Source organism: Rhinopithecus bieti, unplaced genomic scaffold (genome assembly GCF_001698545.2).
Source record: "Rhinopithecus bieti isolate Rb0 unplaced genomic scaffold, ASM169854v2 scaffold_2654, whole genome shotgun sequence".
NCBI classification, from domain to species: Eukaryota; Metazoa; Chordata; class Mammalia; order Primates; family Cercopithecidae; genus Rhinopithecus; species Rhinopithecus bieti.
This window is the reverse complement of record NW_016804048.1, coordinates 1905985-1967676: the sequence shown is the minus strand read 5'-3', so window position 1 is coordinate 1967676 and position 61692 is coordinate 1905985. Positions and strand designations below refer to the sequence as shown.

At 50.0% G+C, this 61692-nt stretch overlaps 4 protein-coding genes across 8 annotated transcripts in view; 1 reads left to right on the top strand and 3 right to left on the bottom strand.

Annotated features, from left to right (window-relative positions):
- Window positions 1-3983: 3983 nt before the first annotated feature.
- On the top strand, window positions 3984-13004 carry ITFG2 (integrin alpha FG-GAP repeat containing 2). The gene is made up of 12 exons (XM_017863049.1): window positions 3984-4006; window positions 4608-4703; window positions 5280-5321; window positions 5477-5648; window positions 7890-8029; window positions 8502-8650; window positions 9041-9138; window positions 9333-9386; window positions 9482-9582; window positions 10554-10671; window positions 11775-11948; window positions 12025-13004. The coding sequence occupies exons 2-12, from the start codon at window positions 4701-4703 to the stop codon at window positions 12126-12128; spliced, it is 1155 nt and encodes a 384-aa protein (XP_017718538.1). The 5' UTR covers window positions 3984-4006; window positions 4608-4700; the 3' UTR covers window positions 12129-13004.
- Window positions 13005-13271: 267 nt separating this feature from the next.
- NRIP2 (nuclear receptor interacting protein 2) lies at window positions 13272-24617 on the bottom strand. Of its 3 annotated transcripts, XM_017863069.1 has the most exons (6): window positions 24061-24617; window positions 19180-19332; window positions 16186-16268; window positions 15781-15902; window positions 15479-15531; window positions 13272-15175 (listed from the first exon to the last, which is right to left on the bottom strand). In XM_017863069.1, the coding sequence occupies exons 1-6, from the start codon at window positions 24250-24252 to the stop codon at window positions 15083-15085; spliced, it is 696 nt and encodes a 231-aa protein (XP_017718558.1). In that variant the 5' UTR covers window positions 24253-24617; the 3' UTR covers window positions 13272-15082. The 3 variants fall into 3 exon arrangements, 2 of the variants coding, with proteins under 2 accessions (XP_017718558.1, XP_017718545.1); XR_001883572.1 differs by having other exon boundaries at window positions 15125-15175; window positions 15479-15902; XM_017863056.1 differs by having other exon boundaries at window positions 13871-15902.
- Window positions 24618-37124: 12507 nt separating this feature from the next.
- TEX52 (testis expressed 52) lies at window positions 37125-46731 on the bottom strand. Of its 3 annotated transcripts, XM_017863017.1 has the most exons (4): window positions 46579-46700; window positions 46317-46420; window positions 44199-44749; window positions 37125-37600 (listed from the first exon to the last, which is right to left on the bottom strand). In XM_017863017.1, exons 2-4 carry the CDS (start codon window positions 46344-46346, stop codon window positions 37303-37305), a joined length of 879 nt encoding a protein of 292 aa, XP_017718506.1. In that variant the 5' UTR covers window positions 46347-46420; window positions 46579-46700; the 3' UTR covers window positions 37125-37302. The 3 variants fall into 3 exon arrangements, with proteins under 3 accessions (XP_017718506.1, XP_017718488.1, XP_017718499.1); XM_017862999.1 differs by lacking the exon at window positions 46317-46420 and having other exon boundaries at window positions 46579-46731; XM_017863010.1 differs by lacking the exon at window positions 46317-46420 and having other exon boundaries at window positions 37125-37597; window positions 46579-46731.
- Window positions 46732-47305: 574 nt separating this feature from the next.
- Window positions 47306-61692, bottom strand: part of FOXM1 (forkhead box M1) — a 15106-nt gene continuing 719 nt past the window's right edge. Inside the window, exons 2-7 of the mRNA XM_017862395.1 lie at window positions 58679-58870; window positions 56655-56783; window positions 55638-55682; window positions 54978-55050; window positions 54616-54791; window positions 47306-49320 (exon numbers count right to left, since the gene is read on the bottom strand). Of these exons, the coding sequence (XP_017717884.1) occupies window positions 48298-49320; window positions 54616-54791; window positions 54978-55050; window positions 55638-55682; window positions 56655-56783; window positions 58679-58870 (1638 nt within the window). The 3' untranslated portion in view covers window positions 47306-48297. The remainder of the gene's footprint in view (window positions 49321-54615; window positions 54792-54977; window positions 55051-55637; window positions 55683-56654; window positions 56784-58678; window positions 58871-61692) is intronic.

The window sequence follows — 61692 nt, the reverse complement described above, 5'->3', positions numbered from 1 at the left end:
ATTTTTTGAGACGGAGTCTCGCTCTGTCACCCAGGCTGGAGTGCAGTGGTCGGATCTCAGCTCACTGCAAGCTCCGCCTCCCAGGTTCACGCCATTCTCCTGCCTCAGCCTCCCGGGTAGCTGGGACTACAGGCGCCGCCACCTCGCCCGGCTAGTTTTTTGTAGTTTTTTTTAGTAGAGACGGGGTTTCACCATGTTAGCCAGGATGGTCTCGATCTCCTGACCTCGTGATCCGCCCATCTCGGCCTCCCAAAGTGCTGGGATTACAGGCTTGAGCCACCGCGCCCGGCCGATTTTTTTTTATTTTTGAGACGGAGTCTCGCTCTGCCACCCAGGCTGGAGTGCAGTGGCCGGATCTCAGCTCACTGCAAACTCCGCCTCCCGGGTGTAAGCGATTCTCCTGCCTCAGCCTCCCGAGTAGCTGGGACTACAGGTGCCCGCCACCTCGCCCGGCTAGTGTTTTGTATTTTTAGTAGAGACGGGGTTTCACCGTGTTAGCCAGGATGGTCTATGATCTCCTGACCTCGTGATCCGCCCGTCTCGGCCTCCCAAAGTGCTGGGATTACAGGCTTGAGCCACCCCGCCCGGCCTAAAAAAATCACCTTTAAAAGCCGCGAAGTGGAAATAACAATGCCGCTCTCCCTGTGGCTCCGCCCCTTCGAAGACTTCTCTGAACCTCCTCCTACCCTCACAGAATTAAGCACACCGTCTGTGCTTAATATAGGCATTAAACTAAAAGTCTGCTGCTGTTAGGCTTGGCCCACTCGGCTGGAACAGATTGGGGTATTTCCCTGCCTCGCTCTCCCGCCAGGGTAACAATCGCCGCCACAACCCAGTGTTAATAACGTCCGGTTTCTTCAGTGCCTGCTTCATTGTAGATGCGGGTGCCTGGCGACTTGTGCTACACCTTGGTTGAATTACAGAAACAATCTCCACCTACCTTTTCTCTCCTCAGCAGTCGTTCCTCTTTTATTTATTTATTTATTTATTTATTTATTTATTTTTGAGACGGAGTCTCACCCTGTCCCCCAGGCTAGAGTGCAATGGAGTGCAGTAGCTTGATTTGGGCTCACTGCAACCTCTGCCTCCCTGGCTCAAGCGCCTCAGCCTCCCAAGTAGCTGGAATTACAGGCGCCTGCCACCACGCCCGACTACTTTTTGTGTTTTTAGTAGAGATGGGGTTTCACCATGTTGGCCAGACTGGTCTTGAACTCCTGACATCGTGATCAGCTCACCTCGGCCTCCCAAAGTGCTGGGACTACAGGCGTGAGCCACCATGCCCAGCCCTTCTTCTCATTTTTTAAATAAATTACCACAGGTCAAGCAGGTAAAACAATGCCTGGCACACAGTTTAGTGCTCTTAAGTGTTCGTGTTGTTGTGAGCATTTTATTCTGTTTTTCTGCAAATCTTTATTGAGCTGCTCATTATGCACCAAGGACTCTGCTACATTCTGGGAATTCAAAAATGAAGGAGAGAATTCCAGTCCTCAATAGCTCATAATCACGTTGTGTAATAGTCACCGGGTAATAAAATGTAATGAGATGCATTGACTGAAATATGTAGAGGATTCTCCGGTGGAGCATTAAAGGGAATAGTGTCTGATGCTCTTTTTTTTTTTTTGTCAGACTTTATCTTTTTTTAATTATGTATTTCATATTTCTAATGCAAAGCACTGGATTGCCCCCTTCTACCCTCTGCCCTGTCTTCCTACTGGGCCTCCCTGCTTCACACTTCCTTCTCTGTCCTGTGCTTATTTCCCACCACCCCCTAGTGCTGTGATGGAGAAGGTATTTCATGAGGCTTCTTTTGACTCTACCCCCTCTGGGGAGGAAAGAGTTATTCTCATAAATTTGTATTGTGTTTTCTGGGCTTTCGTGTTTCTTCATGAACTGCCAAGCCGTCCAATTTTATGAGAAAATCAGGGGAGGAATTTTTTAATTTTTTTGTTTTTTACAGAGACAGGGTCTCACTCTGTTGTCCAGGCTGGAGTGCAGTGGTGCAATCATAGCTCATTGCAGCCTTGAACTCCTGGGCTCAAATGATCCTACTGCCTGCCCCAACCTCCTGCGTAGCTGGGACTACCTCCTGCGTAGCTGGTGCCTGCCATCATGTCTGGCTGATTTTTTTTAATGTTTTGTAGAGATGAGGTCTCACTGTGTTAACCAGGCTGGTCTCAAACCTCTGGCTTCAAGCAGTACACTGGCCTCGGTGTCCGAAAGTGCTGGAATTACAGGTGTAAGCAACCTCGCCAGGCCACATTTTTAAACAGTAAATTATCAAAGCATCTTCAGATATACATTATTTTCCATTTTATCTGATTGCCTTCTTTGTTTAAAAGCATTCCCTTTTTTTCATAGCTTTATAGCACCACCTTTTTTGAAATTGTATTTGTCTAAACGAATTACACTATTATTCACTTCTACAATATTAGATATACTATCATTTTTTTCACCTGAGTTGTAAGCTCCATTACTGTAAGCTCCATAAGGATAGGAATGTTTTAATCTGTTTTTTCCACTGCTATATTCTCAACACTTAGAACAGTGTAGGCACTGGCCGGGATTGATGGCTCACGCCTGTAATCCCAGCACTTTGGGAGGCTGAGATGGAAGGATCATTTGAGTCTAGGAGTTCAAGACCAGCCTGAGCAACACAGTGAGACCCCATCTTTACAAAAAAATGAAAAAATTAGCCAGGTGTGGTGGTGCGTGCCTGTAGTCCCAGCTACTCCGGAGGCTGAGGTGGGAGGATTACTTGAGCCTAGGAAGCTGAGGCTGCAGTGTGATGCAGTGAGCCATGATCACACTACTGTACTCCAGCTTGGGCAACAGAGTGAGACTGTCTCAAACAACAAAAAAACAGAAAGAAAAGAAATAAGAAACATCAACTAATAGAAGGTTTGATTTAAAAAAAACTAGTTTTATGCTTCTGTGATCTGATATTCTCACCAGAAACTCCCATAACAGTTATAACAATTAAAAAAGAAATCAAAGATTTTTTTTTTTTTTTTTTGAGACAGAGTTTCACTCTTATCCCAGGCTGGAGTGCAGTGGAGTGCGGAGGTTCACTGCAACCTCTGCCTCCCAGGTTCAAGCGATTCTCCTGCTGGGATTACAGGCATGAGCTACCACGCTCAGCCAGAAATCAAAGATTCAAATACATTCCAATTCGTTTCTAACTTTTCCTTACTATTCACCTGTTATCTCTGTTGCCTTTAGGACTAAATTTCTTGAGAGTATAATATTAGTTCAGTGTGTTCTGGGGACAGGAAGGGGATGTTGGCTGTACCCCAAGAGGAGATCATAAAGCAATTTGCAGAAGTGGGGTTTGAAGCCACTTGGTTAACATCTTGAGCCCCTGTAAAGGGCAGCTACCCAGATACAGATCATGGAGAGGCTCCATACAGGGACCTCCCTTCCCTAGAGCTTAGCCATCACTTGAGGGCCCTGGAGGCCCAGAGTGGGGAGCGGCCCCTTCAGGCTCTACCCCCTCAGGCCCCACCATCCTGTGTGGTTCCCACATACACCTCAAGATCAAAAGGCCTTGCTAGAGGAGGGAGGGCCCCAAGAGTTCACTTTGTCTTTTTATTTGGCCCTTGATTAAATATGAGGTCTGAAGTTAGATTCTCCAAAACTCCACCATCTTGGGCTGTTTTCAAAACGTGTCCCATTTGTAATGGGCAAATGCAAAGAGCCGAAGTCAGGCACGTGTAGCCTAGAGCTATTCAGGTGGCATACTTTTCTGGGGTGGGCCATAAATTGTGTGTAGCCTCAATTTCTGTAACCTCTCCTACCCCCTAACACACACACCCCCAGATGGAAATAAAGAACTGGGAAACTATAGCTGTGTTGGCCCCAAAAGATTGTTTGTTATGTTTTTTGAGACAAGGTCTTGTTCTGTCACCCAGGCTGGAGTACGATGGCACGATCATGGCTTGCTGCAGCTTCAGCCTCCTGAGCTCAAGTGATCCTCCTTCCTCAGCCTCCTGAGTAGCTGGAACTACAGGTGTGCACCACCACACCTGGCTAATTTTTTTTTTTTAATAGACAGGGTCTCACTCTGTCACCCAGACTAGAGTGCAGTGGTATAATCTTGGCTCACTCACTGCAACCTCTACCTCCTAGGCTCAAGCAATTCTCCTGCCTCGGCCTCCCGAATAGTTGGGACCACAGGCATGCGCCACCATGCTTGGGTAATTTTTATATTTTTTGTAGAAACAAGGTTTCACCATGTTGGCCAGGCTGGTCTTGAATTCCTGAGCTCAACCAATCCACCCGCCTCCGCCTCCCCAAAGTGCTGGGATTACAGGCGTGAGCCACCACACCTGGCCTCACCTGGCAGATTTTTAAATTTTTTGTAGAAATGGGATCTTGCCATGTTGCCCAGGCTGGTCTCTAACTCTTGGCCTCAAGTGATCCACCCACCTCCACTGCCCAAAGCAGTGGGATTACAAGTGTGAGTCGTTGCACCTGGCCAGACTTTTAATAAAGTTGATGAAGAGGCAAGTTGAGGTCTTGTGATTTCTCTTGGTTAGGCTAAGTAGAGAAGAGCTTGAAGTGGTTCAGCAGAGTCCCATCCTAACGCTTTCTTCTCTCTCCATTTGAAGTTAAATGAACTGGTGGTGGGAGACACCAGCGGGAAGGTGTCTGTGTATAAAAATGATGACAGTCGGCCATGGCTCACCTGTTCCTGCCAGGGAATGGTCAGTATTCACTTCCCTGGGCCTGGAGGGGGGAAGGGGTCCCTTATGTCCAGGGACAGCCTAGGATGATTCCCACACAGGTGCTCACCCATGTGTCCTGACTCCCCAGCTACTGGGCCCAGCCACTGACTTGCAGCCAATTTGATTCAGGGAGGGCAGCCCCCAGCCAGTGCTCGCATCTGTCCTCACACATGCATACATGGGCTGGGGTGTTTTTGTGTAGCGGAGTACTCCTTGACACTTTATGGAAGTTGCCTAAGGTGGTCTAATCTTATAGTCAAAAATGGGGGCAATAATTTGAATAAGTCTAGAAATATGATAACCTAGCTCTATTAAATATAGAGTTCCTATTTTATTTAAGTTCAGATTGTCTTAACCACCTCAGGTCTTCATGTTGCTGTCTGGGTAAACCAAACCTATATAGCTCAGTTAATAAAGATTATCACCATAGTTCATATGGCACAAGTTTTCAGTGAATGATGGTAATTAGAAAACCTGCCCGCTCCTTGCTTCACAGAGATCAGGGAGTACTGGTCTCCCTTGGCATCTCCCTGAGCCGCCCTTTCTCTCTTACAGCTGACTTGCGTTGGGGTTGGAGATGTATGTAATAAAGGAAAGGTAAGAACTATAGGGGACCTTTCTTGCTTCCTAGCTCACAGCGGAAATCAGTTGAAGGTTGAAGGCCTCAGCTCTGACCTCTGTGATCTGATTATCGGGCTTGTTTCCAAAACTCCCTCCCCAGTCCATCTCTCCTATACCTCTGTTTGTCCTAGAACCTGTTGGTGGCAGTGAGTGCTGAAGGCTGGTTTCATCTGTTTGACCTGACACCTGCCAAGGTGTTGGATGCTTCTGGGCACCACGAGACACTAATGGGAGAGGAGCAGCGTCCAGTCTTCAAGCAGCACATCCCCGCCAACACCAAGGTCATGCTGATCAGCGACATCGGTGGGCATGCCTACCTTTCAGGCAGCCAGGAGAGTGGGAGTCAGTGGGTGCTAGAGCAGACCCCAAGGGATGGGGGTGAGAGGGAGAATCCATATTCATTTCTGCATTGGTTATATACTGGGCTCCCATGAGAAGCCAGGCATTGCTCAAGGCACTGGAATAGCCGTAGTGAATAAATAGACCAAAATTGCTGCCCTCCTGGGCCTTATTATGAAGAGACAGAAAAGAAACAATATAGGCCAGGCGTGCTGGCTCTCGCCTGTGACACCAACGCTTTAGGAGGCTGAGGTCAGAGGATCACTTGAGGACAGGAGTTCCAGGCTGTAGTGAGCTGTGATCTTACCACTGCACTCTAGCGTGGGACCCTGTCTCTCTTTTTTTCTTTTTTTCTGAGACGGAGTCTCGCTCTGTCGCCCAGGCTGGAGTGCAGTGGCCGGATCTCAGCTCACTGCAAGCTCCGCCTCCCGGGTTCACGCCATTCTCCTGCCTCAGCCTCCCGAGTAGCTGGGATTACAGGCGCCCGCCACCTCGCCTGGCTAGTTTTTTGTATTTTTTAGTAGAGACGGGGTTTCACCGTGTTCGCCAGGATGGTCTCGATCTCCTGACCTCGTGATCCGCCCGTCTCGGCCTCGCAAAGTGCTGGGATTACAGGCTTGAGCCACCGCGCCCGGCCTGGGACCCTGTCTCTCTTTAAAAAAGAGAGGAAAACAAAAGAAACACTACACATTTTGTAAGATAATTAAGTGGTATATTAGAAGGTGGTAAGTGCATGACTGGATGCGATGGTTCATCCCTATAATCCCAGCACTTTGGGAGGCCGAGGCGAGTGGATCACTTGAGTTCAGGAGTTTCAGACCAGCCTGGTCAGCACGGTGAAACTCTGTCTCTACTAAAAATACAAAAACTAGCCAGGCCTGGTGGCAGGCACCTGTTATCCCAGCTACTCAGCAGGCCGAGGCAGGAGAATCACTTGAATCTGGGAGGTGGAGGTGGCAGTGACCCAGGATCATGCCGCTGCACTCTAGCCTGGGCGCCAGACTCCATCTCCAAAAAAAAAGAGGATAGTAAGTGCAGCCGACCATGTGGCTCAGACCTGGAATCCCAGCACTCTGAGAGGCTGAGGCAGGCGGGTCCCTTAAGCTCAGGCGTTGGAGACCAGCCTGGCCAATGTGGTGAAACCCCATCTCCAGTAAAAACACAAAAATTAGGCCGGGCGCGGGGGCTCATGCCTATAATCCCAGCACTTTGAGAGGCTGAGGCAGGCGGGTCCCTTAAGCTCAGGTGTTCGAGACCAACCTGGCCAACATGGTGAAACTCCCATCTCCAGTAAAAATACAAAAATTAGGCTGGGTGCGGAGGCTCATGCCTGTAATCCCAGCACTTTGGGAGGCCGAAGTGGCCGGATCACGAGGTCAGGAGACCGAGACCATCCTGGCTAACACAGTGAAACCCCATCTCTACTAAAAATACAAAAAAAAAAATAGCCTGGTGTGGTGGCGGGCACCTGTAGTCCCAGCTACTTGGGAGGCTGAGGCAGGAGAATGGCGGGAACCCAGGAGGCGGAGCTTGCAGTGAGCCGAGATCGTGCCACTGTACTCTAGCCTAGGTGACAAAGTGAGACTCCGTCTCAAAAAAAAAAAAAATAGCTGAGCGTGGTGGCATATGCCTGTAATCCCAGCTACTCTAGAGGCCGAGGCAGGAGAATTGCTTGAACCCAGGAGGTGGAGGTTGCAGTGAGCCGAGATTGTGCCACTGCGCTCCAGCCTGGGTGACACGGACTCTGTCTCAAAAAAAAAAAAAAATAGTAAGTGCAGTGGAGAAAATAATCGCAGAAAAGGCTAGAGTGTCGAGGTAGAGGTAGCAATTTTAAATGGAGTTGTTAGGGCTAAGTCCTCACTGAGAAGGTAACATATGGTTAAAAAAAAAAAAAGTGACAAGCAAGGGAACCATACAGATAGGGGGCTTGTAGGTGGTGGGAGATACATGGGATGAATTGGGACACTTGAGTTGCATGTTTGAGAAGTATGAAGGCAGAGAGCGGATAGGAGCTGCGGAACAGATGGACCAAATGGACGGGCAAGATGCCGCAAATGCAGACAGGGGCGGGCGCTGACCGAGTGTGAAGTGAGCAGCACTGCAGATCGGGCATGAAGCCACACTGGCTAGAAGGTGCCACTGTTAGCAGAGGAGCCGGGGCTGCTTGTGGGACTCCAACACCCATCTTGTCTTTCATGCCCACAGATGGAGATGGGTGTTGTGAGCTGGTGGTGGGCTACACAGACCGTGTGGTGCGAGCTTTCCGCTGGGAGGAGCTAGGTGAGGGTCCCGAACATCTGACAGGGCAGCTGGTGTCCCTCAAGAAATGGATGCTGGAGGGTCAGGTAAGCAGCTGACTCCAGAGCAAGGCCCCAGGGAGCTGGGAAGAAGGACTCCTGGAAGAGGCAGTGGGAGAGCAGTCATGGGACAGGGCCAGGGTGGGCAGAAGTGAAGTCACCTTGTCAAGAGAGATCCAAAGACCATTTCGAATTAGGGGCTTAGGGGGAAATTGCTAGTAACAGGCAAAGAGAAAGGCATGTCGGGCTAAGAATGAGGACTGTGAAGGTAGGTGTGGAGTGGGCCACATCAGGACCTAGACCCCAGCTGGGTCATACACAGGGGAAAGCACGTGGTCTGTGTGGAGAGGACGGTGCCAGGCAGGAGCCCTGGAAACTCAAAATCCTTCCTCCTGCTGCTACCCTTGAAGCCCAGAGGGCTGTTCCCAGGACCCCTGCCCCACCCCAACCCCCTGCCATTCTCTGCAGGGTCCCACTTCCTTCTGTCTCCCTCTCCCTTTAATCCCATTCCCTGGTGCAGGTGGACAGCCTCTCAGTGACTCTGGGGCCACTGGGTGTTCCTGAACTGATGGTGTCTCAGCCAGGCTGTGCTTATGCAATTCTACTGTGTACCTGGAAAAAGGACACTGGGTCCCCTCCTGCCTCTGAAGGGCCCACGGATGGCAGTAGGTAAGGGGGTACAGGCCTGTGGATGGTGTGGGGGTGCATGGAAGCAGGATGGGCTCCCAGATGGCACGTGGTAGTAAAATGGGTCTGCAGTTGGCAGAGCTGCCTCATCTAGGTCCCAGCCCAAGCACCTTTGCCCCACTGGGGAAGATGACGTTAGGACCAAGGGAATCCTGGGCTCTCACTTTGTAGCACCTGAAAGGGGTCCTGAGATTCCAACCTGGCAGCCCCATCCCTGTCTTTTCTCTTTGCCACATGGGTCAGATAGGGTCAGTGGTAGGTTTCTAAGCTGATTCAAATCCCAGACGCTCTTGCAGGGATATAGGTTACAAAGGGCTGGAGAACTCAGTTCACTTGGTCTCTCGCTTGATCCTTCCACCCTCCTGTGCACAGGGAGACCCCAGCTACCCGAGATGTGGTGCTGCACCAGACATCTGGCCGTATCCACAACAAGAATGTCTCCACTCACCTAATTGGCAACATCAAACAAGGTGAAAGTGCGGTGGGGGTGAGGGAGGGAGATGAGGGGCAGTGGTCAGTTCTGGAAGAGTGGAGATCTATAGCTTGCCCCTCATTCCGAGTCCTGTCCTTTCCCTGCTGCTGCAGAATACCCCTCTCCCCGTAGGCTCTGACCTTGCCCTGCCCTTGACGTTTTCTTCCTCTGGTCCTCCTGTCCTACCCACAGGCCACGGCACTGAGAGTGGTGGCTCTGGCCTCTTTGCCCTGTGCACCCTGGATGGTGAGCAATGCTGGGATGGGGCGTGGGGGCTGTATCCCTGTAGGGTCTGCTCGGGGCCTATCCCACCCATGCTCAGCCTGCCTCTCCCCCGGCAGGGACACTGAAGCTCATGGAAGAAATGGAAGAAGCAGACAAGCTGCTGTGGTCAGTGCAAGTGGATCACCAGCTCTTTGCCCTGGAGAAACTGGATGTCACCGTGAGTGGAAAACCTGGCAGAGCAGAACATTCTTGCGTTTTCCACATGGAGAGATGAGATTTGGAATAATCAGGCTATTCTCACATCCCAGGGAACTCCCAACCTGTATCTTTAGTCTCTGTGTCTTTTTTTTTTTTTTTTTTGAGACAGGGTTTCCATCTGTCACCTAGGCTGGATGCAGTGGCATGATCTTGGTTCACTACAAGCTTTGTCTGAAGCCATCCTGTCACCTCAACCTCCTGAGAAGCTGGGACTACAGGCGTGTGCCCCCACACTTGGCTAATTTTCCTAAACTTTTTGTAAAGATGAGATCTCACTATATATGGTTTCAAACTCCTGGGCTCAAGCAATCCTCTCGTCTTGGCCTCCCAAAGTGTTGGAATTACAGGCGTAAGCCACTGTGCCTGGCCTTAAGTCTCTTTAGATAGGTCTAAATCCATCTGAAGCGAGTTTGTTCCCTCTTACTCTACCGTATTTAACGCTATACCGTGCTGTTAAAAGTCTGTCATTTCCATAACTTCAGCAGAAGTAATAGCCCCAAAGAAAAGTTACTGTAAGAGCCTGGAAGTATGTTATTTGTCCCAACTCCAGAGGCGTATTTTGTAGGTTTCTCTTGTCCATATATAAATCTCTATTTAATGTCACTATGGCCCCTGAATCAGCAGGTAGGGGCTATACTTTATATTGCCATCAGGCATGCTTGTTGGTTTAGGAGAAGAGGCAGACCTGGGTTTGAGTCCTGATTCTGCTGCCTCCTAGCTGAGTGGCCTTGGGTGAGTGACTCTATTTCTATAAGCTGAGGTTTCCTCAGTATACTAGTTCCTACGGTGGCTGTGAGTATTATGTGACAGCTCATTTGACAGTCCTGTTTACTACCCAAGCCGTGGATGAAATTCCTCCCCAGCTGGCTGTTTGTCATCCAGAGTCCAGTGCACAGCTCCTTTATGTTCCTTGTCTCTGGCCTTTTTCAGGGCAACGGGCATGAGGAGGTAGTTGCATGCGCCTGGGATGGACAGACGTACATCATTGACCACAACCGCACCGTTGTCCGCTTCCAAGTGGATGAAAATATCCGTGCCTTCTGTGCAGGTGACCCCCACCCCCATGGCCCCTTTCTGACCACACTTAAATTAGACAGGCGTGTTAGATATGCCAGAGAAGCGTTTGCCCCTCACTTCCCTTTCTGCCGTCTCCCCTGATGGAAGTCTTCATTCACCAGTGAGTTCTTCAGCTCTTTTGTTTGGGGGTGAGGGGTGGTCACTACATTGCCATCTTGACAATCGTAAATAAGAAATAAAAGACAGCAGCCTCTCCACCGCGGAATTTTTTTTTTTTTGAGTCGGAGTCTCGCTCTGTCGCCTGGGCTGGAGTGCAGTGGCTGGATCTCAGCTCACTGCAAGCTCCGCCTCCTGGGTTCACGCCATTCTCCTGCCTCAGCCTCCCGAGTAGCTGGGACTACAGGCGCCAGCCACCTCGCCCGGCTAGTTTTTTGTATTTTTTTAGTAGAGACGGGGTTTCACCGTGTTAGCCAGGATGGTCTCGAACTCCTGACCTCGTGATCCGCCCATCTCGGCCTCCCAAAGTGCTGGGATTACAGGCTTGAGCCACCGCGCCCAGCCACCGCGGAATATTTTAAAGAATGGAATGAGTTTTGTCATCTGTCTGGGATGTGTGAAGACATCAGGAAGTTCTTTTCCACCTGAGCATGCCAGGTCTCTGTGGAGAAAGGTCTCCTAGAACATTTTCATTCGTTCCAAATCAGGGGCCTTGGGAGGCAGCACTCACTCTCTGGGTGACTGCGGGATGCCTTTGGAAGGAGGGATCGGCACCTAAGAGAAGCCTTACTTTCTGATCGTGTTCTGCTAGTCTCGCCCTTGGGCGAGCAAGGCCGTCCCTCATCACTCCAGGGATATCACTGAGATGGGAAAATCAACAAATAACACCTTTTTGGATTCTGTTCTGCCTGGGTTTTGTTGCTATGGTTTTTCTACATCTGAAGTGAGTCAGGTCTTTTCCCATCTTATCTGTTTTACTGAGTTCCTAACAGAGAACAAATAGAGAACCTTTAATTTTTTTTCTGACATCAGTGGGAGGATAGGAAGTGCTGACTCGAAGGTCTGTGTCTTGCTGTCTGCCCCCCACCACCAGCACTGAAACTTCCTGACCTTTGTCTCCCTGCCCACGTCTTCCAGGCCTGTATGCCTGCAAAGAGGGCCGTAACAGCCCCTGCCTCGTATATGTCACTTTCAACCAGAAGATCTATGTGTACTGGGAGGTGCAGCTGGAGCGGATGGAGTCTACCAATCTGCTGAAACTGCTGGAAACCAAGCCAGAGTACCACAGCCTGCTGCAGGAGCTGGGTGTGGGTGAGTCCCAGAAAAGCCAGTGGCCCAGGTGCCCAGGAGACCCTCAGCCTCTTACCCACCCCTTCTTGGCTCTCAGATCCTGACGACCTCCCTGTGACTCGTGCCCTGCTTCACCAAACGCTCTACCATCCAGACCAGCCGCCACAGTGTGCTCCCTCAAGCCTCCAAGATCCCACCTAGCCATACTGGCCTCAGAGCTGGTGAAGGATTCTTCCGAACCCCCACCCTACCCCCTAAAGGTATCTGTGATATTGGCAGGATAGGGAACATGCATTACAGAAATGCAGGATTTGACTCTGGGCGTGAAAGATGGCAGCAACGCTAGGGTGACCATGAACTATAGACCTCGCAGTCTTTTTGGTGAAAGAAGAGACAAGTTGACCCTCTGCCCATTTCCTTGTGGACCTCACCCATCACGCCAGCAGGGTCATAGAACCCTGGCCTTGTTCCAGATCATCTGGGACATGTTCCACTTCCCACTTCGACTGTGTTGAAAACAGAGACTTGTTTGCGTGGCCCCAACACCCATAAGGAAACCAGGCTTTAGGCCCAGGGGAGCAGTGGAGGTAAGGGCTCCACCCCATCTTAAGCTGTCTTCCATGGCACAGTTCCAAGTTCTTGACATTAGTAATTGTTAAAGGAAGGGCAAACTGTTTTGTTTTGAGGGATCTTTCTGCAGTCTGGTCTCACCCATGTTCCTAGCAACCCTGAGATGATTTTCCTCCATTTACCAAAGCAGCTGGGTCAGTGCTTTCTCGTGTTGCCATATTCTTCAGGTATTAGTGAGCTTCAGAAGCCCTGCTCCCGTTTTTCCACCCACCCATTCCCCCGTAAAAGAGCTTATTGTCTCTAAGACAATAGACATTTAAGATGTGATGCAGGTTTATGATCCAGACCACAATCAGAATTATATCTTGGGTCATTTATGTGCCGTCTGTTCTTGATTCTCTGTGCTCTAAGTCAGTGTTTTTCAAACGGTGGTTGCAGTCCCTTGGTGGATCATGGCCAGCATTTTTAGAATAGGTAGAATAGAATAAAGTAAAATAGAAAACAGCAGAGTACATTGCTCGCAGTGTAGGTGAGTATTGTTTTGTTACAGTCATATGTGCGCGTGTGTACTGAGTGCCATGTGAAATGTATTCCTGCTGTGGTCAGGCGTTTGAAAGCCATTGCTTTCAGATTGCTCTCCATTACACTGACCCTAGTCAGGTGGGTCAGCCTGGGCGAGGTCCCACATTTCCATTTCCTTTCTGTAAGGGACAACGGGCAGAGTTATCATTCACCTCTTGACAGGCAGGGAGGAAGACCAGAGAAGAACATCGACATAGAGAAACGAGTTTATTCCAATAGAGAAGCAGCTGAGCCAAGGGCTTGCCACTGGGCCTGGGGTCTGCAGTTACAGAAGCAGCAGGAGGCAGACAAGGAAAGGCACAGCACAGGACCCAGGAAAGCGGACCTTGTGGAGCAAGGCAGTGAGGGAGAGGAAAGCTTTTAGGATTTTGAGACCAGGTACTATGGCACACGTGATAAGTGAGCCCCTCTCCTTTCCTTCTGAGGGCGGGGGAGGCAGCTGAGAAAGGTCAGGCCAGGTGTCACAGGCAGCTCCTTGCATCCCGGTTCTTCTCTAACCCAGTCTACCCCAGGCTCAGGACTCTGTCTCAGCCCAAGGGTCCCACCCAGTTCAGGTTAGCTCTACCACTGTCTTTCTCTCCCCGTTTGTTTGTTTGTTTTTGGAGACAGGGTCTCACTCCTTCGCCCAAGCTGGAGTCCAATGGCACGAACTTGGCTCACAACAACCTTGTGCCTCAGCCTTCCAAGTAGCTGGGATTATAGGTGAGCACCACCATACCTGGCTAATTTTTGTATTTTTTAGTAGAGATGGGGTTCTGCCGTATTACCCAGGCTGGTCTCAAACTCCTGACATTAAGTCATCCGCCCGCCTCAGCCTCCCAAAGCGCTGGGATTACAGGCATGAGTCATTGCGCCCGGCCTCTTTCTTTACTCCTAATCCATGATTTGAGAGACTCAGATCAGCCAGAAAGACTCTCAGGGGTCTGGCGTCCTAAGCTCCGGGTTCTTCTCTTCACAGTGAATTCAAAAAAGCCTCTCTCTCCTGACAGACCCCAAACTTTAAAAAAAAAAAAAGCCTCTGTCTTTTTGCTTTGGCAAAGCCTGGCAGGGGGTTAGAAAGCCACTGATTCCAGGACAAGGCGAGCTTAAGCTCAAGAGACCAGAGATGGGGATGGGAAGAAGGCCTAACGAGGTGGGTAGTTCTAGAAATCAGAAAGAATACTAAATAGGTTAAGTCTGAGTGGTGATAGCCTCACTATCCTGTCTGCCTCGTAGGAGCAGTTCTCTACAAGGCTCTGCCACACACACACCCAAAGTTCAGGGGCTCGGTGGGTACAAAAAGCAAGTGGAAAAGGATAAATACCTAGCGTTCATAGCAGAAGTATGTCCAAGGTTTTGCACAGGGTAATCAAACAATAACTGGCTTCAGACATTTGCAGCCCCAGAAAAATAACTCATAAAAGCTCTCAGCCTTATGAGATGGACATTCCTATACTAACTCCATCTCTTTGTTGTATTGAATTCTGTCTCATGTTTCTTCCCCCCCATCTGTGCAGATGTGCACAGAATCCAAGAGGCAGACACCAGGAGGTCCGGGGACCCGGGTTGGTGAGGCGTGGCAGTCTGGTTGTGGGAGATAACGAGCCCCAGGTGTGGTGAGAGACATGGTGGTGTGGGAAGTTGAGTTGTGTCTGGGGTGGAATTGGGTGGTGGGCAAGGACAGCAGTCAGCAGAGCCTTCAACCCAGCCCACGCAGGCACCCCGTTTTGCTTAGCCTCCCATCTGTGGTCCTGATTTGGCTTTGCTCTTCTTGGGAGGGAAATGAATGAGAATCCTGGCATCGTGGGCGCTCTAGTGAAAACTCCTCCTGGGGAGTAGGATAGCTGCTGAGAAGCAGAGAGGAATGTGGCCAGCTGGGGGAAATGGGACAGCAAGGGTCAGGGTGGTGATTGAAAGGACAGACACCGTAGTCCCCAGCTACCTGGCTTCAAGAACACCCGTTCCCCACACGCCTCTTCTGCTAAGGCAAGGTCTTTCCCTCTGGGGACTGACTGAGACAGCAGTCACTGGCCAGGTTCTTGGTACAGAGGCAGGAAGGGTAGCTCTGAGAAAGGGGCTTTCAGCCTCAGCACTCCGCGCTCCAGGTCGATGCAGCACTGTGGGGTGTAGAGCAGTCATGCCAGGTCACCTCAGCCCGTCACCTGCCTCCCACTTCCCACAGCTTCCACCTGCCTTCTGCTCTCCCCCTTATCCCCATTTCCCTTGACTCCTGTTGGAGGGGGTGACCCAGTTCTCTTGACTTGTCACTGGGTGGTAAGTAAGGAACCTCTAAGGAAGCAAAGGGACAATTGCCAGTCTCTAAGTCACTCTCATCAGAGCCTGGTCCAGGCTTCCACACCTGTGCCTTCTACTGCTTTTTCCCAGTGCTTTGGATCAGGCCCTGAGTGTGGGTGCCTTACCTTGAGAGAAAGCAGAGTCTGCAGGCCCAGGCAGAATTCAGGACTCTCAACATCTACAGGAACCATTTGAAAACAGAAGAGGCTGAGTGTTCCCAGTGGTCATGCTGCCCTCCTCTCAGCCCTCACTCCTTCTCTGCCCACCCCATCCCCAGATCCAAGGGCACTGGCACAGAGAGGAGGGGTGGTCAGAACATCTCTGCGGACTCCTTGTGCTGCAGGGACCGAAAGTCTCTGCCTTTGCCCCACCCTGAAGAGAAAGGTGAGAGGTGAGCACCAGGGCTGTTGCAGAAGCGGGAACTTACCCACCACCTGTGCCGAGCACACCACGGTCTCCTGCCCCAGCTGTAGCTCTAACTGCTCCACCTGGGTTGGGGGCCCAGGGGCCAGGTCCCCAGCTGAGGCTTTTAGGACCTTCTTCTCTAACCTGTGGTTGGGAAGCAAAGGTTATGGCTACCACAGCCCCAGGGGGCTTCACCCCATTAATCAGCAGACGTCCCTCTCTACTATGGGTTCACCTCCCACCCCTGACCTCACGTGGGATCTAAATCCTTGCCTTCTCTGCCAGAGTGTTCTAGCCACTCTTTTGTTAAATAACAGCTTTATTGAGATAAAATATGCAACTGTCGTCACTATCTAATTTGAGAACATTTTCATCAGCCCAAAAAGAAATCCTGTCCCCCATTTGGTTTTTTGGGCCACACTCTTACCCCAGACGGCTGAGACATCCAGCAGAGATCCGATTGTATTGGGTCCCTGTGTCCACGGCCACTCTAAGCAGCAGGTCCTGGCACTAAGAAAGAGGGATTGTGCTGAATCAGTGAGTCCCTAGGAGAACGGGCTGGGAGTGGGTCCTTCAGTTTCCCAGCCCATTGATGATTCCCTTTTAGAAATGAGTGGAGAAAATGAACTGTCTTTAAAACAGGCTTTTATCGGGGCCAGGCGCAGTGGCTCACACCTGTAATGCCAGCACTTTGGGAGGCTGAGGCGGGTGGATCACCTGAGGTTGGGAGTTCGAGACCAGCCTGACCAACATGGTGAAACCCTGCCTCTACTAAAAATACAAAATTAGCTGGGCTTGGTGGCGCATGCCTGTAATCCCAGCTACTCGGGAGGCTGAGGCAGGAGAATCGCTTGAACACAGGAGGCAGAGGTTGTGGTGAGTCAAGATCACACCATTACACGCCAGCCTAGGCAACAAGAGCAAAACTCCATCTCAAAACAAACAAAAAAACCCAAAAAAACAAAAAACTGGTTTTTATGAGACTCATACAATAGGGGCAGAACTCCCAGATAAATCAAAAAAGGAAGTGGGCTAGGTGAGGTGGCTCATGCCTGTAGTTCTAGCACTTTGGAGCCAAGAGGATCACTTGAAGCCAGGAGTTCAAGACCAGCCTAGGCAACACAGCAAGACCCTGTCTCTACAAAAAATAAAACGGAAAAAAAAAGTGGTTATATGTGATGAGTTCATAAGTTTGGGGAAGATCTGCCAAAAATGGAGAAATAGTGATCTATTTAGAGGAATCCTTGGGAGTTCGATGGCCTCCTGGTTCGAAAGCTCCAGGTTAGGAATAGAGGAAGGATGAGAAGACTGGAATCCTGTTAGGAAACTCAGCTATGGGTAACCAAGAAGTTTGCCATTGGAAACAAAGGAAGACAAGTTCACCTACTTTGGGACGTAGACAGACACTTTGATATACACTTGGGTATACACACAGGTCATTTTCTCGTTCCAAACATTCGTTGAGTATCTGCTACAAGATATGTTACTGGAAGGTACATCAATGAGTGCTATTCTTTAGGAGTCTAAAGGAAGTAAAATATAACTCTACTATATGGTAGAAAGTTGTTTTATTTTATTTATTTATTTTTTTTTTGAGACGGAGTCTCGCTCTGTCGCCCAGGCTGGAGTGCAGTGGCACGATCTCGGCTCACTGCAAGCTCCAAGCTCCGCCGCCTCCCGGGTTCACGCCATTCTGCTGCCTCAGCCTCCCAAGAAGCTGGGACTACGGGCACCTGCCACCACGCCCGGCTAATTTTTTTTGTATTTTTAGTAGAGACGGGGTTTCACCATGTTCAACAGGATGGTCTCGATCTCTTGACCTCGTGATCCGCCCGCCTCGGCCTCCCAAAGTGCTGGGATTACAGGCGTGAGCCACCACGCCCGGTGGCAGAAAGCTTTAAGGTCTATAAAAGGAATGTGAATGCCCTGGCCCCATGGCCCACACCTATGTATAATCCAAATACTTTGGGAGGCCAAGGTGGAAGGATTGCTTGAAGCCAGGAGTTCAAGACCAGCCTGACCAATGTGGTGAAACCCCCATCTCTACTAAAAATACAAAAAAAAAAATAGCCAGGTGTGGTGGCGCACACCTGTAATTTCAGCTACTCAGAAGACTGAGCTGGGAGGATTGCTTGAGTCCAGGAGGTTGAGGCTGCAGTGAGCTCTGATCATGCCACTGCACTCCAGCCTGGGTGACAGAGTAAGACCCTGTATCTAAAAAAATAAATAAAAGGACTGGAAAAGTCAGGAAGCGCAGTGGCTCACACCTGTAATCCCAGCACTTTGGGAGGCCAAGGTGGATGGATCTCCTGAGGTCAGGAGTTCCAGACGGCCCTGACCAACCTGGAGAAACCCCGTCTCTACTAAAAATGCAAAACTAGCCAGGCATGGTGGCATTTGCCTGTAATCCCAGCTACTCGGGAGGCTGAGGCAGAAGAATTGCTTGAACCCAGGAGGCGGAGGTTGCGGTGAGCCGAGATCACACCATTGCACTCCAGCCTGGGCAACAAGAGTGAAACTCTGTCTTAAAAAAAAAAAAGGGGGCCGGGCGCAGTGGCTCACACCTGTAATCCCAGCACCAGGAATTTGAGACCAGCCTGACCAACATGGTGAAACCCCGTCTCTACTAAAAATACAAAAATTAGCTGAGCATGGCAGTGCGGGCCTATAATCCCAGCTACTTGGGAGGCTGAGGCAGGAGAATTGGTTGAACCCAGGAGGCAGAGGCTGCAGTGACCCGAGATCATGACACTGCACTCCAGCCTGGGTGACAGAGCAAGACTCCATCTCAAGAAGAAAAAAAAAAAAAATTTAAAAAAGGGATGTGAGTAACATGCCTTAGAGGTTGGGAGGGAGGAAAGGCTGTTTCCTACTGGGGAAATCAGAAAAGGTTTCAAGGAGGAGGTAACATCTGATCTGGGCTTTAAAAGCTTGCAGAATGCGGACCCAGAATGATTGGAGAGCAAGAAGACAGCAATCCAGGTAGAAGCAGCACAGAGCAAAGACGGTGGCCCAGGACCAACGGGAATTTATTGGGAACGTTCAGTAGTGACTGAGTGGTTACATGGTTCCAGAGATTACAGGACCAATGCCTTAGAACACATGAGTTTTTTCCAGAATTACGTTATCCATGCACGCACACCATTCGTCTGTGTAGAGTACACTGAGGAGTACTTAATTTAAGTACTGTATTTTGACCAAGGAAAGTGGGCAGAGTAATGATGGTGACAGATGGAGTTGCACCGAAGAAAGATGGGTTGGGGCAGGGAGGAAGGAGGTAGAGGATCCTGGTTAGGTCCAAGCTAGGGAGAGAGCTGTCCTTTCTCCCTCCTTCCCTCTGCCATCAGGACAGAAAGGAGAGCAGGTGAAGCGAGCGCAGGCAGGGTTGTTAATGAAAGTGTGTCCCTGGGAGGCCTCTCACCTTACAGTTGACCAGAAGAGCTGGAATCTCTGTCCTGCTGGTCTTCCTCCTGATCTCCTGGCCATGAATCAGGGCCTGCACCCGGGGAGACTCCCCCTGAAGCCAGTTCGGGTTTCCCTCTACCAGGCGTCTTTGTATCACACTGTGCGGCTGCTGGCTCCATCACGAAACAATGAAGGTAGGCAGTTCTAAACCCAGGTATCCAGGCTGCTCAGTTACCCCACTTAGATATCCCAGAATGCTCCCCCAACCCCCCCGCCCCAGACCTGAGCCTTATCCTAGGAGTTGACCCTAGGGTCCCAGCAGTCAGATAATGAGAGCAGAGTAAGCCCCAGTATCAAATCATGCCATTTTCCTTGGACACCCATAGATTGCTCAGCAGTGAAGAAATGGGAAGAGGAGAATGGTCCATTCTTGGTTAAACTGACTTAGTAGCTAAAGGGACATTTCAGGAATTAGTATGCTTGGGGGAAATTTTGTCTCAAACTTACATTTTTTTTTAACTAGGAGGTTTTTTTTTTTCTTCCCCTCTGACCTCATCCTTCCCCTCTGACCTCACCCTGGGCTTCGAATCCCAGGGTTGGTGGTGTGATGAAAAACAGTAGAAGCTCTTAAGAACTAGGCCAAGCGTGGTGGCTTACACCTGTAATCCCAGCACTTTGGGAGGCCAAGGTGGGTGGATCACTTGAGATCAGGAGTTCGAGACCAGCCTGGCCAACATGGTGAAACCCTATTTCTACTAAAACTACAGCTGGGCACGGTGGCTCACACCTGTAATCCCAGTACTTTGGGAGGCAGAGATGGGCAGATCACGAGGTCAGGAGCTCAAGACCATCCTGGCTAACACGGTGAAACCTCGTCTCTACTAAAAATACAAAAAAGGCCGGGCGCGGCTGGCTCAAGCCCTTAACCCGCACTTTGGGATGGGCGAGACGGGCGCGATCACGAGTCACGGAGATCAAGACCCATCCTGGCTAACACGGTGTAAACCCCGTCTCTTACTAAAAACAAAACAAACTAGCCGGGCGCCTGTAGTCCCAGGCATCTACTTGGGAGGGCTGAGCAGAGAGAATGGCCGTGAACCCGGAGCGGAGCTGCAGTGAGCTGAGATCCGGCCACAGCACTCCAGCCTGTGGCGACAGAGCGAGATCCGTCTCAAAAAAAAAAACACAAACACAAAATAAAATAGCCGGGCGTAGTGGCGGCGCCTGTATCCTAGCTACTGGACTGAGGCAGGAGAATGGCTGGGAACCCAGGTGCGCGGAGCTTGCAGTGAGCGAGATCGCGCCCACCGCGCCTCCGCCCTGGTGCGACCTGAGCAAGATTCCATCTCAAAAAAAAAAAAAAAAAAATACAAAAATAGCTGGGTGTGGTGGCACGGCCTGTCGTCCCAGCTACTTGGAGGCTGAAGTGTGTGATCAACTGAACCCGGAAGCAGAGCCGTTGCAGTGGCAAGATCATACCACTGCACTCCTGTCTCCCGTGAACAGAGCAAGATGATCTCAAAAAAAAACAAAACAAACAAACAAAAAACTCTTAAGAACTAGGATGCTGGAGTCATCTTCTGACTGTCCTCATCTACAGCCCACCTCCCAATTGCCATCCAGTCACTCCAGATTCTGCAGATTTTGCCTCCTGTGATAGAATCATCTGTCCCTTCCTTTCCTTCTCCTCTCTTCTTCTTCTTTTTCTTTTATTTGCCTTCTGTCTTCAAGCGCGGTATCTTGCTAAGTCCCAGACTGAGACTCTAATTCCTTGGCTCAAGGCATTCTCTAGCCTCAGCCTCGCCAAGCCAGCCCAGGACCACAGCGTATGCCACAGCACCTGGCCTCCCATCCTTCTCTTTCTGTACTGCGTGTGTTCCACACTTCCGCAGCTCTCTTGGATCTCAAACCCCTTCTTAAGTTCATAACCTGCTCTCAGACCTGTTACCTTCAACATACATCTCCTGGAGTTTCAGACTGAAGCCTAAAAACCTTGCTACTCAAAACATGGTCCTCAGATCAGCAACTTTAACATCCATTTCGAAGGCCTCTTAAAAATGCAGACTCTAGTACCTACTGATCAGTTTCATTGTGACAAGTCCCCCAGCGTGATCATGTGCAGGTTAAAGTACTTTGGCAAGCACCAAAGTAACATGAAACTAACCATGTACTCTCTTATTTAAATGCATCAGACCCTCCTACCCCACATTGCTTGCCATACTAGAGCTCAGGCTTTTTTTTTTTTTTTTTTTCTTTTTGGCGGCAGCTCTCGCATCTGTCGGCCAGGCTGGGAGCGCAGGGCCAGACTCAGCTCACTTCACTGCAAACTCCACCTCCCAGGTTTACGCCATTCTCCAGCCTCAGTCTCAGCCTCCCGAGTAGCTGGGACTACAGGCGCCCGCCACCTCGCCCGGCTAGTTTTTTGTATTTTTTAGTAGAGACAGGGTTTCACCGTGTTAGCCAGGATGGTCTCGATCTCCTGACCTCGTGATCCACCCATCTCGGCCTCCCAAAGTGCTGGGATTACAGGCTTGAGCCGCCGCGCCCGGCCGAGCTCAAGCTTTTGAAGGTGATCCACAGCTCAGATGACGGGGCCATGCCTCCTTCCCTGCCACTCTGTTTATGGGCCCCAGAAGCACCACTCCTACCAGGCTGCTTTTTGCCTCCATGCCTTCACTCCTCTCTCCTCTTTTCCTGAAACTCCTCTTCCCCACTCTTCTTGAGACTAGACTGAATAACTGATTTAACACACTTTATTTGAGAGAGAGGTTGCATCTTAAGTTTGGGATTCTGTGTACATCTTATAATGCAGGATGTACCTTCTCCAGGGTACCCTCTCTGAGCTCTTCATGCTTCTCTCTCCATGCACCCCAAGCTGGGGTCCCTTGTCTTAGCTCCCTTTGCCATGCTTCTCACAAATGTTATGTATGCATTTTACTCTCCCATTAGCCTGGAAAGCCCCTGAGTCTACCTCACTCATTTTTGTATCCCAGGGCATGGCTCAGCATCTAGTAGGCACTCAATAAATGCTTGCTGCAGACTGACTCTCTCCCAGGCTCTACGCACCTCTCCACCTGCCCTCTCTCCTTGGGAGCCTGGGATTGTTTTTCTGCCCTTAGATTAATGAGGCCCTTGGGGTTGCTCCTGGCAGCGAAACTGCCAGCAGGAGACCCAGTGCTGGGAAAAGTTCAGCGGGCTCTGGGACTGGCTGGAGAGACTGGCCCTGCACTTCCCATCTTCCACCTTCCCACGATGGACACAGGCTTCAGGCCCCTCCCACTGTTGTGCAGTTTGCTCCACAGCCATCCCAGGGAGGGAGACAATGGGGTCTCCCCTACCTGTCGTGCCTTTGCTCCCAAAGCCACAGGAGGTAACTGCTAGAGATCAGTTGGGGACATCCTAGGCAGAGGGGAGAGGTGAAAAGCCCAGGACTTTCTCGTCAGAAGGCGGGACCTGCCACTCTGGGATGGCAATGTCAGTAGAGCACCTTCTCCTGGGGCCGAACAGATGTAGGATGGTCCCCAATAGGTTCTAGCCGTTGAGAACCAGGGAACCCACGTCCCTGCTCCATTCCCGTTTTTCAGCTATGCTTGCTGCCACTGCAAGGAGGAATAAGCCACTGGCAGTTCCTTGAATTGAAGTCTCAGTGCAATCCCTTTTCCTTGTTGGGAGCTAGGGAATTGCCAGGCCTCTGGGCTGTGGCCCTGGTGTGGGCAACCCAGGCTGAGATGAGTCTGGAAAGGTAGAGCTAAGCAGAGAAAGGTAACAAGGTGGTGCACTGGCCTTCAGCTTCCCTGGGAGTAGCAGTTGGTGGAGTGCAGGCCGGCAGATACGCTTCCAACCTCTCCGTACAGGCCTGGTTGAGTACCTCTTCTCAAACTAGGAGAGGGGACTGGGAACCAAGTGCTCCCAAGCCTTTCCACAAAGGATTTCCTCTCTCCCATGGGTCAGAGGACAGGAATATTTCTCAGACTAAATGGAATAATAGCTGGAGGAATAATCATAGCATTTAGATAGCGCCTGCTATTACGCACTGTTCTAAGTGCTTTAAATATATCAGCTCTAACAACTCTCCCAACAAACCTATGATTGCTTTTATTCTCATTTAACAGATGAAGAAACTGAGGCACAGAGACATAAAGTCAATTGCCCAAGTTAGTAAGTGGCAGAGCCAGGATCTGATCCCAAGCGAAGTGGCTCCGTGGCCCCGCTTGTCAGCACTCAGAGAGGAATGCCTGGATCTGCAGTTGTCCCCCGCCCACTCACATCCTTACTGTTACTCCCCTGCCCATTCCTCTGAGGCCAAAGCTGCTGCAGACGGATGGGAGGAGAGGAGCCTGGAAGGTCTATTCCACTTAGGAGTGGGGGGAGCAGCGTTCAAGGTGGCCAGGGGCCCCTGGCAAGAGCCACACACAAGCCCGATGCCCGGGGAAGGATGGAGACCCCCAGTGCTTTGATTCTGAGGAGAAAGGACAAATGGATAGACAGCCCTGGGGGAGAGAACCTGTGGTTCAGGGGGGCAGGAAGTCACAACCCTAAACTGGCCAGTCCTCTGGGCCCTCCCATTTTTAAGTGACCACTCTAGAAGGTTCCTGTGTTCCTGGAAGCCCCCACTCCTAAACAGCCTAGCTCCTCACCACCCTCAAGTTTTGGGCCATTAGAGGGAAAAGGCAGGGAAGCTAAGCAGTGAGAATAGGACCCCTCAGAGCCACCAAACCATGGTAACATCCGCAGTGAAGAGCCTCAAGTTGACAGGATGACCTCTCCCCATCTCAGCAAGGGAGCGGGACCTGAAAGCTGAGGGTCTGCACTTTCTGGTCTTGCCTCTCCTGCTCAGGATCTGAGAAGTGGAAGGAAAGGGCCAGGGGACGCTGGCGGGGGAGGGGGGACGCCTCACCAAATCCTTGGAGGTGCCGAGCCTCTTGAGGCTGTCCAGCGGGAGCAGGTCGGCCGAGTCCTTGTGCAGGAACCGGGTGGCCTGTTTGAGCCGGCGCTGCTGGCTCAGGTGGGCTCGGTCTCGAAGCTGTGCCTCCTGCCCCCTGGTCCTGGCTTCTCCCTCATCTCTCCTGGCTTCCTGCTTGGTGCTCATGGCCCCTGCTGGAGGAGTGGGCCGGGAGCTGCTCAGGGGGCGTCACCGAGTCCTCTCTGCTTCTTCCTGCCTGTCTCCGTCCTGTGCTGCAGCTCTCCTTCCAACAGGAGGGTCCCCGCGGGAGGGAAAGAGGAAAGAAATAAATAATGTTCAGGAGCAGCCGCGTCGTCTCCAATTTCCCGAGATTGCTGTAGAGGGAGTGAGACTCCGGCTGGAAAAACCCAGTCCTAGAAGAGAGGGAGGGTTGGCAGGGCCCACAGCTGGCTGACTTGGCCGCGTCCCCAACGCTGGGGTCCTGTTCAGAGCGGGCGGTGGATGGGGCGTGTGTGTGTGTGTGTGTGTGTGTGTGTGAGAGAGAGAGAGAGAGAGAGAGAGAGAGGAGAGAGAGACAGTGATGTAAACTGTCAGGGTGCCTGTGCCAGGTGGTTTGCAAGGAAGCGCCTGTCACTGTGTGGGGGCAGCAGCCCTAGTGCCCCTCCCAGCGTGTGTGGCCCCTGCCCTCCTCTGCACCCCTCCCAGGCTTCCCAGGGCCACCCAGCTGTTTCCTCTGCCTGAGTTCTCTGCAGCCCAGGGCTGGCGTGCAGGCCGATAACTGGATTCAGATCAGAGAGGGGCAGCATGAGAGTGGCCTTCCCTCCTCCCATCCCCCCAGCTTTACCTCCTTAGGTCTCTTCCCTCCCGCCTAGCAGATGTTAGAGTCTTTAACTAATTTACTCTGGATTCTGGGTTCCAGGGAATGGCAGGAACACCTCTGAATCTTCCCACGAGTAGAAATGGTCCCTGGCATCTCAGTCTCCTTCGTATGACTCTCCTCAAGTCCTGGCTCTTTAAAAAATGTTACATTTCAAGCCTGTAATTCCAGCTCTTTGGGAGGCCGAGACGGGTGGATCACAAGGTCAGGAGATCGAGACCATCCTGGCTAACCCGGTGAAACCCCGTCTCTACTAAAATACAAAAAACCAGCCAGGTGAGGTGGCGGGCGCCTATAGTTCGGAAGGCTGAGGCAGGGAGAATGGCGTTGAACTGAAGGCGGAGCTTGCAGTGAGCTGAGACTCAGCCCACTGCATCTCCAGGCCTGGGCGCAGAGCAAGACTCCGTCTCAAATATATATATATATATATATACGAAGTTATAACGGGCCAGCGCGTGGCTCAAGCCTGTAATCCCAGCGCTTTGGGAGGCCGACCGGGCGGATCACGAGGTCAGAAGATCGAGACCATCCTGGCTAACATGGTGAACCCCATCTCTATAAAAAATACAAAAACTAGCCGGGTGAAGGTGGCGGGCGCCTGTAGTCCCTACTCAGAGAGGCTGAGCGGAGAAATGGCGTAAACCGGGAGGCGGAGCATGCTGAGCTGAGATCCGGCCACAGACCTCCAGCCGGGCGACAGAGCGAGACTCCTCTCAAAAAAAAAAAAAAAAAGAAGAAGAAGTTGTAACGAATAAGATAACCAGTACTCTTTACTGATCACCAGTTTAAAAAGTAAGCTGTTGAAACTCCCTGTGCACTTCCACTTCCGCCTGCTGAAATCGCTACTTATCAGGCCCATACTTCTTTATATTCTTTATGCAAATACTTCCATATGCATTCTAAGCAATATATCATTGGTTTCGTCCTACGCACTGTATTTATTCTTCTGCAGTCTGCTCTTTTTTGCTCAGTATTTGTTAGTGAGATTCATCCATACGATATGCCTAGCTCTAGTTAAGTGGCTTCACCTGCTGTGTAACATAGTATCCACTAGATGCATGCATGACATTGAGGAAATGGAGGTTATTTTTCATTTTTAGGTCTAACAAACAATGCTGCTATGAGTATTTTTGCACACATCTCCTGGGGCACCTGTGTCGGCATTTCTCTAGAGTATACACCTACACCTAGGAGTGGAATTGCTGGGGCATCCCATATACAAGCTTTGCCTTTTTGGCATATTGCCAGAGTGTTTTTACCGGTGCACACTCAGACAGCTGCACACGGGGGCTCCTGAGGTTCCACATCCTCTCCAGCCCTTGGTATCAGACTTGTTCTAGCCCTGGCTTATCAGTAGATTTTTCTCTCCAGCCTTTCCTCTTCACCATCAGAGAAATGCATTGGCCAAGCACCTGTTTACCTGTGTTGGACTCTCACAGGATGATTACCCCACCTGAGCCCGGCTCCCTAAGGGTGCAGTCCGACCCAGACAGCTCCGAGGCACGTGCACATTCGGGCAAACCAGATGTCTACTGAGCTTCTAGGAACCAAGCCTCTTCGAGACGCTGTCACAACCACTGCAGTTATATGAAGAAATATTGCATTCTAATCCCCATTTAGAGGGAAGGAAAGTGGTATGGTTGAATTGTTTCCTTCACCACCCAAATGTACTCCTAACCCCTAGTACCTCAGAATGTGACCTCATTTGGAGATGGGGCCTTTACAGACATGGTGAAGTTAAGATGAGGTCATTAGGATGAGCCTACTCCCATGTGACTGCGCTCTTACTAAAAGGAGGAAATTGTGGCCGGGCGCGGTGGCTCAAGCCTGTAATCCCAGCACTTTGGGAGGCCGAGACGGGCAGATCACGAGGTCAGGAGATCGAGACCATCCTGGCGAACACGATGAAACCCCGTCTCTACTAAAAAATACAAAAAACTAGCCGGGCGAGCTGGCGGGCAGAGCTGAGATCTGGCCACTGCACTCCAGCCTGGGCGACAGAGCGAGACTCCATCTCAAAAAAAATAAAAAAAATAAAAGGAGGAAATTGGACACAGAGAAATGCACACGGGGAGAACGCCATGTGAAGGCTGAGATCGGGATGATGCATCTGCAATTCAGGGAGCACCTGAGATGATCAGCAAACCCCCAGAAGCCAGGGGAGAGGGGTGGAGCGGACCCTACCTTACAGCTGTCAGAAGGAACCCGCCCTGCAGCAGCTTCCTGTTGGTTGTCGGGCCTTGCCCATGACACCTCAGTTTCCTCCCCTTATCATTTTTTTGACCTAACAGTTAGAGAATTAAAAAAAAAAAAAATTAGCCAGGCACAGTGGCTCATGCCTGTAATCCCAGCACTTTGGGAGGCCGAGGTAGGTGGATCACTTGAGGTCAGGAGTTCGAGACCAGCCTGGCCAATGTAGTGAAACCCTTTCTGTACTAAAAATACAAAACTTAGCCAGGCATAGTGTCGCATGCCTGTAATCCCAGCTACTCAGGCGGCTGAAGTGGGGGAATCGCTTGAACCTGAAAGGCAGAGGTTACAGTGAGCCAAGATCATGCCACTGCACTCCAGCCTAAGTGACAGGGTGAAATTCCGGCTCAAAAAAAAAATTAATCAACAAGGAATAACTCCATTGGTCTCTAATAATGAGACAGAGGGGGAAGAAACTTCATCCAACTACTCAGGAAGATTAAGCCATTCTGAACTGTTAGAAGTAGAAGTGAGCGTGTTCTCATCCAAGACATTTGGAAAATGTCTGTTACTCTCTGAAGTAAATGGATCTGAATTCAGAAATTCTGAGAGAAAAAATGAAAGTGTGAAATATGGCTCCTTCACTGCGTTGGTTCTTCTCTGAATGAAGTTTCTTTTCATTCAGAAAAATATTTATTGAGCATCTACTACGTACTGGACACTGAGCTAGGCCCTGGGTGTACAGTGGAGAGCCAGATGAGGTCCCTGCCCTCATGGAGTTCACATTCTAATGGAGAAGGTAGATAATGAACAACTAAATTTATAACCTCAGGTGGTAGTAAGTGCTGAAGAAAATACACCGTGGAATAGTATGGAGCCATAAAAAATAACAAAATCGTGTCCTCTGCAGCAACACGGAGGCAGCTGGAGGACATTATCCTAAGTAAATTAACACAAAAACAGAAAACCGAATATAGCATGTTTTCACTTATAAGCGGGAGCTAAACAGTGAGTACAAATGGACACAAAGATGAGAACAATAGACACTGCGGACTCCAAAAGCAGGGAAGGAAAGAGAGGAGTTGGGGCCAAAAAACTTCCTGTTGGGTACTGTGTTCACTCTCTGAGTGACAGGATCAATAGAAGCCCGAACCTCAGCACTGTGCAATGTACCCTTCTAACAAACCTGCACACGTACCCCCTGAATCTAAAAAACATGCCAAGATCGACCAGGTTCATGAGTAGGAAGGTTTAATATCATAGAGATGGCCGGGCACGGTGGCTCACGCCTATAATCCCAGCACTTTGGGAGGCCAAGGCGGGTGGATCACCGGAGGCCAGAAGTTCGAGACCAGCCTGGCCAACGTGGTGAAATCCCGTCTCTCCTAAAAATAAGAAAAAAAATTAGCCGGGCGTGGTGGCTCATGCCTGTACTCCCAGCCACTCGGGAGATTGATGCATAAGAATCGCTTGAACCCAGGAGGTGGATCAAGTTGAAGTGAGCTGAGATCGCGTCACTGCACTCCAGCCTGGGAGACAGAGTGAGACTCTGTCTCAAAAAATAAAAAATAAAAATAAGAATGTAATTTCTTCCCCAATTTGTCCATAAACTCAATATAATTCTAAATAAAATCCAAATATGATTTTTTTTGTAGAAAAAGGGAAAAAAAGGAGGGTAAGAAGAGAAAGTGATGGAGTTGAGCTGGGCAGAGTGGCTCTTTAAGAAGTAATGACATTTACACATAGGTCGTTATGGGGAGGGCCATGTAGACACCTGGAGGGTTGCCACAGACAGAGGGGAGAGTGCAGGTAAGACAGAGTAGCCTGGGACTGTCCTACTTATGTCCCCAAACCCGCCTGGGGCAAAGGGGTGGACTGGCCTTTCTCCATCCCCTCTGTCAGGCCCGGCTCCTCCTACGGCCAGTCGTTCACACCTGCCAGACAACAGACTGACTGCAGCGCAGAGCATTGTCTCCTGCTGTGGAGAGGATAGGGCTAACTTGTCTACAGCAAGACCAAGCCCTCGTCCTGGATCCCCGTGCTCCATCACCCTGGCACAGTGCTCAAGTCACTGAATCTGATGGGCTGCCAGAGCCTGGGTTCCCTCTGCAGAACAGAGAACACGGAGTACCACTGAGTGCATTCTCAGACTTGCCAGAGGGCCCTGGTGTTTTTAGTATTTTCAGCAATGATGAAGGGGCTGAGAGAGAAGGGGTCAAAAAGGAAGGTTTCCTTGGGCTTCCAGCTTTATAAGCCCTCAGGCACAAAGGCCTCCTAAAACACTTTCTGTCTTTAGGTAAAACCAGACCAACCTTGCATTTATCACTGGGTGTCAGACAATTATTGGTGATCCTAAACTCATGCTGTCTGACAAGTAACTACTAGTCATATATAGCTGTTGAGCTCTTGAGATGTGGCCAGTCTGAACTAAGATATGCTGCAAGTATAAACCACACACTGGATTTTGAAAACAATACAAAAAACTACGTGAAACATCGCATGAATTATTTTGTAATTGATTGCATTACTTTGTGTGTGTATATATATAATATATAGCCCTGTGTGTAATATCCAGTCACTCAGTATACTTACGGCGCCCTATATACTCTACCTCACTATCAGCTTTTCTCTTTTTTTTCTTTTTTTCTTTTTTTTTTTTTTTTTTTTTTTTTGGAGACAGAGTCTCGCCCTGTCGCCCAGGCTGGGGGGGGGGGGGGGGCTCTCAGCTCACTGCAACCTCTGCCTCCTGGGTTCAAGCGATTCTCCTGCGTCAGCCTCCTGAGTGGCTGGGAATACAGGCATGTGCCACCACGCCTGGCTAATTTTTGTATTCTCAGTAGAGACGGGATTTCATCATGTTGGCCAGGATAGTCTTGATCTCCTGACCTCGTGATCCACCCACTTCAGCCTCCCAAAGTGCTGGGATTACAGGTGTGAGCCACTGTGCCTGGCCCCATATTGGTAATAGTTTTGATCTATTGGGTTAAGTAAAATACATAAAAATAATATAATATTAATAACAATGTAATAATAAAAATTAATTTCACTTTTTTTTTTTTTTTTTTTTTTTTTTTTGAGACGTAGTCTTGCTCTGTTGCCCAGGCTGGAGTGCTGTGGCACGATCTGGGCTCACTGCAACCTCCGCCTCCCCGATTCAAGCAATTCTCCTGCCTCAGCCTCCCAAGTGGCTGGGATTACGGGCACGTGCCACCACGCCCGGCTAATTAGTAGAGACGGGGTTTCACCGTATTAGCCAGGATGGTCTTGATCTCCTGACCTCCTGATCCGCCTGCTTCGGCCTCCCAAAGTGCTGGGATTACAGGTGTGAGCCACCGCGCCAGCCTTGTTTTCTTTCTAAAAGAAAAGAAAGAAATGTTTTAGGCTGGGTGTAGTGGCTCACACCTGTAATCCCAGCACTTTGGGAGGCAGGAGGATTACCTGAGGCCAGGAGTTTAAGACCAGTGTGGGCAGCATAGTGAGATCTCATCTCCACAAAAATAAAATTCAGCCAGGCATGGTGACATGCGCCAGTAGTTCCAGCTACTTGGGAGGCTGAGGCAGGAGAATTGCTTGAGCCCAGGAGGTAGAGACTACAGTGAGCCGAGATCGTGCCTCTGCACTCCAGCCTGGGTTACAGAGTGAGACCCTGTCTCAAAACAAACAAAAAATGTTTATTATAGATGTTGCCCCATTATCTTTCTGTTGGAGAGCCCTGATCTAAATAGACTCCACAGCTCCTTTCCTCTATCCTGAGAGAATCTCAATTCTATCAGAACATTCTTTTTTAAATCTAAGTCCTGGTGGCTGTATTCAAAGTTCAACCCCTCTTCTCCAAGCCTAGCAGAGATGGAGATGAACTGTATCCCACCTTCCTTGTCACAGCCGTTCATGCCTTCAAAGATCTTTCCATCTTTTCAACATTCTTTCCTCAAGGCTGAATAGTGCCAATTCTTGTCTCTGCTGGTAGGGATGGAGAGGAGAGCTCCTCCGGCCCCGTGAAATCACCCAGTCCAGTGCCCTGCCACATAAGGAAATTCTCGGAATATTCTTTATAGAATGGGTTATTCAGAGCTAGACAAACAGCTCTCTTGAACCCTTGGAGGGTTAAGGGCAGCCAGTTCTATTTCAGGCTTTCTCCTCTGGGCCTGTCAGATATGCTGAAGACAGGAATGAGGTTGTTTTCCAGAGTTCTCCTGTCCAGTAAAGGCCCCAGGCACCCCTTGCTGCCAGGAGAGCACACCTTCCCACTGCCATCCCAAAGAGGTGGATCTTCCAAAGGCTACCAGACAAGGACATTTTATATTTCTGACACTAGGATGATTTTCCTATTTCATGGATGGCAAAACCAAGGCACGAAGAGGTCAAGTGCTTTGGCTCTGTTGATGAAAGCAGCCTGAGCATGGCATGGTGAACTCAGAGGAGCCTGGTCAAGAGTTCCAACTCATGGCTGAGCACAGTGGCTCATGCCTGTAATCTCAGCACTTTGGGATGCAGAGGTGGGTGGATCACCTGAGGTCAGGAGTTCAAGACCAACCTGGCCAACATGGCGAAAACCCGTCTCTACTAAAAATACAAAAATTAGGTGGGCATGGTGGTGTGGGCCTATAGTCCCAGCTACTCAGGAAGCTGAGGCAGACACCTGGGAGGTGGAGGTTGCAGTGAGCTGAGATTGTGCCACTGCACTCCAACCTGGGTGACAGAGCGAGACTCCATCTCAAACAAAAAAAAGAGTTCCAACTCTGTCCTTATACTAGCCAGGTGACCTTGGGTGAAGTGCTTAATCTTCTGGCATTTGCTTCTTCATCTGTAAAAATGAAATAACACATAATCTGTAGAGTTGGTGTGAAGTTTAAATGAGGCAGAATAGCAAAAAATAGTAAACTAGGCTAGGCACGGTGGCTCACGCCTGTAATCCCAGGACTTTGGGAGGCTAAAGAGGGAGGACCTCTTGAGCCCAGGAGTTCAGCCTGGGCAACATGGCAAAACCTTATCTCTACTAAAAATACAAAAAAATAGCCAGCCGTGGTGGCACACACCTGTGGTCCCAGCTACTTGGGAGGCTGAAGTGGGAGGACTGCTTAAGCCTGGGAGATAGTGGTTGCAATGAGCCAAGATCACACAACTACACTCCAGCCTGGGTGACAGAGTGAGACCCTGTCTCAAAAAAGTAAAATAAGGCCAGGCCTTATTTTACCTGTAATCGCAGCACTTTGGGAGGCTGAGGTGGGCGGATCACATGAGGTCAGGAGTTCGACACCAGCCTGCCCAATGTGACGAAACCCCGTCTCTACTAAAAATACAAAAATTAGCTGGACATGGTGGTGTGCACTTGTAATCCAAGCTACTTGGGAAGCTGAGACAGGAGAATCACCTGAACCAAGGAGGCAGATGTTGCAGTGAGCCAATATCACACCACTGCACTCCAGCCTGGACAGCAGAGCAAGATCCTGTCTCAAAAAAATAATAATAAATAATAATAAATTATATGCTTCAATTTACTATCTCCAAGATGGAAATCATACAGGACCTACCTTCAGCACTCCTGTACCTCCCTCTTTGTTTATCTTTTTTTATTTCCTGTTCCATTCCTCTGTATTTTTTCCCTCCTCCCTGCCTAAGCTGTGGGCCTGCACTTGGCACCCTTGGACACAACCTCCCCTTTCTCGTGATACTCAGACTAAAGAAGTCACTGACTATTGTTTGGGAACCATGTCATGATACCTAGTGTCAGTGTTCAGTAAACACCCAGTAAACATAAGGGTAGTCTAAGGGAAGCCACACATCGAAATTCCCACCTTGGAATTTGGACGATGGCAAGATACAGCAACATTCTTTACAAGCATGGAGGCATTCATGAGGCTCTGCCCTGGGACTGACAGAGAATGAATTGGCTTGGGACTAACATGAGTGGAGCAACCATGTGAATAGCCACAGGAACTGCTAACTGTAATGGCAAGTAGGCAGCAGCCGCTATTTACACTGTGTAATGAAAAAAGCAAATGTGTGCGGCTCAGTGGCAGCACAACTAAGGACAGGGCTCAGTGCTGGAAAAAAGGCATGAGGACAAGGGGCTCCTAGCAAGTGAGGCAGCGATGAGTAGAAATGAAGGCCGGAGGGTCCTAGGGAAGGTGGAAGGTAAGTTGGGAGCTGGCAGGGGGGATCTTGGCTCAGATTTGTCGTCTCAAGGAGCAGCTATGGGGCTTTTTGAGGCATGGTAATTAGATGAGACAATCCTGGCAGAGCATGACTGGCAACGTGGGTGGCCCTGTATGATCCCCCAGGGGTTCCCAGTCCCCACAGCTTCCAGACTCCCTGGCCTCAGCCATTCCTCAAGCTCCCAGCAGCTCAGGAACTTGCGTCAGCAACATAGGTCATGACGCCAAGATCAGGCTTGGAAAGGAGGGGGTGGAGGGAGGGGAGTTGTTGCTGGGAAGGCGTCCTTTGCTGGGATTAACTATTGTCCATGAAGCTGATGGCGTTCGGCAGGGCACAGGGTGTCCTGGGGAGTGAAGGATGTAGGGAAAGGGGTGTCCATGCCTTCACCCCTGCCTCCCCCTCAGAGCTGCACTCCAGCTGTGGTGAAAGAGTAGATCTTCAGGCAGATGCAGAGATCCCCCCACCCCACCCCACCAAAGGCTTTCAGGACCTCTAGGTTCATTCGTTTGTGGGAATGGAGTAAGGAGGTTGTTCTTGGTTGCCAGCCAAGTGTATGTAGGCTGAGCTGGGGTTTCTTTTCTTTTCTTTTCTTTTCTTTCTTTTTTCTTTTTCTTTCTTTCTCTCTCTCTCTCTCTCTTTCTTTCTTTCTTTCTTTCTTTCCTTCTCTTTCTTTCTTTCTTTCGTTCTTTCTTTTTCTTTTTTGAGTTTGAGTCTCACTATATTCCCCAGGCTGGTTTGGAAATCTTGGGCTCAAGCGATCCTCCTGCCTCAGCCTCCCAAGTACCTGGGACTACAGGTGCGCACCACTGCACCTGCCTGGCTGCGGGTTGCCTCGTTAGGGTCTCCAGGCCCGGAAGGTCGCATGCTTGCTGTTGCTGCCCCGCAGAGCCCCATGGCCTGCTGGAGCTAGGGGGCGCCAGAAGCCTTGCTTCTGTGTCTCTGGCCCATAAACAAGAGGGCCTGGGTACTGCTGCAGAGCAGAGGCTGCTCTCTGGGGGCTGGAAGGTGGTGGGGTGGGCTGAAGTCCCGACTTGAGGCTGGGAGCTTCTGGGTGGGCAGAGTCTGCCGGGGCAGGAGCCTGTGTGAGTGCAGCTTCCTTTCTGCTCACCCCTAGCTTAAGGCCAGAGAGAAGGCAGCTTGTTTTCAAGAATCCCAATAGCTTTCTTCCTCCCACTCCCTAAATCTTCTTGCCAACCCCCTAACCATGCCCAGGGCCTCTCATTGTAAGGTGGCAAGTAGCCCAAGAAGCAGATGACAGCACAGGCCTTGCAGTCCCGGCTCCGGCAGACCCCTCCCGTCCTCCCGTCCTCTCACCGGGAGGCTGCCTGGCTTCGTGGTCCGGAGCAACTCGCTTCTCTATGAGCTTCAGTGGGCCCATCTGAAGTCTGAGGTCGTTAGGCGTGTGTTCGAATGGCCTGCCCAGCTTTGACATTTTTGGATCCTATGTAAAGGGAACCACTCCTTTCTACACTCATTCCTCATTCAGAGTGAGGAGAATGGGTAAATTCCCAGAGCCCCAGCATTCCCGTGCAGAACTCAGGAAATGCTCCTTCAACCCTCAGTTCTGCTCTCACACACCCCATCCCACATACACTCACATACGCCGTGGAGACAGGGGCAAAGAGAAGGACCATGTAAGAGAATTATGGACGTGGTGTTAGAAGGAAACTCTCTACAAGAGTTCGACGTATTATATCATTTTTAATTTAGATGAAATTCACATAACCCAAAATTTACCATTTTAAAGTGTACAGTTCAGTGACTTTTCGTGTATTCACAATGTCGTGCAACCACTACCCCTATCTAGTTCCAAAATATTTTCAATTCTCCCCTCCTTCAGCATCTGGGAAGCATCCATTCACCTTCTAGCTCTGTGGCTTTGCATGTTCTGGACACTTCATACAAATGCAGTCATACAATATGTGGTTTTTTGTGTCTGGCTTTTTTCGTTTAGCATAATATTTTCAAGGTGTATCCATGTTGTAACATGTATTCCTTTTTAAAATTTTTTAATGTGTAAAATATACATATCATAACATTTATCATTTTAATCATTCATAAGTATACAAATCAGTGGCATGAGGTGGTACATTCACAATGCTGTGCTGCCATCACCACTGTCTGTTTTCAGAACTTTTTCATCACCGTCCTCAACAGAAATCCTGTACCCATTAAGCAGTAACTCCCGGCCGGGCGCAATGGCTCAAGCCTGTAATCCCAGCACTTTGAGAGGCCGAGGTGGACGGATCATGAGGTCAGGAGATCGAGACCATCCTGGCTAACACCGTGAAACCCCATCTCTACTTAAAATACAAAAAATTAGCCGGGCATGGTGGCAGGCACCTGTAGTCCCAGCTACTCGGGAGGCTAAGGCAGGAGAATCGCTTGAACCCAAGAAGTGGAGTTTGCAGTGAGCTAAAATCACGCCATTGCACTCCAGCCTGGGTGACAGAGTAAGACTCTGTCAAAAACAAAAAACAAAAAACAGTGACTCCCCATGACTTCCTCCAAGCCCCTGATATCTTCTATTTAACTTTCTGTCTCTGTACATTTGCCTATTCTAGGTACCTCGTGTAGGTAAAATTATACAATATGTGTGTGGCTTGTGTCTGGCTTCTTTCACTCAGCATGACGTTTTCAAATTTCATCCACACTGTAGCATCTATCAATACTCAATTTCTTTTTATGGCTACATAATATTCTATCTACCTACTATTTTTAGTCTATGAACAATGATTGACAGCTTCATTTCTGGAGGGCTGCCAGTGGGCTACACACTTTGCAGGTCCTTCACCTATATTGTATTTATTCTTGTATTTATTCCATTTATTTATAAACTAATGGCCCCCATTGTGCAGATGAAGAACCTGAAAGCCAGAGGGAATAGCGACTTTTCCAAAGGTCACATTGCTGCCTGGTGGTTAAAGCAGCACTAGAACCCTGTGGTGTCTTGATTCCCAGGTGCCTGCAGGGTTTGAGAGAAATGGAGACAAAGAAGGCTGTGGGCAGGAGGCCAAGAGAAGCTCAGTAGGTGCTGACTATCAATGTGGGGATGTGATGAGGGTGGGAGGAGGTGAGGTAGAGCCCCCACCATTTCAGCTTCTTCCCCTCCAGCCACTTTCCCATCACCCTCCCCAACCATTTCCACCCCAGCCAGGGCCAACACCATTCTGACTGTTGCTTTGCCTGCCTCTACTTTACCCCTGGTCTTTGACTCCCTAATAGAAAAAGCTGAGGCCCAAGGCCTCTGGACCGACTGCTCTTTTGGCATAAGTCCTCCACACCCTTCCCCCAACGGGTAACCCCAACAGGGTGTGGAGAGACCGCTCTTTTACCTTGAAGCTCTACTTTGTTCTACTCTTGTTCCTCTGCTGAGACCTGGTTAGCCTTCCTGGGGCCTGACTCTCCCATTCTCCAGCAGCAGCCCTGACCTGACCTCTCCTCCTCCAAACCCTGCATGGGGCCCTGCAACCAAGCACAGCTGTGTCTGGTCTTTGTCCAGACATCAAATGGTCCAGGGAGGGGGTGGCATTGTGGTTATTTTTGCCTAAGAGGCTTTCTATACCCTGACCAATCCCAGCCTCATTCCTAATGGGTTATGAGAGTGGAGATAGCTTCTTATCCACGTTTCTTACAGCGCCTCTTCCCCCACCCCAACACACACACACACACACACACGCACACACACACTCCTTCCTTCCCACTTCTCCTCTCCTTAGGAACTGGAGTCCCTCCCTGTTCTCCCTGCTCTACCCAACCTCCTGGCCTCAGTCCTCCCACCTTCGATGAGAGTCCTCCAAGGAAGAAATATAACAATTTAGAACTTCATCTGAGTCTCCAATAGCCTGGGGTACAGAGGTGGCTTGAGGCTGGGAGGATGGTAGAGAGGCTGTTCTGCGGATGCCAGAGTCCTTTTGCTACCACAGGGCCTCTTGCTGAAGGAGCGTTTATTGAGAACACTGGAGCCTGGGACTCTGGGTGCCGCGATCGTCCCTACCCATCCGGAAGTCCTTCTAGGAGCGCCCAGGTCTTCTCTTCCTCTTCCTTGCTGGAGTTTTGCTTGCTTGTGCCTTGGAGAGATGGTGGAGGGGTGAGGCAGTTCTGTCCTTTATCAGGGTTTGGAAATCCCTTATGAGGTCCTGGCTCAGGGGCGCACTGGGCAGCAACACCAGCTTTAGCACCTTCTCCTGGTAGTGAGGCAGAGGGTTCGGGCAGGGCCAGCTCCTGGCGAAATTGTTGGGAAGCGGGTTGGGCATGAGCTGGAGGCTGTGGGGTTCGAAACTCCCACCAGCGGATACGTGCCGGTACCTGCTGGGAGAAGGGTGTGGAGAGAACAGAGAGATCAAAGAAGAGATCCAGGCACAGTGGAGAGATGGGGAAGGGGAAGGGTGATGCTGCTGTCCACAAGCTAGGTAGCCATCAGGCGGCAGGGAATCCCTTCTGTCTCTCCACCTAATCGGGTATTGACCTATGCCAAATGGCCTGCACCTTACGTGTGTTTTGGCGTTAGTCTGGTGAAATAATGTTGTTCGGCTAGTAAGCCTTCCATCCTTTTGACATACTATATATAATATTATGATCCAGATCCCAATCCAGATTCTAAATGTCCTTTAAGTCTCACCTTTTCCACTAATGCAGTGCCAGTGGGAAGATCACAGAACTCAACTCAACTGGATAACTGCCTCTTCTCAGTAAGCCTGAGGTATTGGGTCGAACAGTAGAAAATAGACTTTTGTTTCTTTTAACACAGCTGAATAGTGGCTGATTTTCTATGACTCAACACACTTTGCACCTGGTTCAGCAGACAGTCCCCTGTTTGCTGTTGTTGGTTTATGCAGAGGCTCTCAGTCTGGCTGCACATAGAATCACCCTGGGGGCTTTTCAACACAACCTACCCAGGCTGCCCTCAAGGTCAGTCAGTCAGAATTTCCAGAGGGAGGCTCAAACCTCAGCATTTAAAAAAAGAGCCTCTAGGCCAGACCTGGTCACTCATGCCTGTAATCCCAGCACTTTGGGAGGCCAGGGCAGGTGGATCACAAGGTCAGGAGTTCAAGACCAACCTGACCAACATAGTGAAACCTCGTCTCTATTAAAAATACAAAAATTAGCTGGGCGTAGTAGCAGGCACCTGTAATCCTAGCTACTTGGGAGACTGAGGCAGGAGAATCACTTGAACCCGGGAGGCGGAGGCTGCAGCGAGCCAAGATCGTGCCACTGCACACCAGCCCGGGCAACAGTGTGAGACTTTGTCTCAGAAAAAAAAAAAAAAAAAAAAGCAGCCCCTAGGCCAGACGCGGTGGCTCACACATGTAATCCTCGCACTTTGGGAAGCTGAGGTGGGCAGATGACCTGAGGTCAGGAGTTCAAGACCAGCCTGGCCAACATGATGAAACCCCATCTCTACTAAAAATACAAAATTGCCAGGCATGGTGGCAGGCACCTGTAGTCCCAGCTACTTGGGAGGCTGAGGCAGGAGAATCATTTGAACCCGGGAGGTGGAGGTTGCAGTGAGCCGAGATCACACCATTGCACTCCAGCCTGGGCAAGAGCAAGACTCAAATAAATAAATAAATAAAAAGAGCCCCAGGTCATGAAAATGGGCTGCCAGGATTCAGAACTGCTAGGTTTACATGTAAATGTTGTTATTTCCCCAACAAGATCATGCTTACGTCTCATTCTATGTCTGAAGTCCTCTGGGTCCCTACAGTTTTCAATGCTTCAGTGTGCTCACTGACTGATCCAGAGGCTTTTGTTTTGTTTTGTTTTTGTTTGTTTGTTTGTTTTTGAAACAGAGTCTCGCTCTGTTGCCCAGGCTGGAGTGCAGTGGCGCGATCTCGGCTCACTGCAACCTCCACCTCCCAGGCTCAAGTGATTCTCTTGCCTCAGCCTCCTGAGTAGCTGGGACTACACGTGCACCACCACTCCTGGCTAATTTTTTATATTTTTAGTAGAGACGGGGTTTCACCATGTTGGCTAGGCTTGTCTCGAACTCTTGACCTTAAGTGATTCGCCCACCTTAGCCTCCAAAGTGCTAATATTACAAGCATGAGCCACCACACCCGGCCCAGAGTTATTTTTTTTTTTTTGAGACAGAGTCTCGCTTAGCTGGGTGTGGTGGCAGACGCCTGTAATCCCAGCTACTTGGGAGGCTGAGGCAGGAGAATCGCTTGAACCCAGGAGGCAGTGAGTGGTGCCAAGATCGTACCATTGCACTCCAGCCTGGGTGACAAGAGCGAAACTCCATCTGAAAAAAAAAAAAAAGATATAAAGATTTTTTTTTTTTTTTTTTTGTTTGAGTGGATCTTGCTCGGTCACCCAGCTGGAGTGCAGTGCCGGATTCTCAGCTCACATAAGCTCCGACCCCGGTTTACGCATTCTCCTGCCCTCAACCTCCAGAGTAGCTGGGACTACCAGGCGCCCCGCCACTCCGCCCGGTCAGTTTTGTATTTAATAAGATGGGTTCCCGTTTAGCCAGGGATGGTTCAATCTCCGGACCTTGTGGGATCGCCCGTCTTGCCTCCCAACAGTGCTGGGATACAGGCTGACCACCGCGCCCGGCCAAGATTAAAGATTTAAAGATGATAGGGCACTTACCGTGAATGGAGCTTGCAAGACTGGAAGTTTGCGTGGGTGAGTGAGTGAATGGAAGCCAGGACATACTTACATTACTGTGGCTTCATAAACACACATGAAGGGATACTAAATTATGTATTACTTTTTTATTTGAGAGGAGTCTGACTCTGCCTAGTGCCTAAGAGCAGTGGCCCGTGACCGGTCAAACCAGGGGGGGGGGGGGGGGGGGGGGGGGGGGGCCAACCCTCCACCCCTGTCAAATGATCCCTGCCTCATCTCCTGAGAGCTGATACAGCACCCGTCACCGGTCCCAGCTAGTTTTGTATTTTAGTGGAAGACGGGTTTAACATGTTGACCAAAGCGCCTTGAACTCCTACCTCAGGTATCCACCGCTTGGCCTCCCAGAGTGTGGATACAGCGGAGCCACCACGCCCGCCACTAAATGATTTATTATTTATTATTTATTTATTTATTTATTTAATTATATTTATTTATTATTTTTTTTTTTGAGACGGATCTCGCTCTTGTCACCAAGCTGGAGTGCAGTGGCCGGATCCAGCTCACGCAAGCTCCGCCTCCCGGGTTACGCCATTCTCCGCCATCAAGCCCCCGAGAGACGTGGGACCTACAAGCACCCGCCACCTCGCCCGGCTAGTGGTTTGTATTTTTAGTAAGACGGGGTTTCACCGTGGTAGCCCAGGATGGTCCATCGATCTCCTGACCTGATCCACCCGCCGGCCATCCAAAGCTGGTTACAGGGCCGTGAGCCACCACGCCCGGCCACTAAATATTATAATTAATATTTTATTTATTTTATTTTATTTATTTATTTATTTATTTTTTAATTTTTTCCTAAGATGGAGTCTTGATCTGTCACCCAGGCTGGAATGCAGTGGCACAATCTCAGCTCACTACAACCTCCACCTCCCGGGTTCAAGCGATTCTCCTGCCTCAGCCTCCCAAGTAACTGGGATTACAGGCATGTGCCACCATGCCTGGCTCATTTTTGTATTTGTAGTAGAGACAGGGTTTCACCATGTTGGCCAGGCTGGTCTCAAACTCCTGATCTCAAGTGATCCGCCCGCCTCGACCTTCCAAAGTGCTGGGATTATGGGCGTGAGCTACCATTCCCGGTCCACTACATGTATTTTTAAAATGAGGGAATTGTGCTAAAATGTTAAGACAACTTCAACATAATCAGGCAGGAGTTTTTTTTAGCTCCATTATAATCTTATGAGACCACTGTGGTATATGCGGTCTGTCATTGACCAAAAGGTTATTATGTGGCACATGACTTCCTGTTATGTGTCCTGCCTTCTCTGAGGCAGGACCTCATTCCTTGTCTGAGACTCATTTCTTCATTCCTGGCTCCAGGGCCTGGGCCTACAACAGTAAACATGTGAGACAAGGATCCTTCTCTCATGGAGCTACCATACTAATAATGATACAATCTATTGGGCCCCTTCTCTATGCTAGGCCCTGTGCCATTTGACCCTCTAACCACCTGCTGTGGGAGCTTTTTTTTTTTTTTTTTTTGAGCTAAGGTCTCACCATGTTGCCCAGCCTGGAGTACGGTGGCACAGTGATGGCTCACTGTAGCCTCGACCTCCTGAGCTCAGACAGTCCTCCCACTTCAGCCTCCCATGTAGCTGGGATTATAAGTGTGTGCCACCACACCTGGCTAATTTTTTGATATTTTTGTGGAGATAGGGTCTCATATCGTGCCCCAGGCTGGTCTTGAACTGGCCTCAGGCAGTCCTCCCACTTCGGCCTCCCAAAGTGTTGGGATTACAGGTGTGAACCACCACACTTGGCTATGCAAGGTACTTGACCTGTCCATCTCAGATAGCCCACCTGTAAAATAGGGTTAATGAGGTCGGGCATGGTGGCTTGTGCCTATAATCCCAGCACTTTGGGAGGCCGAGTTGGGCCTGAGGTCGGGAGTTCAAGACTAGCCTGGCCAACATGGAGAAACCCCATCTCTACTAAAAAATACAAAACTTAGCCAGGCGTGGTGATGGGAGCCTATAATCCCAGCTACTGGGGAGGCTGAGGCAAGGAGAATGGTTTGAACCCAGGAGGTGGAGGTTGCAGTGAGCTGAGATCACACCACTGCACTCCGGCCTGGGCAAAAGAGGAAGACTGCCTCAAAAAAAAAAAAAAAAAAAAAAATTGGGTTAATGATAGTTTCTACCCAGAAGGTCCTGGGGGATTAGATAATACAGAGAAGCGTTTAGAACACCACCTGGCACTGTCACACCACTGTGAATCTCTCTGGAGTGCTCTTTCTCCCCTTTGCCAGGGTCAGCACCTATCAGCAATCGGCAGTCTTCAGGGAAGGGTAGCAGGAGGCAGGGAGAGGCCTGGGTCCCCACAAAGGGGACTGGTTTCTCAAAGTCACCAACCTTTGGCGTTGTTTTTCTTTTTGTTTGTTTTTTGTTTTTTTTTGAAACAAAGTCTCGCTCCTGTCTCCCAGGCTGCAGTGCAGTGGTGCATCGGCTCACTGCAACCTCCACCTCCCGGGTTCAAGTGATTCCCCTGCCTCACCCTCCGGAGTAGCTGGGATTACAGGCACCCACCACCACGCCCAGCTAATTTTTGTATTTTTAGTAGAGATGAGGTTTCACCATGTTGGCCAGGCTGGTCTCGAATTCCTGACTTCAGGTCATCTGCCTGCCTTAGCCTCCCAGAGTGCTGGGATTACAGGCGCGAGCCACCGCGCCCAGTCTGTTTTTTTTTTTTTTTTTTTCAGATTAAAAATCTTCACAACCACCTGCTCCAACTCCCCAGTGCTTTGGTCATGCCCTTGGGATTGGAATCTGAGACATTCCGTTTTCACTGCCTTCCCCCTGTCTTGTTACTCTTGCATGCTTAGTGCCTGGGCTGGACACAGTTAGAAAGCATCTGTGAGTTCCCAGGGTGGCCGGGAGCGGGAGCTGCGGGGTTCACAGCGGCTCCTCTCACGTTCCTGACTCTGCTCCGACTTCTCAGCCTTGCCTGGAGGGCCTCAGCCACTGCTTTTGTCTGTCTGCTGGCTTTCCACCCTTCCAGCCTGAACCCTGACTTCCCCATCAAGGCTTCCTGCAGCAGGGACACTCCAGCTCGCTGCAACCCTTCTCTCCTGAATTTCTGTAACAACATCTAACTTTTATTTTATTTTATTTTATTAATTAATTAATTAATTTTGAGATGGAGTTTCACTCTTGTTGCCCAGGCTTGAGTGTAATGGTGCCATCTTGGCTGACCAGAACCTCCACCTCCCGGGTTCAAGCGATTCTCCTGCCTCAGCTTCCCGAGCAGCTGGGATTGCAGGCACCCGTCACCACACCCAGCTAATTTTGTATTTTTAGTAGAGACGGAGTTTCTCCATGTTGGTCAGGCTGGTCTGGACCTCCTGACCTCAGGTGATCCGGCTGCCTCGGCTTCCCAGAGTGCTGGCATTACAGGCGTGAGCCACCGTGCCCTGCCATAACATCTAACTTTTGTTCAGTTCTTCCACGTATTCACTAGATCAACTTATCCTCCCACAGTGAGGTCGGTACCTGAGGATCCCCCCTTCATCAGTGAGGGAGCCGAGACTGGAGAAGCTGGGCACCTCGCCATGGTCATGGGGTTGGAACTGCACTCCAGGCTTTCGGGCTACAACTTTCACTCCAGTTTTTTTTTTTTTTTTTTTGAGACGGAGTCTCGCTCTGCCGCCCAGGCTGGAGTGCAGTGGCCGGATCTCAGCTCACTGCAAGCTCCGCCTCCCGGGTTCCCGCCATTCTCCTGCCTCAGCCTCCCGAGTAGCTGGGACTACAGGCGCCGCCACCTCGCCCAGCTAGTTTTTTTTGGTATTTTTTAGTAGAGACGGGGTTTCACCGTGTTAGCCGGGATGGTCTCGATCTCCTGACCTCGTGATCCGCCCGTCTCGGCCTCCCAAAGTGCTGGGATGACAGGCGTGAGCCACCGCGCCCGGCCCATTTCTTTACATTAATAACTGACTTCCTTATAACAGCCTCCGTCCCACACTCCGGGCCCTCCGCGCGTTTTGATGGTCGTCTTCGCAAAGCCCCTTGAGGGCAGGCACTGAATCACACTCTCCGTATCCCCAGTGCCGAGCAGGTGTCTCCTGCGTAGCTGTCCCCCCAGATTTTAGTGCAACTCCGCTCGCTGTTCCTACCTTGTCTCCACCTTGTCCTTTCAGCCACACCCAGAAAAGAGTTTGGTTTTCAGATGACCAGAGGTGGGAAGGGCAGAGTCCCAGTTAGAAACAGGAACCCTAGAGAGGGAGGGGTCGCCCGGGCAGGGCAGGGCAGGGCAGGCTGGGTGGGCTCCCTGAGGAGGCGCGTCTTACTTCTTGAAGCTCGCTGGCGGCTGAATGTTGCCCTGGGCATCGAGTGGAGGTGCTCTTGCCTCACTCCTCAACTTGAGCTTCTCCACCTCCTTCAACGCCTTCACTGTCCTGAAAATCACCTGCTTCTTCCTTTTCACGTCCACAAACGTGGGATAACAGTGGATGAAGGTCAGGAAGCTGTTTTGCCCCATCCAGGAGGGAGGGGGGATGAGGTGCTCCGTGGGGGGGCGTCTGTGGGCATTGGAGTCTGTCAGCCAGCGCCAGACATTGCTATCGTAGGGCCTGTCAGGCCGAGTGGGGAAGGTGGCAGGCAGACGGCACACATCGAGCCACGTGTGAAAGCCCCAGGTGTGCTGGGCGCCACCTTTCCAAGGATGGATGAGCCGCTGACGCACCTTGGATTTCATATCTGTGCAGGGCGGCAGCTTCAGGGCCAGCTGGTGGTAGGCTTGCCGGGTAAAGCCGGGGAACTCCCAGGACTCGCTGGGGAGGAAGAACTCACGCTGAGCCCACGTTTGGGAGGGTTGGAGGGACTTGCTGGCCTGGACCATCTAGGGAGAGACAAAAGGGAGCCTGGGGAAGGTTGTGCAGACAGGGGTGCAGAAAGGTGGACGAGGCACTCTGTTGTCCTTCCCAGGCACAGCCTCCGCCAGCCCAGGATTCTCATCAGGACACAGAAGTCCTGGCAGGGCCACATCTCTATCCCTCTCCCACCCGGCAGCAGTTATGGCTGCTCCGTATCATTTTCACAGTCACTCATCTTTTGGTCTCTTGCCATTGACCATATTTTGGCTTTGACTTCCCACCCTCTGTGCTCAGCTTTCGCTCTTTACCTTCACCTCCCTCCTCCCTTCTGGTGTCCCCACATTCCCACCCAGGAACGTGCTCCTTAGAGGGTACATCAGGCCTCAGGAAATCATGAAGGGAAATGCCCCCTACTATGCCAAGGGGGGCAGCCCACCTTCACTTGCTCCTGGTCTTGGCGACATACCAGGAAAGTCCTTCTCCAGAAAATAGGACCAGGTGTCTTCCCATCCCAGACTCCTCTCAATACTCCTTTCTCTGTCATTGACGCTTTCCTCCCACTCCTCATTAAAATGCTAGTACAGAAAGCGTCTAGAATGGCCAGCTCCTTCTTCCCCTTTCTGCACCCTGCCCCCCATGAAATAAACAGCAGCAAATACGTGTTGACGCTGTGCTAAATACTTACATACATCTTATTTAACCCCTACAACTCTATGAGCAAGTACTGCTATCGTCCCCATCTCAAAGATGCAGAAAGCAAGATGCAGTAAGGGTTGGTAACTCACGCAGGGTGCTGGTGCCTGAGTGACAGCTGGGACTTAAGCCCTCTGTCTGTGCTCTTGCTTGGCATATCATGCTGGGTGAAATGAAATGGCCTTACTTAGCACAGTGCCTGACTGCAACAAAAATGTGTCTCTTTTAAAATGCTTCTCCCTCCTATCCATCCCCAGGGACTTTTCTTTTTTCTTTTTTTTCTTTTTTTTGAGACGGAGTCTTGTTCTGTCGCCCAGGCTGGAGTGCAGTGGCCGGATCTCAGCTCATTGCAAGCTCCGCCTCCCGGGTTTATGCCATTCTCCTGCCTCAGCCTCCCGAGTAGCTGGGACTACAGGCGGCCGCCACCTCGCCCGGCTAGTTTTTTGTATTTTTTAGTAGAGACGGGGTTTCACCGTGTTAGCCAGGATGGTCTCGATCTCCTGACCTCGTGATCCGCCCGTCTCGGCCTCCCAAAGTGCTGGGATTACAGGCTTGAGCCACCGCGCCTGGCCTGACTTTTCTTTTTTTTAGATGGAATTTCGCTCATTGCCCAGGCTGGAGTGCAAGGGTGCAGTCCCGGCTCACTGTAACCTCCGCCTCCAGGGTTCAAGTGATTCTCCTGCCTCAGCCTCCTGAGTAGCTGGGATTACAGGCGTGCGCCACCATGCCTGGCTAATTTTGTATTTTTAGTAGATACAGGATTTCATCATGTTGGCCAAGCTGGTCTCAAACTCATAACCTCAGGTGATCCATGCCCCTCGACCTCCCAAAGTGCTGGGATTACAGGCGTGAGCCACTGTGCCTGGCCCCAGGGACTTAGTTCTGATTGCAAAAACCCACCTGTTTCTTGAGCTTGGGCCCCTGAGTCATTTCTGCAAGATCCCCCCAGGGGGTGGGACTGGGAGGTGCGGCACTGGTAAGGCATCTCCTCTGTGTTCTGAGCTCTGGGTTCCCAGTGTCATAGGATGAAAAGAGGAAGACAGCAGAAAATGTATGGGCCAGGCAGTCAGCTGCCCAGAAGAAAGCCTGGCCCACTATAGGGGATAGCCTGTAGCCCAGTGGGGTACAAAAATGTAGGCAGCAGAGATGGGCCACTCCCTACCTGCAGGAAAGGTTCTTCCATATGAGGTGGGTGACTGGGCCCTCTGAGTGATCTTTGCTGGTTACTGGCCATTCTTCTGGGCCTCAGAGCCAGGAGGAGCGGCTTTGTGGGGAAACCCTTTCTGGCACCATTGTTTACTCCTGGGGTTGCTATGGTGATGCTGCCTGAGTGGTGATGCAGAGAGGAGGCCCTCACCTGTCCCTGGAGGCTCTTGTGTCCCTTGGGCCCCTGGCTGCTTTTCAGGTTAGATAGGCAGGGGATAGCACTCTCTTCAAGTTCTGACTGCAAAAGATGGTAACAGGAGCTGCTGCAGGGCAGGAGAAAAGCAGGGCAGGCTGGCTCCCAGGCCTCAGGGTGGGGATGGCAGTGGAAATGAGGCACCTGTAACTGGGCCCATCCTGCCCTGATGTTCAGGGAGCCCTAACCCTCATGAGCTTTTCTCCTTAAGGAACCCTCAAAAGGCCTAAGTTAACCAGCAGGTCCAAAGGTCCCAAGGAACAAGGTTGGAGACGACAGGGAAAAGAGGTGAGCTGTGCAGGACTGGCACTGGGAAAAGCGGCAACTTGTGTTGTAGAGTATGTGCCTGTGCAAGGTGCTCCAACTGCTTCTTTGGGTCAACTTCAGGCCTTGCCTCTTCCCTATCACCATTGTCTCCATCAACACCCTCTTTCTTTTCCAGCCTCTCCTGGTGCCTTAGGAATCAGACACCAATAAATCACAGAGCCCAGCATGTCCACCCTCACTTTTATTGAGTAGTTACAGTAGTGTTCTCAAGCCGGCTCACACCCTAGGCTGGGGCCTAGGGTGGCTGTTTGCAAAGCTGAGGGGCAAGCTAAGGAAGCAGGCAGGTCGGGGCTCTTTTGGCCTTCTCAAGCCTCCACCTGAGTTCTCGTCAATGCTAGTGTCCCTGGTATGACTGGGGACATTATCAGAGAAACATCTAATAGCGCACATCTGGGTACCCACACTCTGCTTCAGCTGCATCCTCCCACCCCAAATTCAACTCCTGACCCCATACAAAAGACTTTTTTAACCAGGATTTCTTCTTGCAGGAAAGCTCACGTGGAAACACGGGGAGGTGGCAGGGAGGGGCAAAAAGGACTCTGCCAAGCAGACCCACTTGTCTGGGTCCCTGCAGTAAAGAACCAAGATCCAGGTACCTCGGCCTGGAAGAAACCGTGCACTGCAGGTCTGCCCTTCTCTCGAAAATAAAAGCAAGGAACAGAAGTCAACTGAAACCCCGGTCATCCTACCCACCTTCTGGAAACCCCGGTCATCCTACCCACCTTCTGGCAGTCTCTGGATAATGATCTAAGGAAATAAGCTTACATTTATAATTAGAGGATAATTTGGAGGACTGACACTATTTACAAGGGCCGCCCTGCAAAGATCAGGGAAGGTGAGAGACTGCTGGGCACAGAGCGGACACAGGCTGGGGAGTCCTAATCTCTTTTCACCATTACCTTTCTTGTTCCCACCCTTCAGCTCCTGGGAGGGACAGCAGAGGAATCAAATACTCTTGGGGAACACAGGGTCCCAGCAGTGGCTAGGGTGTGACTGCTACCTTTGCATAATCAGGCAGCAGGGAGCTAAGAGGAGCAGAACAGTCCCTGCCTGTTGTCCTCACTCAGAGGCTTGGGGTGCACTGAGCCTCGGACTGCTCAGCCACGGGAGCGCCCAGGATGGTGGACAGCTTGGCACAAGGGTAAGGGCAGGGCTCTACTGTAGCTCAGGAATAAACTGGGACCAGTTGATGTTGTCAGGGCCCAGTGGGTCCTCCTCCAGGCCAGGAAAGCTGATGTCCAGCAGGATCTTGCTGAGGCTATCATTCATTGTGTCCAGAACCAGGCCTTCTGTCAGAGAACGATTGGCTGCAAGGCCAGAAACCTGTGGCTCCGGGGAGCCTGGCTTGGGGACTTCTATATCTGAGGGAGGAGAGTTGCCAAAGGGGACGGAGGCGAGGTCTAAGGGTTCTGAACTTAGGAGCCTTTGCGGTGATTCGAAGCGGGGAACGCTTTTCAGCGGAGTGGTGCTGAGATCCATCAGCCCCAGGGGGTCAGGCAAGGGGCCAGAGGTACCCTGGGGGATTTGCACTGGGCTGAAATCCAGCCCCCCTACTTTGGCTGGGGGCGTGAGCCTCCAGGATTCAGGGGTTCTGGGGAGGACAGATTTGCTCGGGGTGGAGGAGATGGGCAGCGTTTCCTTAACGGGTGTCTTAAAAGGTCCTCCCTCTTCCTGGGAGTAGCTGGGCTGGGAGGCAGGCTCAGAGTCTGCTGGGAACGGGAGTTCTGCGGCCCAGCGGGAAGTACTGGGCCCCTCTGAGAAGAGCAGCTCCGGCTCATCCACACAGGGAGGCAGTAGATGCTGTTTCCTCCGAGACCGGCTCCTCTCCCTCCTCTCCCTGTGTTGAATCACAAGCATTTCTGAGACACACCGGGTTGGGGACCTAAGCCCACTGTAGGACTTCTTGGGTCTTGGGGTGGGAGATTGGGATGAATCCTCCCAGGAGTGAGATGATTCCTCTTTGAAAGATGGGGCCGGGGAGGGCCACTCTTCCAAGGGAGGGCTCTCCACTTTGATGGGTCTCGCTAAGTGTGGCATTTCCTCCCCAGGCTGGATTTGCTCCTCCTTGATAGACTGAACTGGAAGCAAAGGAGACAGCCCTTCTCCAAACAGGAGTCTCTCCTCTTTCCCTGGTCCTGCAGAAGGAAGAGGAGCTATCCCCTCCTCAGCTAGCAGTACCTGGAAGGGAAACAGAGACAAGGTGAGAGGGAACTCTGGCTTCAACCGACGGTCACCAGACAGGACGCACAAAAAACCACATATTGGTACTGACCCTCTTTGTGTCGTTTTAAAGTCTTAAAATCTATTAAATATGAGAATACAATATATGTTGAAGCTGGTAGTTCAATTCTGGGGGTAAAAGATGAGCGTATGTAGTATGTAGTGGCCTAATTATAATAGCATTCATCCGAGAGAAAATAAAATTGCATGCCTATCTTACACTGCTTACAAAGATTTAACGCATGCAAATTAGAACGTTAGGCTGCTCTGATGGTAGTGGGTAGTGACATTATTGTCACTAAAGTTGGTACACAACCCCCAACTGCTAAATTTGACTGGCTTTAAAAAAAATGAAGGCCGGGCGCGGTGGCTCACACCTGTAATCCCAGCACTTTGGGAGGCCGAGACGGGCGGATCACAAGGTCAGGAGATCGAGACCCTCCTGGCTAACACGGTGAAACCCTGTCTCTACTAAAATACAAAAAACTAGCCGGGCGAGGTGGCGGGCGCCTGTAGTCCCAGCTACTCCGGAGACTGAGGCAGGAGAATGGCGTGAACCTGGGAGGCGGAGCTTGCAGTGAGTGGAGATCCGGCCACTGCACTCCAGCCTGGGCGACAGAGCAAGACTCCGTCTCAAAAAAAAAAAAAAAAAAAAAAAGAAAACCTTAAAATCATACAAATCCTGAAAGAGAATCTAGGAGACTACATATACAATCTGAGGGTGCGGGTGACCTTCTTAACCAAGACTGGAAACCCAGAAGCTGTAAAAGAGAAGAGAGACATTTGACTACATAAAAATGTAAAATTTTACTGTGGCAAGAGATACCATAAACAAAATTAAGAGACAACAAACAAACAGAACCTGTAATCCCAGCACTTTGGGACACTGAGGCCAGCTGGAGACCAGCCTGAGCAACATAGTGAGATCCCATCTCTACAAAAAAATTTTTTTTAATTAGCTGGGCGTGGTGGCATGCACCTGTAGCTCCAGCTACAGGTGGGAGGCTGAGGTGGGAGGATCACTTGAGCCTGGGAGGTCAAGGATGCAGTGAGCCTTCCTTATACCACTCTACTCCAGACTAGGCAACGTAGCAAGACCCTGTCTCCAAAGAAAAGAAAAGAGAAAAAAAGAAAAGAGATAATAGAAGCAGAAAAATATCTTCAGCATAAAAGACAGATTATTTTAACAACAAAGAGCTCTCACAGGGGGCTGGGCGCAGTGGCTCACGCCTGTAATCCAGCACTTCGGGAGGCCGAGGTGGGCAGATCATCTGAGGTCAGGAGTTCGAGACTAGCCTGACCAATATGGTGAAACCCTGTCTCTACTAAAAATACAAAATTAGCCAGGCATGGTGGCGGGCACCTGTAATCCCAGCTACTCGGGAGGCTGAGGCACGAGAATTACTTGAACCCAGGAGGTGGAGGTTGCCAAGATCACACCACTGCACTTCAGCCTGGGCGACAGAGCAAGACTCCATTTCAAAAAAAAAAAGGAAAAAAAGAAAAAAAAAGAGCTCTCACAAATTGATAACAGAACCTTTAGAAAAATGGGCGATGCCCATAAATAGGCAATTCATAGAGGACAATTCCAAGTCACCAAATGTAATGGCAGGGTCCTCAGACTTACTGATAAACAAAGAAAGACAAAATTAAACAAGAGGGTGATGGGTGTACCAAAATCTCACAGATCGCCACTAAAGAACTTACTCATGTAACCAAACACCACCTGTTTCCCAAAAACCTATGGAAATAAAAGATTTAAAAATAAATAAATAAAACATTAAAAAAATTAAACAAGAAGATATAAGCTATACACATTAGACTGGCAAATATTAGACTAATAATACCAATTGCTGGCAAAGATACAGATCTTATCGTATATTGCTGGTTTAAACATGACTTATCATAGCTTTTTTGGAAAGCAATCTAGCAATATTTAGTAGAATTTAAAATACCTTCTCACCCAGCAATCTTACATCTGGGACTCTATCCTAGAGAAATGAAAGCACTAGTAAGAGAGATCCTTGCAAACATATTTATTGCAATGTCATTCATTGGGCAAAAATTGAGAAACAGAATACGTCCATAAAAGTAGAATGGCTGAAAAATTTGTGTAGCCACATCATGGAATATTACATAGACACTAAAAAACAATGAATTAGAACTATGCCAAGTGACTTGGAAGAACTTCCATGAGGTATTTTTGAGTTAAGACATGTAGAGGCTGGGCGTGGTGACTCACGCCTGTAATCCCAACACTTTGGGAGGCCAAGGCTGGCGGATCATGAGGTCAGGAGTTCGAGACCAGCCTGACCAACATGGTGAAACCCCGTCTCTGCTAAAAATACAAAAATTAGCTGGGCATGGTGGTGGGCACCTGTAATCTCAGCTACTCAGGAGGCTGAGGCAGGAGAATCGCTTGAACCTGGGAAGGGGAGGTTGCGGTGAGCCAAGATCATGCCACTGTACTCTAGCCTGGGCGACAGAGTGAGACTCCGTCTCAGAAAAAAAAAAAAAAAAAGACCTGTAGAGAAGTATGTACAACACGATTACATTATCAGTGTTCTATGTGTTGTATGTGTATATATAAAATGGCTACCGCTATACATGTGTATTATAACTAGGAGCATCGATAAAATAGGCAAGAAAGCATCATAAATTATCAACCAGTTATCTTGGGAGTAGGGGTGATGTGGGTGATGGTAGGGTGGAGAGGGGAGCCAAAAAGGAAAGGGGAGAAAAAAACCACTGCATTAAAACCAAAACAGTGTACATGCTACGACCACATTAATGCATTTATGCTCAATTGTGTATTTTTTAATATAATTTTGTGTGTAATATATTTTATTTATAATTAAAGACTTTTTTTTTTTTTTTAGATGGAGTCTTGCTCTGTCGCCCGGGCTGGAGTGCAGTGGCCGGATCTCAGCTCACTGCAAGCTCCGCCTCCCAGGTTTACACCATTCTCCTGCCTCAGCCTCCCGAGTAGCTGGGACTACAGGTGCCCGCCACCTCTCCCCGCTAGGTTTTTGTATTTTTTAGTAGAGATGGGGTTTCACCATGTTAGCCAGGATGGTCTCGATCTCCTGACCTCGTGATCCGCCCGTCTCGGCCTCCCAAAGTGCTGGGATTACAGGCTTGAGCCACTGCGCCCAGCCGCAAGACATTTTTTTTTTTAGAGACGGTCTCATTTTGTTGCCTAAGCTAGAATGCAGTGGCACGATTATAGCTCATTGCAGCCTCCAGCTCTGGAGCTCAAGTAATCCTTCTGCCTCAGCCTCCCAAGTGGCTGGGACAACAGGTATCCATGAAAATGCCTGGCCAATAAAAAAAAAAATTTTTTTTTGTTAGAGACAGGGTCTTACTTTGCTGGTCTTGAACTCCTGGCCTCAAGTGATCTTCCTGCCTTGGCCTCCCAAAATGCTAGGATTATAGGTGTGAGCCACTGTGCATGGCTTAAAATATTTTGTATATTAAAAAAAAAAAGCAAATCCAAGTTGCTCTAAACTCCGGAGTCTGTGCTATTTTCATCTCTCTGAAGGGGATGGGGGAAGCCTGTCGCTTTGGTTATGTGTCAGCCCTTACTTACAGACCCTCTAACAGCGTTAAGTGCAGATCTGATGGCTCATCCAGGTTTGCTCTGAATTTCCCCTTCTCACCTTCCCCTCAAGCAAGACCAGTGATACTCAAGCAGGGGTGATTCCCTCCCTGCCAGGGGACATTTGGCAATGTCTGGAAGCATTTTAATTGTCACACCCGTGGTGGGTGCTACTGGCATCTAGTGGGGAAAACAAGGGATGCTGCTAAACACCCTTCAATGCACAGGACAGTCCCTTCCACGTCCAACAAAGAATTCTCCAGCTGTGAACGTTAATAGGACTTACTCAAGAAACCCTGAGCTAGTCTGACCCACTCACTCTACTACTGCCAGGTGCAAACTGCATTTCCTGCCTGCATGGCACTGCCCATTAGCATGCTCTCTCCACACCTCTTTGCTTACCCAAATCTACTTTTTCATTTTTATTTTTTGAGGCGAAGTCTCGTTCTTTGGCCCAGGCTGGAGTGCAGTGGCCAGATCTTGGCTCACTGCAAGCTCTGCCTCCCGGGTTTACGCCATTCTCCTGCCTCAGCCTCCCGAGTAGCTGGGACTACAGGCGCCCGCCGCCACGCCTGGCTAGGTTTTTGTATTTTTTTTTTTTAGTAGAGACAGGGTTTCACCATGTTAGCCAGGATGGTCTCAATCTCCTGACCTCGTGATCCGCCCGTCTCGGCCTCCCAAAGTGCTAGGATTACAGGTTTGAGCCACCGCGCCTGGCTGACTACTTTTTCTTTTTTCTTTTTTGAGACAGGGCCTTACTGTTGCCCAGGCTGGAGTGCAGTGGTGCAAACAGGGCTCACTGCAGCCTCAACCTCCTGGGCTCAAGTGATCCTTCTGCCTCAGCCTCCTGAGTAGCTGGTACCACAGGCATGTGCTACAACCCTGGCTAAATTTTTTTTTTTTGGTATTTTTAGCAGAGACTGGGGTCTTGCTATGTTGCCCAGGCTGGTCTCAAACTCTTGGTTGTAAGCAATACCCCTGCCTCGGCCTCCCAAAGTGTCAGGATTACAAGTGAGACCTACAGCGTCTAGCCTCAAATCCACTTCTTTCTTTCTTTTTTTTTTGAGATGGAGTCTCGCTCTGTCACCCAGGCAGGAGTACAGTGATCTTGGCTCACTGCAACCCCCTCTCCTGGGCTCAAGTGATTCTCCAGCCTCAGCCTTCCGAGTAGCTGGGATTACAGACATGTGCCACCACGCCCAGCTAATTTTTGCATTTTTTAGTAGAGACGGGGTTTCACCACATTGGCCACACTGGTCTCGAACTCCCGACCTCATGATCCACCTGCTTTGGCCTCCCAAAGTGCTGGGATTACAGGCGTGAGCCACCGCGCCCAGTCAAATCCACCTCTTCCTAAGGCCTGCCTCCCTTGTGTATCTTCCTTAAGCATCCTAGCCTATCTATCACAATCACCCTTGTCTGAATTCTTACAAACTCATCAGGTATTTATGGGCCTTCTGATACCACTTACATTGTAATCTAAATACCTTTTTAGCTCTTCTAATGCTATTACACTTCTCTATGTTTTTATGCCTTGTCTACCCAACTAGATTTATAAGCTCTCAAGGAACATTTCTCAGAGTGCTTTGCCAAGCTGAAGGTTCAACATTCTTAACTGGCCAGAATCTCTCTTCAGAGGAAAACAGGACACTCACCTTGGGGGCAATGCGGACTCGCTTGCTGTGGCGGGCAAGCTCTGAGCTCATGAGGGAGGCCGCCAGGGGTAATGGCACCTTCACCGAGGGCTGCAACACCAGTGATTGGTTCACCGGGAATTGGATGGGCACCAGATATGAGCTGACCCGTGGTAACAGTGGCTTCATCTTCCGCCCTAGGAGGAAACACGAGAGATGAGGAGCAGGGGGACTGCAGTACACCCCTTCTCAGCCCCAGGAGCTTTGCTCTCCTTCTCTGGGCTCAGATCCCTTTGAGGTAGGAACAGAATCCTGAAGTCTGGTTCCCAAAGCTATGCCCCCAGAACAAGGATCAGGCCTGAGGCCCACTTTCCCATACTAACGTGCGCCCAGGGGGAGTTCGGTTTTGATGGCCATGTTCCGGCGGAGCTCTGGATTCGGTCGTTTCTGCTGCTGCTTGTGGCAGGTGGGGAGAGAAAGAAACCTGTGTTAATAAGGTAAAGAGGGGATGGCAAAACCCCACCAGCTGCTCTGGTGGCGTGTGCTTGCATTAACCGACAGCCCAGAGAGAGGAGGCCAACCTGAGGGGATGGACGCAGGCGAGCGGCCTCCAAAACCATGATTAGTGGGCCGGTGGGTGGCCTACAGACACGTGATGGCAGAGTGGCACTACCGCCTCACCCACGTGTCCTCAACACCCCTGGGGGATGCCAGAGCAGGTAGCTATATGCGTGACAAAGAAAAGCTAGGCACAAAAGTGAGCGAGCGCACTGCCGCCCGTGAGGCCGGCGCCATGCGCTTGTGGCCGCTGCGGCATGCTCCCCTGCCATGCCCCGCTCTGCTCAGCGTGCCCCTGTGATGCCCATGGGAGGGGAGGGACGTGGGTGTGTGCCCGAGCCTCAGGGTGTTCTGTGTCTGGAGCTGGTAGTCACATGGCCATAGGCACCCTTCCCCACATCACAGCTTGTCTCTGTCCATAAAGCCATGCTGAGCAGTGAAAGGAAAACACGGCCAAGCCCCGAGCCAGAGGGAAAGAACCTTACTGAGTCCAAGTGCTCGGGCAATTGTGGAGACCCTGGGTCCAGTGGCTGGTGGCGGCCAGGCATTGTGGGAGAGAAAGGAGATGAAGTTACCACCAACGTGGTCCATTTGACCAGATCGGGAAAAACACCGATTCCTGACTGATGGCAAAAGACACCCCAGACAACTGTCCCTCCCAGGAGAATGGCTGCAGCCTTATAGGGACTCTGGAATACCAAAATAGCTTCTTTCTGAAAAGACGTTCTGGTAGCTCAGCTTCTGGTCTCCAGCCTAAGGAAGGGCTTTTTTTTTTTTTTTGGACGGAGTTTCACTCTTATTGCCCAGGCTGGACTGCAGTGGTACGATTTCGGCTCTCCACAACCTCTGGCTCCTGGGTTCAAGGGATTCTCCTGCCTCAGCCTCCCAGGTAGCTGGGATTACAGGCATGCGCCACCACACCCGGCTAATTTTGTATTTTTAGTAGAGACGGGGTTTCTCCATGTTGGTCAGGCTGGTCTCGAACTCCCGACCTCAGGTGATCCACCTGCCTCGGCCTCCCAAAGTGCTGGGATTACAGGCGTGAGCCACCACACCCGGCAGGAAGGGCTTTTTTTAGAGCAAGCATTCCCAGAATCATCTGAGATGCTTGCTAAAAATACAAATTCCTGGGCCCATCCCAGAAGCACTAAATCAAGAACCCCAAGAGAGGGGTCTGGGAAGCTGTGTTTTAACAATGTCCCAGGCAATTCCCATTCATAGGGAAGTTAGGAAAACACTGCCCTGGGAAGCCCTCTCTGTTGGGTCAGAACAGTCCTCTCCTTGCTCTGGTCTAGCACAAAAATGTGTCATTTGGTATTTGTCAACTGTACTTAATTCAGTGGGTTTTGTGCAAGTCACTAATTGGGTAGCTGGCTTCTAACTCTCCCCCGATCAAATGAAAGCATCACTAGCAGAACTTGTTTCCTTTTGAGATGGCTTTTTTTTTCCCTTTTGAGATGGCTCCAACTTAGGCCCTATTTAGAGAAAAGCAGGGCATTCACCTTAAACACCTGGTCCAATGTCAAGTAGCGGTTGGCACTGGGGTGAATGGTCCAGAAGGAGACCTTGCCATTGGCAGACGTCTCCCGGACAAACATGTCATGCAGGGAAAGGTTGTGGCGGATGGAGTTCTGGAAGAAGAGCAAGACAACTGGTTATCAGCTACTTTAGATTCAGAAACATCACCCTTCAAACACATGGGGAAACCAGCCTCAGGCCCCTCCCACTGTGCTTAGCACACGCTTTGTCTGGTGTCTTTGTAGCCCTGTCTCCCGGCAACTCTCCTCACACTCCACACCGCAGAGCTGTCACCCTCAGCCATAAACCCATCTATTCTACGGGAATAAAGACTGATGCCAACCTTAGATTGTGATAAAGAAAAGACCTGGATAGCTGTCAGGGGCTAGAAAAGCAGAGTAAGACTGTGAGGCAGTGATCAATAGCAAGACAGGTGGGTCAGAGAAATTAAGAAACTAGGGAATTAGGCCTGGCATGGTGGCTCACGCCTATAACCCCAGGACTGTGGGAGGCCGAGGCGAGTGGATCACTTGAGGCCAGGAGTTTGAGACCAGCCTAGCAAACATGGTGAAACCCTGTCTCTGTCAAAAATATAAAAATTAGCCAGGCATGGTGGCACATGCCTGTAGTCCCAACTAGTCGGGAGGCTGAGGCAGGAGAATCACTTGAACCTGGGAGGCAGAGGTTGAAGCAAGCCAAGATTGTGTCACTGCACTTCAGCCTGGTTGACAGAGTGAGGCCCTGCCTCAAACAAACAAACAAGCAAACAGGAAACTAGGAAATTAAGGCTGGGTGTGGTGGCTCACACCTGTAATCACAGTGCACTGAAAGGCTAAGGCAGGAGGAGTGCTTGAGACTAGGAGTTCAGACCAGCCTGGGCAACATAGTAACCAGCCTGGGCAACTGTCTTTACAACAACAACAACAAAAATTAGTGGACTGTGGTAGTGCACCTGTTATCCCAACTACTTGGGAGGTTGAGGAGGGAAGAGCTTGAGCCCAGGGGGCTAAGGCTGTACTCCAGCCCAGGCAACAGAGTGAGACCCTGTCTCAAAAAACAAACAAACAAACAAACAAACAAAAAACCAAACAAACAAAAAAAAAACTAGGAAAGTAAGCTGATGGAAGGGAGTAAAGTTAGTTAAGAGTTCTACCATGAGGGGCCAGGTGCAGTGGCTCATGCCTGTAATCCCAGCACTTTGGGAGGCCGAGACAGGCAGATCATTTGATGTTAGGAGTTCGAGACCACCCTGACCAACATGGTCAAACCCGTCTCTACTAAAAATACAAAAACAATTAGCCAAGTGTGGTGGTGGGTGCCTGTAGTCCCAGCTACTCGGGAGGCTGAGGCAGGAGAATCGCTTGAACCTCGTAGTTGAAGGTTGCAGTGACCTGAGATCTGCCATTGCACTCCAGCCTGGGTGACAGAGCGAGACTCTGTCTCAAAAAAAAGAAAGAGTTCTACCATGAGGACAACAAAGCACACTTGGCTTGGAACTGAGCACCCATGAGAAGACCTAATTTGTGGCTCTGACACCAACCAACTGGGTGAGCTACGTTGACTCCCAGGCATCTTGGTCTTTCCATGAATGAAGTGAAAGGAAAACCCCTGCCCACTAGAAATGGTATGTGACGCTATAGGAGATGACATCTTGGGTCATAAGGTTCACAGCATTCTTTTTTTTTAATCAAGACATTTTCATAAAACTACGTAGCCACTCTAGCTGCTGCATCTAGGACTGCTGTTCAGTGTAGCAGAAAAGTGGGCTTGAGTGCTACATTGAAGACTCTTCATGAACTTGAGGTAGTAACAGATGAAGTAGTTAAAGAGCTCTTGTGAATGATTTTGCCTGGATTCAATAAGATTGAGTCACAACCCAAAAGATATGTTTATCATTCTAGTATCCTTTGCACTTAACTGCTGTCCCAGATACAAGTTGCAGCACAGCACTGGAGACAGACTGTCAGGCTGGACTGACCTTGATTTTGGTTGCATTGGGACATATTACCTTCCAGCCTGGCTTGGCAATGTGCTTAAAATAGGGAAAGTGGTCCTCTATCCAAGTATAGATGTCTTTCAAGGTCATGCGCTTCCTCTCAGTGCTGTTGATGGCGAATTGTATCATGGCCATGTAAGAGTAGGGTGGCCGCTCAGACACAGAGTTCTGCCAGGACGTTGATGGTCTCAAAGGTTCCTCAACCTGAGGATTATGACAAAGGGAATGACACGAAAGAGTTCATGAGAACTACCCCAACCCAAGCCCTTAAAGAACATCTAGAGAAACCTTTATCCCATAGGATGGTACTAGAAACAAACTCATCTAAGACCACTATCTCATAGAATACAAGTTTAGAGTTGGGAAGGATCTTGGAGATGATCTAGCCTAGACCCTAGGCAATAAGAAACTGTCATCGTTCATTTTGTTGAATTTGGAGAAAATCCAGTCCCTTCCAGCTGCAATTTCTCAGGAAAGTTTGAGTATGTACTTTGATTCTCAAAGCATTGACGTTACACTAAAACCACGCCCATTTTTCAGACTTGTGGGTCAAGAAACCTAGGTCTTAGTCCCATTTCTATTCCTGATGTGTTGTGAATAAACCCATCTCATTTCAATGTTTGTATGAGAGAAATATTCCCAAGAGCATGAGTCAGACAATGCCTGCAAAGCACACAGTTAGCTAAGTTTTAGGCAAAGATCTGATCATTCACATTTTTTCTTTTTTTGAGACAGGATCTCACTGTGTCACCCAGGATAGAGTGTAGTGGCCAGATCACAGCTCACTGCAGCCTTGACCTCCCCAGGCTCAAGTGATCCTTCTGTCTCAGCCTCCAAGTAGCTGGGACTACAGGCATAAACCACCACGCCTGGCTATTTTATTTTTTTAGATGGAGTTTCACTCTTGTTGCCCAGTCTGGAGTGCAATGGTGCAATCTTGGCTCACTGCAACCTCTGCCTCCTGGGTTCAAGCGATTCTCCTGTCTCAGCCTCCCAAGTAGCTGGGATTACAGGTGCCTGCCACCACGCCCGGCTACTTTTTTTGTATTTTTAGTGGAGATGGGGTTTCACAATATTGGCTAAGCTAGTCTCGAACTCCTGACCTCAGGTGATCCACCTGCCTCGGCCTCCCAGAGTGATGGGATTACAGGCGTGAGCCATTGTGTCCGGCTATTTTGTTTTTTTTTGTATTTTTAGTAGAGACCAGGGTTTTGCCATGTTGCCCAGGCTGCCCTAGAACTCTTGCACTCAAGTAATCTGCCCACCTTGGCCTCCCAAAGTGCTGGGATTACAATTGTGAGCCACCATGCTCACATTTTTAAAAACTGAGATATTACTTTCTAAAGTACACAAATTTTATGTTTATAGCACAAGTAATATTTACTTACGTACACATACATGTACAGTTTCACTTTTTTTTTTTTTTGAGACGGAGTTTTGCTCTTGCTGCCCAGGTTGGAGTGCAATGGCGCGATCTTGGCTCACCACAAGCTCTGCCTCCTGGGTTCAAGTGATTCTCCTGCCTCAGTCTCCTGAGTAGCTGGGATTACAGGCATGTACCACCATGCCCAGCTAATTTTGTATTGTTAGTAGAGGCGGGGTTTCTCCATGTTGGTCAGGCTGGTCTCGAATTCCTGACCTCAGGTGATCCACCCACCTCGGCCTCCCAAAGCCCTGCGATTACAAGCATGAGTTATCGCGCCTGGCCAGATTTTCACTTTTAAACATTGTTGAGCTGGAGGCCATGATCCTAAGTGATTTAATGCAGGAACAGAAAAACAAATACTGCATGTTCTCACTTATAAGTAGGAACTAGGCCGGGTATGGTGGCTCACGCCTGTAATCCCAACACTTGGGGAGGCTGAGGCGGGAGGATGACGAGCTCAAGAGATTGAGACTATCCCGGCCAACATGGTGAAACCCTGTCTCTACTAAAAATAAAAAAATTAGCCGGGTGTGGTGGCGGGTGCCTGTAGTCCCAGCTACTTGGGAGGCTGAGGCAGGAGAATCACTTGAACCTGGGACGCAGAGGTTTCGGTGAGCAGAGATTGTACCACTGCACTCCAGCCTGGCGACAGAGCGAGAATCCGTCTCAAAGAGAGAAAAAACAAAAAAACCAAAAACAAGGCTGGGCGCGGTGGCTCACACCTGTAATCCCAGCACTGTGGGAGGCCGAGGCGAGCGGATCATGATGTCAGGAGTCCAAGACCAGCCTGGCCAACCTAGTGAAACCCCATCTCTACTAAAAATACAAAAATTAGCCAGGCGTGGCGGCGGGCACCTGTAATCCCAGCTACTCAGGAGGTTGAGGCAGGAGAATCGCTTGACCTGGGAGGTGGAGGTAGCAATGAGCTGAGATCGCACTGCTACACTCCAGCCTGGGAGACAGCAAGATTCCGCCTCAAAAAAAAAAAAAGGAAGAGCTAAACATTGAGCACACATGGATACGAAAAAGGCAACAGTAGACAACAGGGCCTACTTGAGGGTGGAGCGTGGGAAGATGGGGAGATGGAAAAACTACCCAGCAGCTACTATGCTTACTACCTGGGGGACAAAATCATTTGTGCGCTAAAGCCCAGCAACACACAATATACCCATGTAACACACCTGCGCATGTGCCCCCGAACCTAAAATAAAAGTTGAGAAGAAAAGAAAATAAAGGTTGCTGAATGAATGATTAACACATATATACAATAGAATCTAGATGTATTATATTGGTAACTGTGGAAAAAAAACAACCCAGACTACACAATTGGATTCAATTTTGATTGCTAGGGATGTATTTAAAATTCGTATCTAGGCCAGGCTGGTGGTTCATGCCTGTAATCCCAGCACTTTGGGAGGCTGAGGCAGGAGGATCCCTAGAGCCCAGGAATTTGAAATCAGCCTGGGCAGCAGGGCAAAACCCCATCTCTACAAAAAATACAAAAATTAGCTGGGCATGGTGGCGTGCACCTGAGTCCCAGCTACTCGGAAGACTGAGGTGGGAGGATCAGCTGAGCCTGGGAGGTCGAGGTGGGAGGATC

Coding starts and splice junctions, on each gene's coding strand:
- ITFG2 (XM_017863049.1), top strand. Junction 5,649..7,889: donor CATGCTGATCAGCGACATCG/GTGGGCATGCCT, acceptor TCATGCCCACAG/ATGGAGATGGGTGTTGTGAG. Junction 8,030..8,501: donor AATGGATGCTGGAGGGTCAG/GTAAGCAGCTGA, acceptor TCCCTGGTGCAG/GTGGACAGCCTCTCAGTGAC.
- NRIP2 (XM_017863056.1), bottom strand. CDS start 24,252: ATGAGCACCAAGCAGGAAGCCAGGAGAGATGAGGGAGAAGCCAGGACC. Junction 19,333..24,060: donor TCGGCACCTCCAAGGATTTG/GTGAGGCGTCCC, acceptor TGATGGAGCCAG/CAGCCGCACAGTGTGATACA. Junction 15,903..16,185: donor GGATGTCTCAGCCGTCTGGG/GTAAGAGTGTGG, acceptor TCCCAACCACAG/GTTAGAGAAGAAGGTCCTAA.
- TEX52 (XM_017862999.1), bottom strand. CDS start 46,650: ATGGCCAGTAACCAGCAAAGATCACTCAGAGGGCCCAGTCACCCACCT. Junction 44,750..46,578: donor TGGAAGAACCTTTCCTGCAG/GTAGGGAGTGGC, acceptor GTCTCTCCCTAG/ATGGTCCAGGCCAGCAAGTC. Junction 37,601..44,198: donor CCGCCAGCGAGCTTCAAGAA/GTAAGACGCGCC, acceptor CCCTTCTCCCAG/CAGGTACCGGCACGTATCCG.